The sequence below is a fragment of the Triticum aestivum genome, chromosome 4B (assembly GCF_018294505.1).
Source record: "Triticum aestivum cultivar Chinese Spring chromosome 4B, IWGSC CS RefSeq v2.1, whole genome shotgun sequence".
NCBI classification, from domain to species: Eukaryota; Viridiplantae; Streptophyta; class Magnoliopsida; order Poales; family Poaceae; genus Triticum; species Triticum aestivum.
In genome coordinates this window covers 24095041-24166792 of record NC_057804.1, presented here as the reverse complement: position 1 = coordinate 24166792, position 71752 = coordinate 24095041, and the positions used below count along the sequence as shown (strand labels likewise).

At 48.3% G+C, this 71752-nt stretch overlaps 3 protein-coding genes across 4 annotated transcripts; all 3 read right to left on the bottom strand.

The window, feature by feature from the left end:
• Positions 1–40470: 40470 nt before the first annotated feature.
• Positions 40471–54550, bottom strand: LOC123090706 (FBD-associated F-box protein At4g13985). Its single transcript, XM_044512036.1, has 3 exons — positions 53609–54550; positions 41366–41514; positions 40471–41260 (listed from the first exon to the last, which is right to left on the bottom strand). Exons 1-2 carry the CDS (start codon positions 54452–54454, stop codon positions 41401–41403), a joined length of 960 nt encoding a protein of 319 aa, XP_044367971.1. The 5' UTR covers positions 54455–54550; the 3' UTR covers positions 40471–41260; positions 41366–41400.
• Positions 54551–55717: 1167 nt separating this feature from the next.
• On the bottom strand, positions 55718–58657 carry LOC123090705 (uncharacterized). 2 transcript variants are annotated; one of them, XR_006442543.1, is made up of 3 exons: positions 58261–58657; positions 55872–56006; positions 55718–55838 (listed from the first exon to the last, which is right to left on the bottom strand). XR_006442543.1 is itself a non-coding variant. In XM_044512035.1 (2 exons), the coding sequence occupies exon 1, from the start codon at positions 58561–58563 to the stop codon at positions 58273–58275; it is 291 nt and encodes a 96-aa protein (XP_044367970.1). In that variant the 5' UTR covers positions 58564–58657; the 3' UTR covers positions 55718–56006; positions 58261–58272. The 2 variants fall into 2 exon arrangements, 1 of the variants encoding a protein (XP_044367970.1); XM_044512035.1 differs by having other exon boundaries at positions 55718–56006.
• Positions 58658–59400: 743 nt separating this feature from the next.
• Positions 59401–71321, bottom strand: LOC123090704 (calcineurin-binding protein 1). The gene is made up of 21 exons (XM_044512034.1): positions 71183–71321; positions 71017–71091; positions 70176–70295; positions 70046–70086; positions 69182–69393; positions 66951–68893; positions 65345–65569; positions 65116–65263; positions 64910–65026; positions 64347–64546; positions 64011–64246; positions 63710–63920; positions 63464–63619; positions 63178–63335; positions 62797–62989; positions 61451–61815; positions 61146–61326; positions 60835–61064; positions 60110–60758; positions 59947–60031; positions 59401–59857 (listed from the first exon to the last, which is right to left on the bottom strand). The coding sequence occupies exons 1-21, from the start codon at positions 71183–71185 to the stop codon at positions 59622–59624; spliced, it is 5784 nt and encodes a 1927-aa protein (XP_044367969.1). The 5' UTR covers positions 71186–71321; the 3' UTR covers positions 59401–59621.
• Between the last annotated feature and the right edge of the window lie 431 nt (positions 71322–71752).

The window sequence follows — 71752 nt, the reverse complement described above, 5'->3', positions numbered from 1 at the left end:
AGTTGAATTGCCATTATTTATTTTTACTTTATGCTTTACAACACACAATTCCATGAATCATAAAATAGATTAAGGGCTTCTTTGATTCAAAGGATTCTCAATGGAATTTTGGAGGATTCTAATCATTAGGAATTTTTCCTATCTTGGTTGTTTGATTCGTAGGATTGTAAACCATAGGAATTTTTCCACATGATTCATTTGCACTAGATTTCATAGGAAACATCCCATCCACTCAAACCACTTTGAAAGAATTCTGGGTTTTTTCTATACACAATCAAACACTCGTACAATCCTGTAGGATTCAAGACGACATTCCACTATAATCCCATGTTTTTCCTATTCACGTGTTCTTAGCTTTTTTATAAAAACTAATTGATTTTGAATGAGATGAACTATAAGAATTAAACGAAGGGCTACATCACGCATATATGAATCAGAGCTTACATGCTATAGTGTGGTATTTATTCATAATTTGGTTGCAAAATCTGATGCGTGCAATGCACGTGTACCTTACTAGTACTTCGAGTATGTGCAAAACACGCAAATTAGAATACCAATAGTACGCTACACAGTGTCTCTCTTAAGTTCATGAAGCCACGTGGCACATGTGGAGGCGTTGTCGCGACCTCCTTGCGTGGATTGATCACAGTGACGTGCTGCTGGTTCCAGAAGAATGTACTCGTCCTCCCTGAGCCATACTGGCGGTACATGCACGAAGCGAAGATGTGCACGCACGCCACGCACGCACTCATTCCCTCGCACGCACACGCGGGTACACGGGCGGACGCAATTTTGTACCAAGATCCACCCCATGTGATAATTTGACGCGTGTAAAGTCGTTCACTTCATTGATGGTCAATTAATACAGCGCATGCAAATTGAGTGGACGTGAGGGCGGAAGAAAGACATTATTACTCCACTGCGCGCATGCGAGTAGTTAAATCATGGGTTGCTAGTAGTACTTCCATTGGTCTCCTTCGTATTTTGTGCCAATTTTTGACAGTAACATAATATTTACGCATTTGAGCAGTGTAGTACTTGAAATTTATGTTCCGCTAAACTCATCGGGAGCCGTTTCGGGCCTCGAAACCAAAACCATCAATTAATCTTTACCTTGTTCCCATCACATTCGAAAGCCTGCTCACACCTACTAGTACGTACCAAACCTGAACGTGTTCCCACTATGCAGGTATTAGTACTACTAGTGCTAGTACTTAGGTTATAAAAAGGGGAACTACCTAACCGAAAATTACTCTACCTTTCCTCCTCATAAGTGCTTCTTCTTCGTCCGTCGTTGCCATGGCCGGTGAGCAGAGCTCTAGGTCGAGAACTACTCGTAACAAGGGAGCGGCAACCAAGGCTGCGGAAAAAAAAGAGGGCTCGCCGCCACGCAGAGACCTCGAAAGATCTCTCACGGGCAGGCGATGGCTCCCAGGAGCGCCCTAGCCGCGGAGGCGAACATGCCGAGCCGGCGGAGCTGGAGTCGTTATCCCGCGACGGCATGCCCGATCAGCTCAAGAAGCACCTCAATAAGCAGAAGGAGTGCATCCAAGGCTTGATGGAGTTGCTGACGGAGAGCCTCGACGACATGCCCGCTGAGCTCAATCAGCAGGGGGAGTTGACCGCCGGCTTGGTGATGCTGCTGAAGAAGAGCATTGCCTCGGAGAAGAAGGCGACCGGCGAAATCCTGCGACTTCAGGAGGACAAGGCGAAGCTCTGCCACGAGATCGACCTGTTGAAGGAGAAGAACGCCGGCTGGAAGAAGCTGCATGAGAATAGTAGTTCCTCGATGAAGATGCTGCAGGCCCTCGTCATGGAACAGAAGGAGGAGTTGGCGAAGCTCCGCATCGAGCACCCGGCTGCTGTCAAGGTACGTAATGCGGCCGTGGAACAGATGATGAAGGCTCGCATCGAGAAATCCCGCGTCATGGACAAAATGAAGAAGATGGCGGAGAAGACGCGCAAGGAGATGGAGGTCGTGGAGGCGATGAAGAAGCAGTTACGACTCCGCGGCTAATTAGATCATTTGGGGTGATAATCTTCCTTCTTCTTTTGCTGTTGTGTTTCATCTTTTGCTTCGGGTGTTTCGCTGCACGTGTCACGTTCTCTGCGAGGCATGAATAGAACAATGGTTTTTGTTTTTTGAGGGAATGAATAGAACAATGCTAACAATGAGATGACTAGCAAATTAGATCATTTTTATCGCCATATGGCACTGGGCTGCCGTGTTTTGTGCTCCTCCGTCGCAGTACTACTCCAGTGGAAAACTTGAGTATACCTCACGGTTCTTTTCTCCTCCTCGATCAGGTCGTCGGCGCATTTATACGAGCAGTCAAATCACAAGGCCCCGCCTTCCAGTAGTAATGAGCCGTCAAATCACAAAGGCCCTCGCCTCTCATGAAACCGACCAAGTTGGACTGCCCCGCCCTCTAGCCTTTTAAAAAATGTATACTTTTGTACAGCAGTAGTATCGATGGATTGCGCCATGGAGCAAAACTTGAAAAAAAAGGTGGTACATATAGAGAGCGCTCGTCGCCAAATTATGCATATAGTACTATTAAAAAGGCTAGTCACAATAATGGTGTCCAGCACAACCCACCCCTCAAATAAAACTAAGCACCCTGGAATTCTTTGACAAAACTAAGCACCTGGCTATATGATGTTGGCCACATATATTGTACGTATATAATGTGAAGAAACGAGTGGTAGTACTATACCAACTAAAAGATGATATGTAAGAAATACTAGTATGTACTTACTGAAGAGTTAAAGTAACAAGAAGAAACATAACATAGTTCTGCTGGGGGCTCAGCACAACACACCCCTCAAATTAAATTAAGCACACCTGAAATTAAACTTTGCAACTATTCCGGTAGACACCACATTAGAACCACCATGAGAAACGACACTGCCACCTTACTCGGAGTCCTCGTCCACGTCCTTGACTTCGTCCTTGTCCCTCTTCCTCTTGGCTGATACTTCTTTGCTTGAACCGCCAACTTGGCTGTTGCTCTTCATCCAACCCTTGTAGATATTGAAACAAAGGTAGCCATCCATTGCAGCGTACTGGATGTGGTCTATATCTAGTACATTCCGCTGCCATGCATGACGATGAAACGTGTATGGAGGTTTCTCCAGTTTACCGTATGAAGGATGAACCATGGCTCCTGCCAGGGTCAGCATTGAAGGCTGACGAGAGGACACCAGCCGATTCTTTTGGAGGTCGAAGGTGTTGCCTACAACGAGGCCTATCCGACGCAGGACTTCTTTGTCGTTACCAAAGTCTACAGTAACGAATTTGACTAGGTTGCTCTCGAGGAAGTCCTTAAAATCCTGGCACTCAACGTCGGCATGGCATATGTGGTAGACCAAGCATAAGTCATGCACGCAAACCTGGATCACGGCGGGCTTCTTCCTCTCTTCGTCCTTTAGATCCTTCTCTCGACCCACGACTGTGGTGTACTCAACATCTAGCCCAGTGACCCACTCATCATCTGAGTCTTCGAACATGCGTCTGAAGCGAGAAAGGCATCCTTTCACCGTCGCGGAAGAACGGGTGTAGATGATGTCGAACTCATCGCCGGTGATGGTTCTAACCTTGTACTCACCGCCGATCGGGGAGATTTGGGATGCCATGGATTTGGGAGGAGGGTTAGGATTAGTGGAACTGTCGTAATGTACTAATATGAATGGATGGGACGACTAGGAGCGAACTGCCAGCGTGTGAATGGCAGGGTAGTGGCTTTCCATTCTCCCATGATATGGGCTTCCGAGAGCCCTTGGATCGGAGATCGAACGGTTGCATGGCGTGATTCTAGACCTATGGGTGAATATCCAATCCTGGAGGGTTATTCTGGAAATTTTCAGCAACGTAGCATGCGACCGTTTGATCTCAGATCCAAGGGCTGCCAGCAGCCCGTATCATGGTCGCGCCTACCACGACCGTCGCGTCGCTCGCGTGGTCGTGCCCTTGGAGATTTAACATGGTGCGTTAGGCTATCTGATGTTGGCATGTCATACATAGTCATCACTTATTCACTCATACTACAACAAGGTTGGCTATAAGTGTATTATTTTTTTACTCCTCTGTATCTCTTTCTTCGTACTCCCTCCGTCCCATAATATAAGAATGTTTTTGACACTAGCTAGTGTAGTGTCAAAAACGTTCTTATATAATGGGACACAGGGAGTACTAGTATTTATTGCATTTGCCAAGGAGTGACCTCTTCCAATGAAATGGTGTTGCTAAGTTTGCTTAATTTAATTAGCTATAGACTCAAAATTGTCTTTTCACCTAGGTACATGCGCTTAGCACCATTTCTTCCTTGGGTCACCAAACTAGTCTCTCTCTTCTTGATTAACTTGCCACATCAGACTTTATGCCTATGTGGCAAGCTTAAGCACCTGTAGGAGCAAGTAAGTACAATAGTGCGCTTTACATGGCATTTTTGCATATGTGGAGGAAAGAGAGGCAAGGAAAAAGTGGAGAAGTGGGTTCTCATGCAAGAGCCAGCCTCTACTAATACATGGTGGAGCATTGGGAGAGGCACCTGTATGTAGATGGTCAGGAATCGGGAGACTCACGCCGGTCGTAGCGCCGCAGTTAAAATGATAATGGCAAGTCAAATCACGGGGCCCCACCTGTCCAGCAGTAACTCGCTGTCAAATCACACAGCCCTACGTTTGCAGCAGCCTACTCCCTCGTCTTCTCGCGTCTCTGTCGAACCGACTAGGCGGAACTGTCCCGCCGCCTACCGGGCAGGAAAAGCCCCGCCCTCGACTTTTAAATAGTATACAAATACTAATTTTGTATCCATGGATTGCGCCCGCGCCATGGAGCAAAGCGTCTAGAAAACGGCGGTACACATGTACGGAGTATACAACACGCCCGTCGCGTTCGCGTCGCACCCCAGACGGTCGGTCGGTCTGGCACGCTGCTCTCCGAATGGAACGCGCGTCATATTGCGTTCGCACACACATGTGGGATGGCAATTGAGAACCGACCATAGGCACACTCCCCGGCCCCGCAAGTCGGGTGACTTAATAGAAGAGGGAGACGAGCGATAGTACTAGAGAAGTGTTGTACTACGTTGGTGCCTGGACGATCCCTGCAAGACACGGAAGATCAGTTCGTCCATGCATGTGACCAGACTCCAGCAGACACGCCTGGATTGGCTATCGTCTACATATCGTGCAGGCTGTGTTGTACATGGCTGTAGTTGTGGTGAGAAATCTAAAAAAAGGTTTCTTGTCATCTCGCAAAATTATGTGTCATGTGCTTCGGATCACTGCGAGGGTTAAACAGCGACAACTGAGTTGGGCTAGTCATTGGGGGCACATGCACGAACAGTGACTACTCGGCTGCCATCTAGGTCAAGCCGGCTATGTTAATTAGGACATCTATCGACGGACCCCTTTTCTACGAGTTTATCTTTAATTTGAGCTTTGTTCCTCGTCTAGTTTGTCCGTCGGGATTCATGTTGTCTCCTTTGGGCAGTGAGGTTATGATTTCTTGTCATGTGGCATTTTTTCGTGTTATATGTTATAATCCGACAACTGCGCCTCCGGGCCACGTGCATGAAGACTTCTCGACAGTCATTGACGAGGTCAAGCCGGCTCCGGTAGACAAAAGAAAACTAAGTACTACTCCAGTATATAGGCAGGAGCCTCCGCGCTTGCTTGCTAGTGTTGCTCTCTTCACACTGCCTTGGCCTCTCCAGATCTAAACACGACAACGGTGGCCACACACAAACTCTCTCTCTCTGCTCACCGCTGGTCACAGATCCAGCCAGATCCTCTCCGCCGGGGAAGGTGAGAAGGTGCAATGTTCACGCGGTCGTCCTCGGCGATGGCTCTTACCCACTGCTGGGCGTGTCCCGATCAGCCTGCCTTGCCGTTCTCTCCCAAGCACTGCTGGCGAGGGAGGGCCTTCGACCCCTTCTTCCTTGCTGTCGTAGTGTGGGCAGATCCAGCCTCCTGACGCCCACCTAGCGACATCCCGGCGACCATCAGGTATAACTTCCTTTGAAACCGGCCTTGCTCTACTTCCCGAGCTCCCGACGTCGCTGCATTTGTAACTTTTACTATTTCTCAGGCCCCCTTGTAGATAGGATCAATCGGCTATTCGAAAACCACCTAATTTTTTTACATTTAAGAGGTAAAACTAGTTCATGCACTCGAATCTAGTACTACTTGGTTCAAACAAGGAAGAAAGGGGGTGGGGGTGGGGGAGGATTTGTTACCTGAATCTAGGACTTGGTCGAAAGAGGAAATAATGGGGGCGAAAAGTAGCAGAGACTGGCTATCCAACTGGTCTCTAGGTCTAATAGGGAAATAAAGGGAAACGCAGTACAAACTCAATATAAACCCGATCTATTGGTTGAAAAAGGAAAGAAAGTGGGGACTGGGGGACAAGTCAACAGAGTAAGTCCAGCACTAGATTTGCTAGCCTCACACAGTATAAGGTGGCTATACCGAACAAAAATGGGACCAACCCAGATATCCTGTTCTGATGTTTGTTGCCCCGAGCCACTCTTATGTAATGCCACTGGTAAAATGTAGCAGTCGCACTGTTAAAAGTAAGGACACGTTAAACCAATGTTGTTTTCAATGTAATGCCTCCAGTAATATGAATCAATGGCACTTCTTTACATGTCCTGCTAAAATTTCCCATTAAGATAAGTTGGTTCTTTTCGTTAGAAATGCAACTGTCCTGGTCCGCCTACTCTCCCGTGCCCAAAGTAATGTCGTATTTAACGGTTGTCATAGTTAATCCTAATGCCCACACTAATATCTAGCAATGCCACTGCTTTAGAAATTGCTACTGTCCTTGTAGGATTGCCATTCAGATAAGGAACATGCTTCTTTTCATTTGATGCATGTTTCATCACTTGTTAGTCACCCTCCTTTCCACCTTTTTTGTGCAAACAGAGATATACATTTCACGCTCGATCTTAGTTGAACTGCACAAATGATATCCAAATTATAGTTGAGCATTCCAGGAGCTTCACAACCAACCTTGATGTTGCTCAATTTTATTGCAACTAATGAAGAAGAAGCTCTGTGGGTTTCGTTTTCTGATGGAAATGGAACCGGGGCTGGAGCCCTTTTCTTAAAAAATTTTGAAGAAGAAGCTGCTAGCTCACGGGACATTGCTTCATTTTAGGTGAACTGCACCAAAAGGTCCCATGAATTGAATCATCCATGTTGGTGACTGAAAGAGCCAGCTTCAGCATCCCAGTCTAAGCACCCCCGGCCTCCATCCTTGCGACGCACGGTACACCTCGTTTGCCACCTGCTCGACCCTAGTGTCACTGATAAAATGAAGTAATAATACAGTTAAAATAGAGCGAGTGTCATCTCTATCATTTCATTTCCAATGTAGATAAAGAAAGTGCTTCTCTTTGTTAAAGTATGTTTCATCAACTAGTCCCATTGTTAATGTTTAAGCGTTTCTGCAAACTGGGGTGCTTAATTTTAGTTGATATGTACAAAAATAGAGATTTGAATGTCTCAAGGCGCCTCCTTGTACTACTGCTGTACACTGATGTTCATCACTGGCAGAAGGTGTATCTGGGAGACTTGGGACGATGTCCAGTATGAGGCGTACCGTATGAGGCGTCGCAGGGCCCATCTCGCCCTCGCAGCATGGCATACTATGATACTATCGCAATATTTTCTTCTATTTATTTTGTGTGTTTCATCAACTAGTGCCACTATAATGTAATCACGCTTTTTCATTATCTGTGCAAACAGGGTTATTCAGCTGCATTTTGGTGGAACTGCACAAATGTACGTATGGAACCGGCATATATGCAGAGTGCGAGGTGTGCCAAGTAAAAATTACCGACACCAACCATGCTGCATGCACGCATTGGCATCCACCACCACCAGTGGGATGTGTGGCGCTCTCTGTGGACGGATCTTTCTCGGCAGCAAATCCTCTAACCAAATACTAGTAGCTTATATTGGCAGTTTTCTAGGGAGTACTCTTTTCTGAAAGAAGCACCAATCTATTTTTATTTATTTATACACTGTCACAACTTTGACCCAAAGGTCCAGAGCTATTTTAGGGTGATTGGCGTAGTACTCGGAGACTGATTGTAAGCATGATTTTCATTAGCTGTCACACTGATTGTAAGCATGAGCAGGTGGAAGATTAGGTTAGTGCGAAGCTTACCTTAAACCCTACCGCCGCCGTTGAAACGAGGCGAGCGTCGAGGGAACCATGGAGAACGGCGGGGAAGCGACGTCGCGCCATCCAGCCTCATCTTGCATGGGAGAACGAATACTCCTGTGGCTCCGGCTGGCTTTGCACCCTCACGAACGGCACACCATACTCTATCGGTTCGTTATCCTCTGGGTGCTCGACCTTTGACCTGTATGCCCACCACCTCCGCCTGACTGTCGCCTCGGGCGAATCTGTGTGCTCCATCGCCCATAGGAGATACTCGATGAACTCGGAGGACTGCGGCGTGACTGCCGCCGAGGAGTACATGTACATCGCCGCCCTCATCGCCGCCATCTCGCTCTTTCGCATACATTGCCACATGGCCCGCACCGTCCTCGAAATCTCCCACTCATTGTCAAACCAACTAAGGATCTCCTTCAACCTGGCTAACTTTGCCTGGTCGCCGCCGGCGATCTGCCTGATTCGCTGCTGCATCCTCTCCATAGATGTCGTTCTGAGTGGTCCGGTGCTAGCTTTGGAAGATGGGAGGAGAGACGGTGGTCTTGCAATAGAGAAGAGGGAGAGGAGAGGAGGTGGTTTTGGAATGGAGATGATGGAGAGGAGAGGAGGTGGTTTTGCAATGGAGAGAAGATCAGAAGAGGGAGAGGCGAGACGGTGGTTTTGGAATGGAGATGATGGAGAGGAGAGGAGGTGGTTTTGGAATGGAGATGATGGAGAGGAGAGGAGGTGGTTTTGCAATGGAGAAGATCAGAAGAGGGAGAGGCGAGACGGTGGTTTTGGAATGGAGATGATGGAGAGGAGAGGAGGTGGTTTTGCAATGGAGAAGAGGGAGAGGAGCGTGCGGCAGCGATTTAGGATTGGGCGAGAGGGCCGGCGCGCTGTGACTGGATCAAAATCAAAATCAATTTACCCTTCAATTAAGAAAGCGACCCCACATTAACTAGTCTCCCTTTTATTCTGGGTCATAATTGACCATGATTTTCGCACATAAAATATATGTTATACGTTGCAAAAATAATATAATTTGAAAGTACATTCAGATACGAACCAAACGATACAATTTTTGGTGACATGCATTCACATTTTGCTTGTCACATACAGTACGTGGTCAAACTTTGACCCAAAATACGCAAAACAACAAAAAAATACTTCCAAGACCAGCGCCGCTCTTCCGCTCTTCTCCTCTTAAACCACCGCCGCTCCTCTCCTGTTCCAATCTAAATCCAGCGCCGCTCCTCTCCTCTTCCATTTCAAAACCACCGCCCCTCCTCTCCTGTTCCAGTCCAAAACCAGCGTCGCTCCTCTCCCGTTCTAATCCAAAACCAGCGCTGCTCCTCTCCTCTTCCATTCAAAAACCACCGCCGGCGAGTGAAGGTGCTGTGGAGAAGTAGATCGATGGAGGAGTACAACCGATACGTGAGGATCGCAGACGGCGACCCTGTGAAGCTAGCTAGGATGTTGGAGATACAGTCTTGGTTTGACAACAAGGACCAACTAGCGGCGACGGCGACATCCATGGCCAAATATCTGCAACAGAGCGAAAAGGCGGCGATACTCCCGGAGGGAGTCGCGCCGGAGTACATAGAGCTGCTCCTCTGGGCCATGGAGCAAACAGATTCACCGAATCCGATCGTGAGGGAGCGGTGGTGGGAGTATCGATCCCAGATGGAGCATCCACCAGAGATTGAAGGATCGAGCATCTACAGGGTGCCGTTTGTGAGGGTGTCCTGCCAGAGCGAGCCGGTGGAGTCTTCGTCGACCGAACCCAACTGCAAGAGGAGAAAAGCAGTTGGCCCGACGACGCTTCCCCGCCATCGTCTCCCTCGCCGTTCACATCGTCTCACGGGGCGGCTGTCTGCCGCCGAGGAATAGGAGGGGGCTGCCCCCCACCCCCAGCCCAATAGTCGGGCAGGTTGTGAATTGTCAGGAGGAGCTTAGGGTTGTCAGTATTTGCAGGTTGTGAATTGTGTTTTGTGTTGTGTATTTTGAGAGTACTTTCAGATATGAATGTCTTTTGAATTTCAGATTTGCAGTATTGAGCATATGAAGAATTTTATGAATTCTAGAGATCTATTTTTAGCACTTAAAAAATGTAGTTTCATAGGAGTATAAAAGTGCAGACGAGAAGAAACTGCAAGTTTCAGTTTCAGATAAGAAACTGCAAGTTCAGTTTCAGATAAGAAACTGCAACTTTCAGAGGCAGAGCATTTATATTAACACGGCCTTTTCAAACAGGGTTAACATCATGTTGGAAGTTTTATTCATGGTCGAAAATGGAACTACCAGCCAGTTAACATCATGCTGATCAACATTCATGCATAGCACATCTTCATATGATGCACAGTCAAAATGCCCACACAATGTCGAGTGTGCGAAACACAGAGAAAACGAGGGACGAAGTTTTGGCAAGTGTTGGACGTGGTTTTGGGCTGCCCCGTCTAGGCTTTCATTTTTAACATGCGCAGCCCACGACCTCGGATGGGAGGGCCTGTTTGTATTTTCTTAGGGCCGTCATGTATCGACCGGCCTATGGACCTCCCATCCGAGGTTTTATTTTTGGCAGCCCAATTTATGTATTTTTTTGAAGAAAACGCAGAGGTCTGTTCTATTTTTCTATATAAGAATAGGAACGCCAGGTACAACTTATGTTTCCCTTCTAACTATATTATATATATTTAAATTATTTTATATGTTATTATATATTATTTTTATTGTCATCATATATTTAACAGATACTTACATATGTAAGAAAACAATATCCCACATCTTATTAACTTATAAAAATAATTTCTTAACAAATAAAATCCTGGATTGTTTTGGCACGAAAATCCTAGTGATTGTGTACAAAAGCTTGGTAAGATTTAAGGACGAATGTAATAATATCACTTATTATTTAAATATATTTATAACAAAATGCTCAGCCCTTTTTTATTTTTTGATAACATTGCTGGCCCAACCCAACATTATAATTAGAATCAGCCCAGCAAAATCGTGTATCTAGATAAAGTGCAAATGGCCTGTAATTTTTTAGGAAATAAAATAAATGGGCCGCATGGACGCTACATTAATTGTTCACCCAGCCCAGCTAATGGCTGTAATTCAAAAAAAAGATCAAATTGACTGTAAATTCTACCGCGCAAAAAAAAGACTGTAAATTCTGAAAAGATGGGTTGAATACGTGCCACATTTTTGGAGGCTGAAATGTGGGCCAATAGGTCGAAGCCAACGCAAGTCGTTGTCAATTTAGTCAACAAATGATTCTGACATGTTAGCCGTTGGATTTACATCCAACGACCGGCATCCATCTTCAATCTCTCGTCTTCTTCCTCCAGCGCCGCCGGGACCACCTCCCGCCTCCTGCTGCTAGCAGCTCTGCTTAGCACGCTTCGCTATGAAGCGCTACTCCACCATTGGCCAGGCCATCCCTCCACCCCTCCACACCTCCTGTTCTTCTCCACCGACTGCCGAACCACACCGCACTAGAACCAGTTAACCCTCGTACACCTCTCCGTCTGCGACTCTACTCCCGCGTCTTCCCATCTCCGGCTCGTTGCTGTCCGGGGCCTCGCCGTCGTCCACCACCTTGGATGCGCTCGGCGCGGCGTGGTCAACATGGTCAACGAACGACACCATCGGAAGTAGACTGTGCGTGGAGAGGCTGACAGCTGGGTCCACGGCCGCACACAAGGAAATGCCTCCTTATTACGCGCAAAATAATGATTCCTCCACCTGACATCTGGGACCCACCGGAAGGGCCTCTGTATTTCGCGAAAAAAACGTGCCCCCCGCTGACTTGTCGGACCCACCAGCTATCTTCGCACGCAAGGAAATGCCTCCTTATTACGCACAAAAAAATGAATACTCCCCCTGCCAGCTGGAACCCAGCATACTGGGAGGCTGACTTGTGGGCCTACCAAGTTGACGGGGACGGAGGGCTTTGTCAACTTAGTCAATATGAACGATTCTAGCTCCTGTTACCGTACGATGTTCATCCAACGCATTTCCAACGGTTGTAGTGCTTCTTCAACCTCTGGTCTTCTTGCTCCAGCCGCCCAAACCAGCGCCGGTCGTGCCGCGTGCTCCTGCCTCCCGTGGCCGGCTGTGATGCCGCGGAGGCCTCACCGCCCCCTACTACTCCCACCGCTGGCCAGGCCATCCCTCTACTCACCCACACCCCCTGTTATTCTGCGGCGACAGCAGCCTCACACCGCAGCCGAACCAGTGAACCCTCGTACTCCTCTTCGCGTGGGCATCCACTGCTGCGTCTTCCCTGGCTCCGAGTCGTCCCCTTCCTAGGCCTCGCCGTCGTCCACCGCCGTGGTGCTCTCGGCGCGGCGTGGTCAACGTGGTCAAGGAACGACTTCCATCGGGACGTGGACTGTACGTGGAGAGGCTGACAGCTGGGTCCACGGCCGCAGCAAGGAAGTGCCTCCTTATTACGCGGGAAAATAATGATTCCTCCACCTGACAGCGGGGACCCACCGGACGGGCCACCGTATTTCGTGAAAAAAAGTTTCCCCCTGACTGCTGGGACCCACCAGCTACATCTTCGCACGCAAGGAAGTGCGTCCGGGCAAAAAAAACGATTCGCCCCCTGACTGCTGGGACCCACCAGCTACATCTTCGCACGCAAGGAAGTGCGTCCGGGCAAAAAAAACGATTTGCCCCCCTGACTGCTGGGACCCACCAGCTACATTTTCGCAGGCAAGGAAGTGCCTGACAGTCGGGACCCACCTGGTCGAAGCGTACGTAGCGTTGTCATTCTGGTCGCGAACGTGTATGTACATACTGGTCGATGTAGAGGCGCGCACGTGTCATAGTAGAGGCGCGCACATGTCGTAGTAGAGGCGCGCACGTAGCATGTACACGTACGTACAACGGCGAGGGTGCAAGAAAGAAAATACGGCCATGCACGTACATACGGGCAGGGTCTCGAACGCCTACTCGCGCATACGTACATGGCTGGGTCAGAACGGAGAAACAAAGTCATCGTCGTGTTCATGGTGAGGCAACGGAATGCGTCGTGTTCATGGGGAGGCAACGGAATGCGTCGTGTTCATCGGGAGGCAACGGAACGCGTGGCAGCCAACTGGCTTGGACGGAACAGGCGATGGAAACGAGGCCTGGCGTACCGGAGAATGGAGGAAACGGCCTTGTGTTCGACCGGCCACGTTCGGAATGGGGTCCTGTTGATCGGGAGGGGTTTGGCGTATCGCAAAACGGAGGAAACGGACCTCCTACGGTCGAAACGGGGGTCCTGTTGATCGGGAGGTGTGTGGCGTACCACAAAACGGAGGAAACGGACCTCCTACGGTCGAAGCGGGGGTCCTGTTGATCGGGAGGGGTGTGGCGTACCGCAAAATGGATGAAACGGACCTCTTACGGTCGAAACGGGGGTCATGTTGATCGGGAGGGGTGTGGCGTACCGCAAAATGGACGAAACGGACTTGTGTTGGAGCCCTACGGTCGAAACAGGGGTCCTGTTCATCGGGAGGGGTGTGGCGTACCGCAAAACAGGACTCCATGGGATACTGTTCATCTCCACCGTCGACCTCCTCCAGCCTCCACGGGCTACCGTCGACCTCCTCCAGCCTCCACGGGCTCCTGTTCATCCAGCCTCCACCGCGCGCTACTCCACCGGCTACTGTTCAACCACCCCTCCACCGTCTACTGTTCATCCAGTCCTCCACCGTCTACTGTTCGTCCAGCCCTCCACACCACGGGATCCTATTCAACCACCCCTCCACGGCCACCCCTCTGCCGTCTACTGTTCATCCAGCCCTCCACACCACGGGGTCCTGTTCATCCAGAGGCAACGCCACCGCTCACTGTTCATCCAACCCCCCCCCCCCGCAACGCTCACTGTTCATCCAATCGATCGGCTTCAGTTAGCAGCAGTAGCGAAGGAATCGCTCCATCGGGTTCAGTTAACTGTCATCGATCGATCACTCGGGTTGAGTAACGCGTAGCCTGCAGTGCAATCGCTCGGGTTCAGTTAGAGCCCAACGCCTCGCTCGGGTTCAGTTAGAGCCAATGCCTCGCACACACGCGCGTACGTGTACGAGAGAAACGCGCATCGCTCGGCCCCCGACCTCCCACTGTAACCGGCAACTCCCCGAAATTTTCCTCCTCCTCGCTTCTATCACGGTTTTTTCCGTCATGGACGGCCCAAAGAATGTCATGCAGCTGCATCTCCGGCCCGCCTAGGACGAAAAGCCCATTTTCTGTCATGATTTTTTGTCATAGAAGTAGGAGCCCACCACATCTATGATGATACCGGGTTTTGTCACAATTATCGTCATAGAAGTGTCATATGTATGACAGAAAAAAAAATTGTTCGGCCCAAAATGTCACGGATGTGTCTTTTTTTTGTAGTGTAGGACTCCTTCCTTTTTTGCCTTCCCTAGCCACATGGGCTTTTGAGGACTTGGTGCGCCTAGACCAATAGGGCCAGGGCGCCTCCCCACAGCCCATTCTTGCCCTTGGGTCATGGTGGAACCACTTGTGGACTTCTGGACCCCTCCGGAACCTTCTAGAAGCTTCCTAGTACAATACCAAAAAAACTGCATATTTTTTCGGAACCCAAAATATGACTTCCCATAATAAATTTTACATATCGACCATTCCGAGACTCCTCATGATGTTCGGGATCTCATCCGGGACTCCGAACAACATTTAGTTACCACTCATCTAATATCCCAATACTACTCTAATGCCAACGAATGTTAAGCATGCGACCCTGTGGGTTCGGGAATTATGTAGTCATGACCGAGACACCTCTCCGGTCAATAACCAATAGCGGAACCTGGATGCCCATATTGATTCCTACATATTCTACGAAGATCTTTTATCGGTTGAACCTTTATGACAACACACGTAATTCCCTTTGTCTGTCGGTATGTTACTTGCCCGAGATTCAATCGTCGGTATCTCTATACCTAGTTCAATCTCGTTACCGGCAAGTCTCTTTACTCGTTCCATAATACATCATCTTATAACTAACTCCTTAGTCAGTTTGCTTGCAAGCATCTTGTGATGTGTATTACCGAGAGGGCCCAGAGATACCTCTCTGATACACAGAGTGACAAATCCCAATCTCGATTCCCACCAACTCAACAAACACCTTCGGAGATACCTATAGTGCAACATTATGATCACCTAGTTACGTTGTGATGTTTGATAGCACACAAGGTATTCCTCTGGTATCCGGGAGTTGCATGATCTCATGGTCGAAGGAACATGTATTTGACATTAAGAAAGCAGTAGCAGTAAACTGAACGATCATATGCTATGCTAACGGTTGGGTCTTGTCCATCACATCATTCTCCTAACGATGTGATCCTGTTATCAAATGACAACATATGTATATTGTTAGGAAACCTTAACCATCTTTGATTAACGAGCTAGTCTATTAGAGGCTCACTAGGGACACGGTATTTGTTTATGTATTCACACATGTATTTAAGTTTCCGATCAATACAATTCTAGCATGAATAATAAACCTTTATCATGATTTAGGAAATACAATAATAACCATTTTATTATTGCCTCTAGTGCATATTTCCATCAGTCTCCCACTTGCACTAGAGTCAATGATCTAGTTCAGATCACCCTGTGATTTAACACCCATAGTTCACATCGCCATGTGACCAACACCCAAAGAGTTTACTAGAGTTAATAATCTAGTTCACATCACCATGTGATTAACACCAAAAGAGTACTAAGATGTGATCATGTTTTGCTTGTGAGAGAGGTTTAGTCAACGGGTCTGTCACATTTAGATCCGTATGCATTTGCAAATTTCTATGTCTACAATGCTCTGCATGGAGCTACTCTAGATAATTGTTTCCACTTTCAATATGTATCCAGATCGAGACTCAAAGTCATCCAGATCGGTGTCAAAGCTTGCATCGACATAACTCTTTACGACGAACTCTTTATCACCTCCATAAACGAGAAACATTTCCTTAGTCCTCTTTAGGTACCTAATGATAATTTTGACCGCTGTCTAGTTATCTACTCTTGGATCACTATTGTACCCCCTTGCCAAACTCATGGCAAGGCACACAATAAGTCTGGTACACAACATGGCATACTTTATAGAATCTATGACTGAGGCATATGGAATGACTTTAATCCTCTCTATATATTCTGATGTGGTCGGGTTTGGAGTCTTACTCAACTTCACACCTTGTAACATAGGCAAGAACCCTTTCTTTGACTGATCCATTTCGAACTTCTTCAAAACTTTATCAAGGTATGTGCTTTGTGAAAGTCCTATCAACCGTCTTTGTCTATCTCTACACATCTTGATGCCCAATATATAAGCAGCTTCATGTGAGGTCTTTCATTGAAAAAATCTTATTTAGGTATCCTTTTATGCTATCTAGAAATTCTATATCATTTCTGATCAACATTATGTCATCCACATATAATATCAGAAATGCTACGGAGCTCCCACTCACTTTCTTGTAAATACGGGCTTCACCGTAAGTCTGTATAAAACCATATTCTTTGATCACCTCATCAAAGCATATATTCCAACTCCGATATGCTTGCGCCCGTCCATAGATGGATTGTTGGAGCTTGCACACTTTGTCAGCACTTTTAGGATTGACAAAACCTTCTGGTTGCATCATATACAACTCTTCTTTAAGAAATTCATTAAGGAATGTAGTTTTGACGTCCATTTGCTAGATTGCATAATCATAAAATGTGGCAGTTGCTAACATGATTCGGACAGACTTAAGCATCATTATGGGTGAGAAAGTCTCATTGTAGTCAACTCCTTGAACTTGTCGAAAACCTTTCGCGACAAGTCGAGCTTTGTAGATAGTAACATTACCATGAGTGTCAGTCTTCTTCTTGAAGATCCATTTATTCTCTATGGCTCGCTGATCACCGGGAAAGTCCACTAAAGTCCACACTTTGTTCTCATACATGGATCCTATCTCACATTTCATGGCCTCAAGCCATTTATCGAAATCTGGGCTCATCATAGCTTCTTCATTTTCTCGTAGGTTCGTCATGGTCTAGTAACATGACTTCCAGGACAGGATTATCGTACCACTCTGGTGCGAAACGTGCTCTGTTCGACCTACGAGGTCCAGTAGTAACTTTATCCGAAGTTTCATGATCATCGTCATTAGCTTCCTCTCTATTTGGTGTAGGCATCATGGAAACGGATTTATTTGATGTGCTACTTTCAAAATTGAGAGAAGGTACAATTACCTCATCAAGTTCTACTTTCCTCCCACTCACTTCTTTCGAGAGAAACTCCTTCTCTAGAAAGGACCCGTTCTTAGCAACAAATATCTTGCCTTTGGATATGTGGTAGAAGGTGTACCCAATTGTTTCCTTAGGGTATCCTAAGAAGACGCACTTCTCCGATTTTGGGTTTGAGCTTATCACGTTGAAGCCTTTTGAGATAAGTGTCGCAAACCCAAATTTTAAGAAACGACAGCTTAGGTTTCTTGCCAAACCATAGTTCATATGGTGTCGTCTCAACGGATTTAGACGGTGCCCTATTTAACTTGAATGCTACTATCTCTAATGCATAACCCCAAAATGATAGTGGTAAATTGGTAAGAGACATCATGGAACGCACCATATCCAATAAAGTACGGTTACGATGTTCGGACACACCATTACGCTGTGGTGTTCCAGGTGGCGTGAGTTGTGAAACTATTCCACATTGTTATAAATGAAAGCCAAACTCGTAACTCAAATATTTGCCTCCGCGATCAGATCATAGAAACTTTATTTTCTTGCTACGATGATTCTCCACTTGACTCTGAAATTCCTTAAACTTTTCAAATGTTTCAGACTTGTGTTTCATTAAGTAGACATACCCATATCTACTCAAATCATTTGTGAAGGTCAGAAAATAATGATACCCGCCGCGTGCTTCAACACTCATCGGACCGCATACATCGGTATGTATTATTTTCAATAAGTTATTGGCTCGCTCCATTGTTCTAGAGAACGGAGTTTTAGTCATCTTGCCCATGAGGCATGGTTCATAAGCATCAAATGATTCATAATCAAGTGATTCCAAAAGCCCATCTGCATGGAGTTTCTTCATGCGCTTTACACCAATATGACCTAAACGACAGTGCCACAAGTATGTTGCACTATCATTATTAACTTTGCATCTTTTGACATGAATATTATGAATATGTGTATCACTACGATCGAGATTCAATAAATCATTTACATTGGGTGTATGACCATAGAAGGTTTTATTCATGTAAACAGAACAACAATTATTCTCCGACTTAAATGAATAATCGTATTGCAATAAACATGATCTAATCATATTCATGCTCAACGCAAAAACCAAATAACATTTATTTAGGTTCAACACCAAATAACAGTAGTGTGCGATGGTGATCTTATCAACCTTGGAATCACTTCCAACACACATCATCACCTCGCCCTTAATTAGTTTATGTTCATTCTGCAACCCCTATTTCGAGTTACTAATCTTAGCAACTGAACTAGTATCAAATACACATGGGCTACTATGAACACTAGTAAGGTACACATCAATAATATATATATCAAATATACCTTTGTTCACTTTGCCATCCTTCTTATCCACCAAATGTTTGGGGCAGTTCCACTTCCAGTGACCATTTCCTTTGCAGTAGAGGCACTCAGTTTTAGGCTTGGGTCCAGCTTTGGGCTTCTTCATGGGAGCGGCAACTTGCTTGCCATTCTTCCTGAAGTTCCCTCTCTTTCCCTTGCCCTTTTTCTTGAAACTAGTGGTCTTGTTTAATCATCAATACTTGATGCTCTTTCTTGATTTCTACCTTCGCTGATTTCAGCATCGCGAAGAGCTCGGAAATTGTTTTTGTCATCCCTTCCATATTATAGTTCATCACGAAGTTCTAGTAGCTTGGTGATAGTGACTAGAGAACTCTGTCAATCACTATCTTATCTGGAAGATTAACTCCCACTTGATTCAAGTGATTGTAGTACCCAGACATTCTGAGAACAAGCTCACTGGCTGAGCTATTCTCCTCCATCTTTTAGGCAAAATACTTGTCAGAGGTCTCATACCTCTTGACACGGGCATGAGTCTGAATACCAATTTCAGGTCTTGGAACATCTCATATGCTCCATGGTGTTCAAAACATTTTTGAAGTCCCGGTTCTAAGCCGCAAAGCATGGCGCACTAAACTATTAAGTAGTCATCATATTGAGCTAGCCAAATGTTCATAACGTCTGCATCTTCTCCTGCAATAGGTCTTTCACCTAGCGGTGCGTCAAGGAAATAATTCTTCTGTGCAACAATGAGGATAATCCTCAGATCACGGTCCTAGTCCCATCTTTGCTACTATCATCTTTCAACTTATTTTTGTCTAGGAACATATCCAAAAATAAGGGAGATATATCGCGAGCTATTGATCTACAACATTGATATGCAAATACTATCAGGACTAAGTTCATGATAAATTAAGTTCAATTAATCAAATTACTTAAGAACTCCCACTTGGATAGACATCCCTCAAGTCATTTAAATGATACGTGATCCAAATAAACTAAACCATGTTCGATCATCACGTGAGATGGAGTAGTCATCAATGGTGAACATCTCTATGTTGATCATATATACTATATGATTCACGTTCGACCTTTCGGTCTCCAATGTTCCGAGGCCATGTCTGTACATGCCAGGCTCGTCAATAACCCGAGTATTCCGCATCCGCAAAACTATCTTGCACCTGTTGTATGTGAACGTAGAGTCTATCACACCTGATCATCACGTGGTGTCTCAACATGATGAACTGTCGCAATGGTGCATACTCAGGGAGAACACTTATACCTTGAGATTTAGTTAAAGTATCATCTTATAATGCTACCGCCATACTAAGAAAAATAAGATGCATAAAAGATAAACATCACATGCAATCAAAATATGTGACATGATATGGCCATCATCATCTTGTGCTTTTGATCTCCATCTCTAAATCATCATCATGATCTCCATCTTCACTGGCTCGACACTTCGATCTCCATCGTAGAGTTGTGGTCGTCTCGCCAACTATTGCTTCTACAACTATTGCTAACGCATAGTGATAAAGTAAAGCAATTACATGGCGTTTGCATTTCATACAATAAAGAGACAACCATAAGGCTCCCGTCGGTTGTCAAATATCTTACAAAACATGATCATATCATACAATAACGTTTATCAAATCATGTCTTGACCATATCACAACACAACATGCCCTGCAAAAACAAGTTAGACGTCCTCTACTTTGTTGTTGCAAGTTTTACGTGGCTGCTACGGGATTCTAGCAAGAACCGTTCTTATCTACGCATCAAACCACAACGGTTTATTCGTCAAGTTTGCAGTTTTCACCTTCTTCAAGGACCGGCCGCAGTCAAATTCGATTCAACTAAAGTAGGAGAAACAGACACCCGCCAACCACCTTTATGCAAAACTAGTTGTCTGTCTGTCGGTGGAACCGGTCTCATGTGCGTGGACATGTAAGGTTTGTCTAGGCCGCTTCATCCCACAATACCGCTGAATCAAAATAAGATGTTGGTGGTAAGCAATATGACTATCACCGCCCACAACTCTTTTTGTTCTACTTGTGCATATCATCTACGCATAGACCTGGCTTGGATGGCATTGTTGGGGAACGTTGCATGGAAAACAAAAAATTTCTACGCACACCCAAGATCTATCCATGGAGATGCATAGCTACGAGAGGGGAGAGTGTGTTTATGTACCCTCGTAGACCGTTAAGCAAAATCGCTTATCACGTGTTTGATGTAGTCGTACTCTTCGCGATCCAATCACGATCCAATCGATCTAGTGCCGAACGGACGGCACCTCCGAGTTTAGCACACGTGCGGCTCGATGACATCTACTCCTTCTTGATCCAGCAAGTGGGAGAGGAGAAGTATATGGGATCACAACCAACATGACGGCGTAGTGGTGATGGTGGTGGTAGAACACCGACGGCGCTTCGCTAAGCGTCGCCGGGACGAGGCGATGGAACTACGGAGTAACGTGAGAGAGAGGGGCACTAAGGTCTTGGTGTGTCCTCTTGGGGCGCCCCTCCCCACTATATATAGGTGGAGGGGCGTGGTAAATAGCCCCTCCAAGCCCTAGGGCGCAACTAAGGGGAAGAGGACTTGGACTCCAAGTCCAATCCTATTCCTACTAGGACTCCTTCATTTTTTGCCTTCCCTAGCCACATGGGCTTTTGAGGACTTAGTGTGCCTAGCACAATAAGGTCAGGGCGCCTCCCCGCAGCCCATGCTAGGCCTTGGGTCGTGGTGGAACCACTTGTGGACTTCTGTCATTTCCTGGGCAGCCCAGATGTTCTCTGCAGGCGTGGCGTAGATGGGACGATCCGTCCCGAACATGCTGGCGATGGTCGCGCCATGCTGCCGGATCGAGCCGATGCGGCTAGGCCCCTCAGGAGCCGGTGTGCCACCGACATCTTGGTCCATCTCATGCCGATAGGCTTTCGAAAGGCGTCGCATGCTGGCCAGTCGGTTGGCAGCTTCGACGAGCTGGACGCGGCGTGCCTCCAGCGTCTCAGCGTTTGCGTCACCTAGGGTAGGCGCCGATAGGTCTCGCAGCGCCGCGTCGAGTGGGTCTCACGCACCTCCGTCCGGGTGCTCACCACTGGTGATGACAAATACCTCCGTGACGGTGCTCCCGCCGCTGTGCTCGCGAGGAGGCAGCACGTCGTAGACCACCACGTTGGTGGGGAACGCGTCAAGCGACGCCGTGTCGGAGTCGACGATCATCGGGTCGGTGGAGCCAATAGACTCCAAGTCGACAACAGGCTCGCTAGTGATGTGGAGCTGGTCGAGGAGGCTGACGAGACGGTTCTCTGGGCAGTCGGTGCCTGCGTTGGATGCAGGCTCGTCGGAGAGGCTGATCTCGCCAACGAGGTCGGCGAGGAAGCTTGTTGTGCAGGCGATCTCCGTGTCGCGCAGCGCGTCGAGGCTGACGCCATTGGGCATGCTGGGCTGGCTGCGCTCACCAGGAAGGAACAAGGTTCCCGTCCAGAGCAGATCTCCGGACGACGGTGCACTTCGCCCCACGGTGGGCGCCAAATATCGGGGGTTGGATGCGACATATGCCAAAGGATGGCTTATCATGGTGGGAGCGAGTAGAACGTCACTGGTGCCTGGAAGCGGGATAAGGCGTAGACACGATCACATGCGTACTTTACCCAGGTTTGGGGCTCTCCTTGGAGATAACACCCCTACTCCTGCTCTGCGGGGTCTTTGCATGATCACTAAGGCACTAGTGAGTACAAGGCGCTCCTTGAGCTGTGTGCTAGAAGTAGAAGGAGGCAGGGCTAGCTCTCTTCTTCCTCTAGGTATGAGTCTAGTTCTAACAGGTTGGGAACCCTTTGCATGGGTGCCTTGGGGGTTTATATAGGCTTACCCCCCAGGGGTACAATGGTAACTTGGCCGGGTGTAGGGCCCGGCTATCAACGCCTCTAGTCGCCGGCTTCTCCACCGGCAGCTGGGGCCCGTCGCCTGATGGGTCCCTCCGACTGGTCTAGTACGGAGCCGACAGGCCGCTCCCGTCGCCGACGGGTCTGATTGGTGGCTGGTCACTGTAGCCGTGATGCTAATGACGCAGACTTGGTCAGGGGAGCATGGCTACAGTCTCGCCGCCTGGTGGGAGTTCACTATAGCCACACCGCGCCCCATTTGATTAATGGCGCACGGATCTTGAGGGAGGGACCGGCCCCTTGCTGGAGGCCGGCCTCCCGTGGATCCGTCTGGTCTGGACTCCGCCGTCTTCTGGGCTCTCTTTGCCGGGTAGGGCCCGCCGCCTGCGGGCCATACCGACAGACCATCGTGGGAACAGGGCTCTGCCGGTCAGAAGTGGCGTCAAAGGAGAAGTGGCTACAGTCCCGCGCCGTGCGAAGATCTCCGCCTGTACGGGGCACTATAGCCATGTCGAGCCCGGGATCCGGGGGTGAGGGGCTACACTATAGCCTCACCCTGTCTTGTCCTCTTGACGAGGGGCGCAAACTTTGAGGGCACCGGGTGGCCGCCTGCTAGAAGTCGGCCTCTCCGAAGGCCGTCTGCTAGGAGTCGGCCGGTCTTGGCACCGTCGGCTGGTGCTCGGCCGCCTTCGGGCAGCCGGCCGTTCGAGCCAGCCGGTCACCGGAAGGCGGTGCTTCATTCTGGAGTCTCACGAGGCGAAGCTAGCCCAAAGTCTTGAAATGCTCACGGATTTGGGTTAGGCTACTCGTGGCCCATTACTCCGACAGTAGTCCTCGAAGCCGGTGAGGCGCCGCGGTTGACAGGCCGTAAAGCCTCAGCGGCTTCCTTCCTTGCCGCGCTCTGATGGAACGCTTAGCCCACCTCGGGGAGTGCCGCCTACTGGAGCTGGCTTGACAAGGCGGGCTCGTCCGCCGATTTTGAACACCAAGGCGGGAAACTGATGGCGTGCTTGCTAAGCTTCCCCAGGCCTGTCGCTCACCGCTAGTATGCCATGCGGCACGCGTCAGCCAAGCCGCTGCCAGCCCACGCTCTCGATGGGACGTGGCAGGGGGGTCGGGCCCGCCACCATCAAGCCTCGGCGCTCGAGCGGATCCGCTGCGGCCGAGGCGGGCGGTTGCGATTCCCGCAGGAGTTATTGTGCAGTAACCCTGCGTAGTAATCGGGGGGCCGTGGGGTCGTGGGCGCAGTTAATCCCACGATCCCATGTCCCGCCCCCTTGGCTTCGCAGCCCGAGTGCTTTAAGTAGGGGAGATGGGGGAGCGGCAGAGCACGCGCGCCCTCCCCCCCCCCCGGCTCTTTCTTCCTCCTCTCTCTGTTGCTGCTGCTTCGTGCTCACCGCAGTGTCACCGCAGCTCGCCGTCATCAAGCTCCCCCTCCCACGCAGCTCCGTTCGGATGCCATGGCGCGCGAGAGGGGAGGAGACTGGGACGGCTCGACGGTGATCGAGGATCACCTCTCCTTCCTCCGAGCCACTCGTCGAATGCCCAACGCGGCCTTTGTCAAGGTGCGAGTGCCGCCGCGGGAGGAGATCTCGCCGGCACCGCAGGGGAACGAGCGGGTCGTCTTCCGCTCGCATTTCCTCCGCGGCTTCGGCCTCCCGGTGAGCAGGTTCCTCATCTCGTTCATGGACTTCTGTCATCTTCAGCCGCACCACCTGACGCCCAACACCATGACACAGATGTCCTCCTTCATCATGGCATGCGAGGGCTACCTCGGCATCCTCCCCACCATCGATCTGTGGGGAGCTTTCTTCTATGCCAAGCTGGGCACTTCCGCCAAAGAGACGGCGGCTGAGTGCGGAGCCTTCGTCGCCGTGCACCGACCGGCGAAGAAGAACGCCTTCCCGGCCATCAAGCTAACACAGTCGGTGAAACTATGGCAGCAATCGTACTTCTACGTGGAGAACATTGACCCGGCGGTCGACTCCATCAATCTGCCGCCTTACGAGGCTGCCCCCCCCCCCCAGTCAGGCCTCGGGCCAACTGGCACTACAAGCCGAAGCCCGTACCGGCCGAGGCGGCTGCCGCCATCAACCGGCTCTGGGAGCTGACGGAGACGGAGGATCTCGTGGCGGCCGACCTGCTGTTTCCCTTTGTCAAGCGTCAGGTTCTCCCGCTCCAAAGCCATCCTCATCTGATCTGTCGGATGAGCGGGCATCGCGACCCTAGTCGGATGTGCACAAAGGAGATGCCGCGTGCCGAGGTGGCCCGAATGGTGAATGAGATCACCGACCTCAAGGTGTCAGAGGGGTCCTGGCAGTTCAGCAAACGGCCCTACTCTAAGTCTCTTAGCTTTCTCTCTTTAGCTCTTGCCTAGATCTTAGCCTTGGTATTGAGTGGTCTTTCTTTGGAGCGCAAATCTACATGTCTTCAGCGACGACCGATCTTGTGGGGCCGGGTGGTAACTACCAGCCAGACTGGGAGGTGAGCGACATGGACAACCCCGACTTGGGGGCAGTCGCCTTGGAGGACGACGCCATAGGCAGCGGTGATGGAACAGGTGGCTCCGAAGAAGGGGGAGGCGTGGGGACCTGGCCCGATGATGAGGAGGAGGAATACGAGCCGCGCCTTGCGCGGGGCACCGTCAATACAGGCGCGGGCCCCTCCGCTGGGCCGGCCGCCCGAGGCGACAAGTGCAAACGGAAACAGGGTGCCGCCCTGTTCGGCGGCGTGCCGAAGAAGCCCAAGAACCTGGCCGTCGCGACTAGGCGAAAAGAGGCCGCGGTGAAGGTGGCCAAGTTTCAGAAGCTGCCAAAGGCGCCGCCCATGGTGTCAGCGTAAGTACCTCCTCTGCGCATTCCCTTGGGTTCTCCCCTGCTGAGCCATCCTGAAGTTCTTTGCTTTACTTTGTTGTCTCAGGGCCCCACTTTCCCTCGACAAGTCGACCACCGCCTCCGTCATCAGGTCGGCGCAGACCTCCACCACCACCGGCGAATCGATCCGGCTGCCGACCTCCGGGAGGCGCAGGAGCGAAACGCGCGATAGGTGCGCGAGGAGCAGGAAGCCGCCCGCCTCGAGAAGGCGGAAGCTGACAAGGCGGAGGCGTCCGCGCTGAAGAAGCTGGCGGAGGCGGAAGCTGCTGCAACGGAGAAGGAGCGGCTCGTGGAGGCCGAGCGCCATCAGGAGCCGCTGCTCGTCATTTCCCTGAACTCCGCGCCACCTTCACCAGAGTTCGTGGCGTCGATTCGGGGAGCCAGCGACGAGCAGCCGGTAATGGAGAGGGAGGGCGGCGATGTCACCATGCCGAACATTGTCGTGCCTCCGCCATAGCCGACTAGTGGAGCGTGGGACGAGCAGCCGGCCGCGACGCCGGTGCCGCCAGCCGAGAACAAGGTAGTGATGGGCCCAGCTCCTGAGGCCCGCACACCCGTGTGTCATCGTCTCACGAAGGCGGTCTCGGCACCGCGAACGCTGGAGGCCGGCTCCGCGAGCTCGTCGGTTCTGGACACCGAGGCGACCAGCGCCGACCCCTCCGGCTGGGTGCGTGGAGGCGGGACGGGGGCCTTGAACCAGGCGGCCCTTGACATCTAGGCCAAGCTCCATGCAGAAGCTGACGCCCTCAAGCGATGCAATGAGGCATTCCTGAACTCGCGAGCAGCCATGCGGGTATGCTTCTTGCTTCTTTGTTTTTGATTTTTTTTCTATTTCTTGGTGGGGGCACGCTGGCGCACCCACTGGGTGTAGTCCCCAAGTTTCGAGTCGGCTGCTGAGCAGGCGGTCCGGAACTTTAACTTTGCAAGCACCAGGTGCTAACTCCTTCTGACATCTTTATTACAGGATTATCACAACCTTCGCGGCCACCTTCAACTCTGAAGTCCGGGAGCTGGAGAGGCAGACCGCCAACTTGTCAGAGAGCCGGAGTAAGTCTTGGCTTTCCTTTCCTGCGGGAGCGCGCTGGCGCACCCGCGGGCTGTAGTCCCCGAGATTCGGGCCGACTGCTGAGCAGTCGGGCCAGATCTCCCCGGCAATTGCATTTCTTTGGTTGATCATTGATAACTTCTTCTTCTGTGGGGGCGCGATGGCGCACCCGCGGGCTGTAGTCCCCGAGATTCGGGCCGACTGCTGAGCAGTCGGGTCGGATCTCCCAAGCAACTGCATCCTTTTCTTGTCGAATGTTGATGTCTTTTCCCTTCTTCTTTGTTGGCAGAGGCCAATGCCGCCTTGCAGCAGCAGCTGGGTGAAACCAACACCGCGCTGCGCGCCAAGGCGGCGGAGTGCAGTAAGCTGGCCGAGGAGCGTGACCGACTGGTTACACAGCTGGCGGAGCAGACGGAGCGTCTCCAGACGGCTCAAAAGGAGGCGAAGACAAAGGAGACCGACCTCCTTGCTGAGTTTGAGATCGAGCGCTCCATCTGGGCCAAAAAGGAGGCGCCGCTGTCTGCCGGCTTCGGTAGTGTCGAGGACATGGTCTTCGGTAAGTTTCCTCTTTTTTCTTTCTTTGAGCTGCTGGCCTCTGGACTGGGCCGACCGTATGCTTTTAACTTATGTCTTGTTTGCTTTTTCGCCCACACAGACTTCTTCCCAGGCCACTCCGCTGTCGCAAACCAGGCCATTGAGGCCTCTCACGAGGAGCGGAGGGCAGAGGGCGTGCAGATTGCCACCGATGCTCCCCGGACACTTAACGAGCAGCTTCTCAGCATCCAGGCCCGCCTTTGGTCGGCTCACCAGATGTTGCGTCATCTTCAACGCGTCGGGGCCCAGGCGATTTCTGCCCTCTGGCCAGGCGTGCCGGCCCCGCACACACCCAGTCGGACTGCTGACTGGCTGGAGGTGGCGGCCGGCCGCCTGGAGGCCTGGAAGGGTTCTTCGGCCCGGGCTGGAGCGTGCCAGGCTTTGGAATTCGTTAGGGCGTGGTACCCTGGGCTGGATCTAGCCTAGTTGACCACGTTCTGGCAGGAGGCGCTGGAGGAGCTGGCGGCGGTGGAGGGCGAGCTTGTCAAGCGGGCGGCGGCGATCGTCGACTACACCAACACCAGCGTCTTCATCGCGGAGTTGGTTGATGAAGGCGCCGAAGCGCCGCCGGAGTGGTTCGGGCTGAATCCAGAGGACATCAAAGATTCGGTCGAGGTGATTGATTCCAGCGATGAAGGGGAGGACGCGGAGGATGAGGACAGCAAAGAGGACGTGCCGGAGGTCGGAGCGGACGGCCAGCCTCAGCCTGACTGCGCCTCGAGCAACGATCCACACTCAAGTACGCCAACTTCTGCTGGAGGCGACCAGGCAGCGACAGACCAGTCATCCGTTCCACCAATCGGTGCCGCCGACTCAGCTGTCTAGCCATCCGCTGCTCCAGCCGGCGCTGCCGACTCCACTGCCCAGTCGGAACCTTATGCTGCTCCTTAGGCCATCGCCTTTATTTTCCTGCTTATCGTTCTCGATAGACTTTTGGTTAAATTCGCACAATTCCACCCGCGGGGTGTATTTCAAACTTTGCTGAATGCTGGCCACTGGGCCTTTGCTATGTAAATATTCTTTGTCATAAATTATGCTTTATTTGCCGAGTTCTAACTTTTCTTGCTTTCTGCCCCTCGCTATTTTTCTTTGCCGCTCTCCCTTTGCTATCCCCTGGCCAGCCGGACAGCCGCTCTGCGGACTGCAGCTGGGCCAAGTGTTTAGCTTCTTTCGGAGGGCAAGTACTTAATCGATTGGGGCATTGGCAAGGTAAGTAAAAACCGGCCGGCCGGCTGCTCAGCAGCCGGTCGAGTAGGCGGGATGCCGGCCTCGGCTATGCGCACTTTTTCCTTAGCCGTTTTTCGTATGGGCACTGCTCAGGCAACTCCTGTCCACTGTACAGTCGCTCTGCGAGCTGCGGCTTCTGACAGGAGAAGTTTTTTGGTGCCGACATACTACTTGTCCGACTGCAGGAGATGACGCATAGTAGAAGGAGGCGAGCCCCCTGGGCCGACTAGTCGAGCCAAGTGCCAGGCGGAATAATGAAACAACACATTCATGGGCATAATTCTTATCATATAGATAAAAAAGGGTAGTCCCCGAGCTCTTCTCGGGGGACCCGGAGTCTTCGTACTTAATACAAAAGGTAGGGTGATACATACTGCTTTTAACTGTAAAATCTTCGGAGGAGGTTTGCGTTCCATGGCCTCTCCATCTCCTTGCTTGAGTCGTCTCTTTCGCATGCTCTGGGCTTCTAAGCATCGATCAGGTAGTAGGAATTGTTGCCCATCACTTTGCTGATGATGAAAGGGCCTTCCCAAGGCGCTGAGAGCTTGTGCTGGCCGGCTGTTCGCTGGATCAGCAGGAGCACAAGGTCTCCCTCTTGGAAGGATCTTGCTTCATCTTGCGGTTGTAGTATCGGCGCAGACTCTGCTGGTAGATGGCGGACCGGCTGAGTGCCAACAGCCGGCCCTCTTCCAGCAGGTCGACGCCGTCTTCTCGTGCTTCCTTGGCGTCCGCCTTGGTGAACATGGTTACTCGTGGGGAGTCAAATTCTATGTCCGTTGGGATGACGGCCTCGGCACCGTAGACGAGGAAGAAGGGTGTGAAGCCGGTCGACTTGTTCGGAGTTGTGCGCAGGCTCCAGAGGACGGCCGGCAGCTCATCGAGCCAGCAGCCGGCCGAACGCTTTAGAGATTCGACCAGTCGAGGCTTGATGCCGGACAGAATGAGGCCGTTTGCTCGCTCCACTTGGTCGTTTGACTACGGATGGGCAACGGACACTAAGTCCAGTCGGATGTCCTGCGTCGTGCAGAAATGAGCCAAGGCTCCTTTGGCGAAGTTTGTGCCGTTGTCAGTGATGATGTTGTGTGGTATGCCGTACTGAGTGGTGATGTCGGTGATGAAGGTCACGGCAGTCGGCCCATTCAATTTCTTGATTGGCTTTGCTTCTATCCACTTGGTAAACTTGTCCACAGCGACAAGTAAATGAGTCATGCCGCCGCGAGCCGTCTTGAATGGTCCCACCATGTCCAGTCCCCAAACGGCAAAGGGCCAGGCGATGGGAATAGTCTTGAGTGCATAAGCCAGCAGATGTGGCTTGGAGCGGAACTTCTGGCACCCTTGACACTTATGGACCAATTCTTTGGCCTCTTCCAGAGCAGTCGGCCAGAAAAAACCATGGCGGAAAGCCTTGGCAACAAGTGATCTTGAAGCCGCGTGGTGACCGCATTCACCTTAGTGGATATCCTTGAGGATTGCTTGGCCCTAGTCCTGTAGCGCTGGTACACCCCAGTGACACTGCACCGCACTAGTTCTCTGTTGACGATGGAGTATGCTACTGCTCGTTGTTGCACTTGTCGGGCTGAGATCTCATCAGTCGGCAGTTCTTTATTCACCAGAAATTTGAGGATTGGTTGAGCCCATGATGCTGCTGCTATTTCTTCGACTGCCACGACTGCAATTTGTACAAGGGCGGTTGGGCCGGGAGGTAGCGGGTTGGAGTCGGTTGCCGCCTGTTGAGTTGAAGAAGTCCCTGGGCTGACTGCTGCAGTCCCCGATCCAGGCTCTGGAGTCCCCGGGCCGGGTGCAGCGGCCGCAGTCCCCAGGCCGCCTGCTGAAGTCCCCGCGCCGGCCTCTATGTCCCTCAAGTCGGAACCGACTGCTTCGGGAGGGGTCGACATGAAGATGGAGTCTGATTCTGGCGACGACTTGACAAACGGCTTGAGGAGGCGCCGTAGGGCGACGCCGGCTAGTATTGCTTGTCGGGTGGAGCCGATCCGTGCTAGGGCATCTGCTTGCTCGTTTTCATTTCTTGGCACGTGGAGTAACTCGCACCCCTCAAAGTATCCACTGAGTTGATGTACGAGTAAGCGGTAGCTCGTCATATTTGCATCCTTGGCATCCCAGTCACCTAACGACTGCTGAACCACCAAGTCAGAGTCACCATAGCACAGGATCCGGCGAATGCCGAGTTCCTTGGCAAGCCGGAGCCCGTGTATGAGCGCCTCGTATTCAGATGCGGTGTTGGAGGCGGCGAAGTGGATTTGTAGCACATATCTGAGCTTGTCGTCCTTGGGAGAGGTGAGGACGATGCCGTCTCCTAGACCGGTGCGTATTTTTGAACCATCAAAGTGCATCCACCAATGGGTGGAGTCTGGCGCTGGCGGCAGGTACTGGGTCTCGGCCCAGTCGACGAGGAAGTCGGCCAGCGCTTGTGACTTGATGGCGGTGCGAAGCTGGTAGTAGATGGTGTAGGGGGCAGATCTATGGCCCATTTGGCCACTCGGCCTGAAGCATCTCGGCTTCCAATGATCTCAGCAAGCGGAGCGGTGCAGACAACAGTAGTTGGGTGCTCTTGAAAGTAAGGCTTGAGTTTCTTGGGGGCAAAGTGCACACCATAGCACATCTTCTGATAGTGGGGGTAGTTTTGCTTGGAGGCGGACAACACTTCACTCAGGTAATACACCGGCCTCTGGATTGGCAATGCTTTGCCTTCCTCCTTGCGCTCCACCACTATGACTGTGTTGACCACCCGACTGGTGGCGGCGATGTAGAGGAGCATGGGCTCCTTGTCAGTCGGGGCCGCCAGGATAGGAGGGGTGGTCAACATCTTCTTGAGCTGGCGGAAAGCTTCATCCGCCTTGTCGTTCCACTCAAAAAAGTGGTCTTCTTCATGAGCTGGTACAGGGGGAGAGCCTTCTCACCCAGCCGACTGATGAAACAGCTGATAGATGCCAGGCAGCCGGTGAACTTTTGTACGTCCAGCAGTCGGGCGGGCACCTCCATCTTCTCGATGGCCTTGATCTTCACAGGGTTGCACTCTATGCCGCGCTCTGAGACCAGGAAGCCAAGAAGTTGGCCGACTGGTACTCCAAAGACGCATTTCTCCGAGTTGAGCTTGATTTGAAATTGGCGCAAGTTCTCAAATTTCTCTTTTAGGTCTTCTAGCAGCATGCCACGCTTCTTCGTCTTCACCACCACATAGTCCACGTAAACATGGGCATTTCTACTGAGTTGCTTGAGGAGACACCTTTGCATGCAACGCTGAAACATGGCGCCGGCATTCCTCAAGTCGAACGTCATGGTCAGGTAGCAGAAGGCTCCGAAGGGCGTGATGAAGGCGGTCTTCAGCCTTTTGGCCGGGTTCAGCTTGATCTGATGGTACCCTGAGTATGCATCCAAAAAACTCAGTAGCTCGCATCTGGCTGTGGAGTCTATCACTTGGTCGATTCTTAGCAAAGCAAAGGGATCTTTGGGGCAAGCTTTGTTGAGGCTGGTATAATAAATACATATGCGCCATTGTTTATTCTTCTTCAGCACAAGAACTGGGTTGGCCAACCACTCTGGGAAGAATACTTCCATGATGAAGCCGGCTGCTAGAAGTCGGGCTATCTCTTCTCCAACAACTCTTCTCTTTTCTTCTAACAGGCGGCGCAAGGGCTGCCTGACCGGCTTGACGTCAGGTCGGACCTGTAGCTTGTGCTCGGCGAAATCCGTCGGGACACCCGGCATGTCTTTGGGAGACCATGCAAAGATGTCACGATTCTCACAGAGGAAATCGACGAGCTTGCCTTCCTATTTGCTATCAAGGCTTGTTCCAATGAGAGCGTGCCTCTACGAGTGCTCCGGGTCCAAGGGTATCTTCTTTGTTTCCTTCGCCGGCTTGAACGAGCCCTCAACTTCCAACTCCTTGGGTGGAGGTGACATTTCCGGCTACTTGCCTGCCATCGCCACAACCCGGTCAAGGAGCCGTTTTTCAGCTGCAATCACAAGCGACTCGGCCAGCTGGCTACTGTCTGCAGCACAGGCGGACGACTTCTTGTAGTCTCCGACTATGGTCAGGATCCCCCTGGCAGTCGGCATCTTCATCTTGAGGTAAGCATAGTGGGGGACCGCCATGAACTTGGCCAGAGCAGGTCGGCCAAGTATCGCATGATAAGGGCTCTCAAGGTCCACCACCTCAAACCAAATTGACTCTCGGCGGAAGTGATTTTTGTCCCTGAAGAGAACATTGATCTGGGTCTTGCCGATTGGTGAGCAGGAAAGGCCAGGAACTATGCCATGGAATACAGTCCGACTGGGTTGAAGCTGCTTCTGCTTGATTCCCAACTTCGCCATTGTGTCACGGTACAGGATGTTAATGTTGTTGCCGCCATCTATCAGGACTCGGGAGAAGCGAGCTGCCCGCCTCTCTGTTGTGAAGGTGGCGTCTAAGACCAGGGCATACGAACCAGGGGAGGGCATCACCTCTGGGTGGTCAGCCCTGCTCCAACTGATGGGCTTCTCGGACCAGTGCATGAACTCTAGAGTCTCTGACGCTACTGCATGTACTTCTTGCTGCTGTTGCCGCCTGTTGCGCCTGTCATCGGTCACACTGGTGAACACAACGTAGGCTCCATGCTCCACAGGATACTCATCTTGTATGGTGCCGACTGGCCGAGCTGTCGGCTGCTGGGGCGGTGGAGGCGGCGGGCCGGCAGGCGGAGGAGGCAGGAGTCCGTCTCCCTTGGCGATTCTGGCGAGCCAGTGGCACTTCCGAGTGGTGTGGTTGGACGGCTTCGTGCCACTATGGAACTTGCGGGGGGCATGAAGAGTCTGCTCGTACGAGAAGGCGGGCAACCAATTAGGCTTGCCGCCCTTCTGGCGCTTTGGTGGGGGCTGCCCCTCCGGCTGCTGGCCTTCAGCTATCGCCACCTGCCGGCTGGTGGAAGCCGGTTGCGTGGCTTTGCGCTTGTTGTCGCTGGGTTGCTGTCGCCGACTGGTGTCACCAGCCGGGGTCCGAGGAGCCTAGGGAGCTACTTTTCCTGACGCGTCGACTTGGATCTCCGCCTTCATGGAGGAGTCGGCTGTGGCGTATTTGTCGGTGATGATCAGCAGTTCATCGGGAGTCGTCGGCTCGTCGCAGAGGAGTCAATGCTTGAGGAGGGTGCCCTCTCGGCACCTGGCGGTGAAGTATTCGATGGTCTGCACCTCGTGCACGCCCTCGTAGGAGTTGCGCAGCTCGGCCCAGCGTGTGAGGTAGTCGCGAGTCGATTCGTTGGGCTGTTGGACGCACAAGGAGAGCTGGCAAGGCTTGGGAGGCCGCTTGTACGTGCTAGTAAAGTTGTGGATGAAGGCTTCGGTGAAATCAACCCAACTGTTGATGCTGCGGGGCTTCAGGCTGTTATGCCACGTCCGGGATGTGCCTTGGAGCATGAGCGGGACGTACTTCACGGCAACGCGCTTGTTGCCGTTCGCTATGCTGACGGCCGTGGAGTAGTCGACGAGCCAGTCTTCCGGCTTCACGGAGCCGGTGTACTTGGGTGTATCCCTTGGGAGCGTGAACCCCCGAGGGAAAGGCTCATCTCGGATTCGTGGGCCAAAACAGGGCGGGCCCAACGCGTCTTCTTCTTCTAGCGCCAGGGATCGGTTGAGGTGATCGATCCGATGGCGGGCGTCGTTCTCGCTGACTCCCTCCCGGCGGCCGAGGCGGTCGCCGAGTGTCAGGTGCGTGACAGGCGGTGGAGTGGGGTGCCTTTCTCCATGAGGCTGAGGAGGAGAAGGATCACCTCACCGCTCCACGGCTCGGGGACGGCCATATGTGTCGCGCTCGATGGAGAGATGAGTCCCACTGCGGCTGGCAGCCGGCTCGTTGCCTTTCTTACTACGGACGCCGCCAGTCGACGTCTGAGATGTCGCGCCGAGATCCTGGCGAAGGGGCGACTCGCCGTTCTGCCGGATGGGCGCTTCGGCGCGGCAGCTGGCTTCGTGCTGCTCGGCAGCCGCGTCAAGGAGCTGTTGGAATCGCTCCGTCATGTGGCGACGCTCGTCGCCCTCGTACTTGTCCAGCTCATCCATCACTGCCTGGGCAGCCCAGATGTTCTCGCAGGCGTGGCGTAGACGGGACGATCCGTCTCGAACATGCTGGCGATGGTCGCGCCACGCTACCGGATCGAGCCGATGCGGCAAGGCCCCTCAGGAGCCGGCGTGCCACCGACAGCTCGGTCCATCTCGCGCTAGTAGGCTTCCGAGAGGCGTCGCATGCTGGCCAGTCGGTTGGCACTTTCGATGAGCTGGACGCGGCGTGCCTCCAGAGTCTCAGCGTCTGCGTCACCCGGGATAGGCGCCGACAGGTCTCGCAGCGCCACGTCGAGTGGGTCTCGCGCGCCTCCGTCCGAGTGCTCACCACTAGTGATGACAAATACCTTCATGACGGTGATCCCGCCACTGTGCTATCGAGGAGGTGGCTTGTCGTAGACCACCACGTTGGTGGGGAACGCGTCAAGCGATGCCGTGTCGGAGTCGACGATCATCGGGTCGATGGAGCCAACAGACTCCAAGTCGACAGCAGGCTCGCTGGTGACGTGGAGCTGGTCGAGGAGGCTGACGAGACGGTTCTCGGGGCAGTCGGTGCCTGCATCGGATGCATGCTTGTCGGAGAGGCTGATCTCGCCAACGAGGTCGGCGAGGCAGCTTGCTGCATAGGCGATCTCCGCGCCGCGCAGCGCGTCGAGGCTGACACCGTCGGGCGTGCTGGCCTAGCTGCGCTCGCCAGGAAGGAACAAGGTTCCCGTCCAGAGCAGATCTCCGGACGACGGTGCACCCCCACGGTGGGTGCCAAATGTCGGGGGTTGGGTGCGACATATGCCAAAGGATGGCTTATCATGGTGGTTGCGAGTAGAACGTCGTCGGTGCCTGGAAGCGGGATAAGGCGTAGACAAGAACGCCTGCGTACTTTACCCAGGTTTGGGGCTCTCCTTGGAGATAACATCCCTACTCCTGCTCTGCGGGGTCTCCGCATGATCACTAAGGCACTAGTGAGTACAAGGTGCTCCTTGAGCTGTGTGCTAGAAGTAGAAGGAGGCAGGGCTAGCTCTCTTCTTCCTCTAGGTATGAGTCTAGTTCTAACAGGTTGGGAACCCTTTGCATGGGTGCCCTGGGGGGTTTATATAGGCTTAACCCCCAGGGGTACAATGGTAACTTGGCCGGGTGTAGAGCCCGGCTGTCAGCGCCTCTGGTCGCCGGCTTCTCCGCCGGCAGCTGGGGCCCGTCGCCTGGTGGGTCCCTCCGACTGATCTGGTACGGAGCTGACAGGCCGCTCCCGCCGCTGGCGGGTCTGATTGGTGGCTGGTCACTGTAGTCGTGATGCTAATGACGCAGGCTTGGTCAGGGGAGCGTGGCTATAGTCCCGCCGCCTGGTGGGAGTTCATTGTAGCCACACCACGCCTCATCTGATTAATGGCATACGGATCTTGAGGGAGGGACTGGCCGCCTGCTGGAGGCCGGCCTCCTGTGGATCCGGCTGGTCTGGCTTCCGCCGTCTTCTGGGCTCTCTCTGCCGGGTAGGGCCCGCCGCCTGCGGGCCGTACCGACAGACCATCGTGGGAATAGGGCTCCGCCGGTCAGAAGTGGCGTCAAAGGGGAAGTGGCTACAGTCCTGCGTCGTGTGAAGATCTCCGCCTGTATGGGGCACTGTAGCCATGTCGAGCCCGGGATCCGGGGGTGAGGGGCTACACTGTAGCCTCACCCTGTCTTGTCCTCTTGACGAGAGGCGCAGACTTTGAGGGCACCGGGTGGCCGCCTGCTAGAAGTCGGCCTCTCCGGAGGCCGTCTGCTAGGAGTCGGCCGGTCTTGGCGCCGTCGGCTGGTGCTCGGCCGCCTTCGGGCGGTTCGAGCCAGCCGGTCACCGGAAGGCGGTGCTTCATTCTGGAGTCTCGCGAGGCGAAGCCGGCCCAAAGTCTTGAAATGCTCAGGGACTCGGGTTAGGCTACCCGTGGCCCATTACTCCGACAAGGGTCGTCAATCCTTGATCGCCAGGGCGACATAAATGTTCATCGGTCATGGGGCCATATAAACCTTACCTGTTACAGATTTCGGGTGACACACACAATACCTCTTGAGCCAGGGGCAGGGGCATCGTCAGACATGAAAGGGTGAAAGACTCGGATCTTAGACCCGGCCATGCATCTTGGATGTGCATTACAAACTTGGCAAAAGAGCTAAGTGAATCGCTCGTGGATTAAGTAGAGCACCTCTATAGAGTGTAATGAATTGTGGCTTGTCACTCCCTGATTTGGGAAAGATCCGCGAACACGGTGGGAAAGGAGTCTACTGGAGGTTCTAGCAACCTATGAAGTCTGATGATCACTTGGATGATAGTTTTACTGTCTACATGATGTCATCATCCTTATTGCAATGATCTATTTGTCATAAATTAAATACTTCCATATGCATTTTCTCATGTTTAGGTAGGACACAAAAGTTTGAACCACATATGGTTAATTTGTGTGGGGGTTAAATATTTGCTTAAGTTGTTAAAGCTTTCAATATATGGTTAGATCATAACCGGGGGTGGAGCTGACCCAACCCCTAGCCACATTCGGGGCATAATGTCCATGCACACATGTGTAGGATATTGTAGTGAACCATAGTAGTGTGCTATCGCTTAGTGCAACCTAGCTCCTCCCTTGGCTATAGGTAAGACCAAACAAAATAAGCCTGACCCCAAGAGATTTTTTATATTTTCTTGCAGTTTATACTTTTGGCTTCCTGGTTTCATGCGGTTTACACTCGTACATTTTTTGATTTCACGCAATTTACACTCCTTTTTCTCTCTAAGTAGAGTGGCGACACAAAATACGTGTTGATCTGTAGATAAGTACATAAGTTATGCATCACGCAACCCAGAAAGACCGCTCGAAGTTAACTTTTTCCATTGTTAGCTAGGACACAAGGCTGTACGCCACATAAAATGTTGAAAGTTCTTGGATATAGTTAAAATTTTCTATATATGGTTAACACAATTTTTATGCTATTTGAGTATAAAAACTCAAGTGTATATTTAGTATGCAAACTATAAATTTTGGCCTAGAGTTGTTTCTCCATTCATGCTTCGGACGTTTGTTCGATACGACCATTTTTCAAATACACGTTGTACATTTATTGAATTGGGACGATTTCTTTTTTATTAAACCACTCAAACATTTTTTAGTATTGTATAAACATTTCTATATAAATTCATGAACTTATTTTTAAAACCACAAGAATATTTCTTTGAATTGTCACATACATTTTCTTGAATTGTACAAAACAAATTTTTATACTACGCAAAAATTCATTCACATTGTATAAGTATTTCCAAAAAATGTGACATACATATTTTTGAAGTACGTGAATTCTTTCTTAAATGTAACATACATTTTTATAGGGACGAAACATTTTTTTTGCAATGCACACACTTTTTCTTACATTGTATACACATTTAAAAATCACATATATCTTTTGAAATACAAAAAAAATGTAATCGTGACAAACATTTTTTAATGCTATCAACATTTTTTAAAGTTGTGCCAACATTTTGTATACACCACTGACCAACTTCTCAAATGGGAGTTGAGCGAGGATGTTGTCGAGCATCTCCGGTGGAAGCAACATCAATTAATCCGGGCCAGTCACCAATACCTCCTCAACCTACCGGTGTCTCATGGAGGAGGAACTCACGCTGCCATTCTCTCCATTGGGGAATTACAGACAATGACGGTGGGAGGGATGGGGTGTTGCAACTTCGTGTGCCGTTAATACTACAACTATTGTGTGACCGTATGGACAATGTAGTGCCTTGGATGCAAAACTAGGGGCATACCAAACACGTGTGCGTGTGCTTGCATTATCGGCACCACACGCGTATGACAGGTGACGCCTTCCTACAATTCGTTATAAAGCCACGATATGCATCAATTTGACTTGAGATATTTTGCCAAGCCGAGTTGCCTCACTCTTGTGCTTACCCTCTACGCTTCCGGCACATTCGGCTAGAGGCTAAGGAGAGCAACTCTACGATTGTTACTTCCGGATTGACCGAGTAAGTAACTCAGACGGGTGAAGCCGAAAACTAGCGGTCACAAGAATATAATTGGTCATCAGCGAAGGAAGTGAAAATATAGTCTTCTCTTCAAAACAGAAGTAGAACGAGATTTCAAACCCGTCGAATCCAAAAATATTCCTGAAATAAAGGTCCTCAGACGCAAGTGCCGGAATTATTGGCTACCTGGTCGCAGTTAAATCGACACCCCGGGAAAAGGAACTGATAGAGGAACTATTTTTCGCTAAAGATGCGACTTGAGTTAAAAAGCAATATAGCATAACTCTCTGCGAGACTTACGTTTTGACCTTATGGCTGGATTGCCTTGTTCCTTCTAAGTGTGGTTCGATACTCTCGGTCCATTTGTAGGAACACTCCTCGGCCCCTGACCGAAGAGGTAGAATCCGATAGTTGGTTAACGAAGTATAACATCTGCGGATATGAGATATAAACTAAACGTACATAGATACATAAAGGTTACGTAAAATAGCATAAACTATTTTACATAAAGTTATTCAAAACCATCTATAAGTGTGTCCAGGCGACAATCCTTATCGGATAGCCGAGCTGCAGGCATGACGTTCTCATAATTCACGCTAGTTTTTATTTCTTCCCCGTCAGGCCCCGCAAGGCCAACTCGGGCTAGTTCCTCCATCTCTAGCAGACACTAGCATGTCTTGATCATGGCCCATGCTTCTCGAGCACCTTTACGGCAGGCTGATATCTGCCACGATTCGAACTCGATACATGTTACCATTTCTCAAATTCATGTTAGAGTTTTTTTAATTGGCATGAAACATTTTTGTAAAACCAATTAAACATGTTTTTCATTGTATAGGCATTTGTTAAAATGCCACGAACATTTTAGAAACGAGCAAATATTTCCTCAAAATGTGACATACATTTTTTCCAATGGTAAGAAACAATTATTTTACAGTACGTATTTTAAAAAAATGTATAAATATTTTTCAAAAATGTGTCGTACATATTTGAAATAAGTAAACATTTTTTCTAAAATGTCACATACATTTTTTTATTTGTATGAAACATTTTTTATGTAGTCACAAAAAAATTTTACACTGTATACACATTTTCCTAAATACCGGAATATTTTTTAATTGTCATGAACTTCTTTTTTATGCTTTCAAATTTTTTACAAGTTGCGCGAATATTTTGGTAAAACCGACCAACTTCTTAAAAGAGAGCCGAGCGAAGATGTTGTCAAGCATCTCTGGCAGAAGTGACATCGGGTAGTCCAAGCCAGGCCATTGGCTCCTCCTCCACCAATGAGTGACTCAATAGGTGAGGACAGCACATATATTGAATAGCCCATTAAGATTACCTATGGTTTCGAGCCACTAGCCCAGTGAAGGCCCACTAGCAAGTTTCTTGGAGCACTACTTCCTCAGCAACCAACCAACAATTGTGTTCCACATTCAAAAAAGAAAGGCTTACTACCTCCCTCTTGGGTCCAAGAAGTCCAATCTAGCTTTGAAGGCTAAGCAAGTTCAAGAACAAATCGACGAAGAAGAAGAAGAAGAAGAGGGGGGGAATAGGGTATCTCATGAGAAGGGTGGCAAATGGCAACCTTCAGCCCCATCATCGCAGAGTCCAGCAATACTCTGGCTGCTCCTTCTTCTCCTGAAGTGAACCAACCCAACTGATCAACGTGGCTCCTTCTGGAAGCAGCGGCGTCGACGAGCAGTTCCCTCCATGGACGGACGGTTTTCTCTCGGAATTACTCACTTGAGTTTACTTCGTCCTCGATCAGGAGGCCACAAATGTGTGTGGTGTGTGCGGGCGCTCTTGCTTGCTTGCTTGTGGCATAAAGCATCACACCATTGACTGAAGGTTAGTACAATATGGACCTGAAAAGCATACGGTTTCAGCAAAATAACAACCTTGATATTGAGATCGTTTTGAGCCAAGAAAAGATAATAAATGGTAAGTGGTAACATCTACCAACAGCCTGTCAAACACATTCACCAGCGCAAATTCGCAATACCCTTTTGATTTGAAACCATCAATTCAGACACGACGTAACTTTTTCTCAAAAGATGCACGATGGTTACCAGTATCTCCTGTTGTCTGTCAACACCAGAAATGCCAACATAGTAGACTATCGGTAAACACAACAGGGATTATACAATCTGCAAAAGAAAGCAGAATTCTGCTTGCAAGGCATTCGTAAGAGCTCAGTTCAGCATTACTGAATAAATGCTGTCTATGAACATTCTGCCATATCATAGAGTTGATATAACTACATGAGGCACTTCTGGGGATCTACAAAATGTACCATATCTTGGTTCATCTGTGCATCTGAAACAACCAGTCACAGACATGGAAATTGGTGCAAATCCACCTCAAAAAGGAAAACAAGCTAGAGGTTCATACGACAACAGTCAACACCTACATCTTTTATTCATCCATGGTTTAAGCAGTTAGCAACTGAAAGGATTGGAGTTTTGAAAGTACTCGAGAGTCCTCCAGGTTTGAGGCTGGAAATTTTCGAGGCCTTAGTTCCAGCTGAGCTTGGGGGGACGCCTTTTCGCATGCTTCTAACTCTTCACATGCTTCCACATAAGATTCGGTTTCTTCTCCATAGTTGAAAGTGACGACAAACGATTCAAGCAATCCTGTCTTGGATAGCAGAGACTTCATAAACCACATGTCATTTCGTAAGGAACCCATACCATGCAGTGAGATGTGTTTGAGATTGGCAAACAAGTCATCGCTTATCTCTGCATCAAGAATATCCTGATCAATGGTGTCAGCACGGACAGCATCATCTAGCGCAGCAGGATCTAGATTTTTGAATAGGTCGGAACGATTCTCTGCCTACATAAGGAAGTCCAAAATTGCAGTGTCAATTAAACAACTCAATGCAGCAACGGTTGTCTGTTAACTGAGACATACAGGTTCAAGGGGTGCATCTTATATTACCAAAATCTGGAGTTCTTCAAGGTGAGGGCCAAATCTCAGCAAAGAAAATATCGACCTGATGCTTGGGAGTTTGCCAAAATTGCAGTCAGCTCTGCAAACCTCAAGTTCTTAAACTTCCATGAAATCCCTTCCAGCGGATTTCCTTTAATCTGGAAAACATAACAACATAGTGATTAGACTAGCATATGGTCCTGATGCAACTTTACATTGGGATGGTATATAACAGTAATCAATTATGTCTATATAATACTTGAAGCTGAGAAGCTAAGAGTGATTTTGTTACCAATGTTTATTTGCTGCATCTAGAGTGTATTGCATGAGTGAAATCACAATGTAAAAAGCTGCATAGCTGATTTCCATAGGTGCCTGTCCATAAGATCCTAACACTTCAAGCTTAAAAAAAAAGGATCATGACACTCATCTAAAATGAAGGGCAAAGTCCCAGTCCTGTTACGCTAAAAGAAAAACTAAAAGGGTGAACACATGAGTGCTTATCCACGCACCAAACAACTATCATTACGGAGTTGACAAATAAAATAGTTACAACCAAGCTCTTAGCGTTAATATCTCAGATGACTGCTCGATACTCCACACGATAATGCAATACACAACAACAACAACAAAGCCTTTAGTCCCAAACAAGTTGGGGTAGGCTAGAGGTGAAACCCATAAGATCTCGCAACCAACTCATGCCTCTGGCACATGGATAGCAAGCTTCCACGCACCCCTGTCCATAGCTAGCTCTTTGGTGATACTCCAATCCTTCAGGTCTTTCTTAACGGACTCCTCCCATGTCAAATTCGGTCTACCCCGCCCTCTCTTGACATTCTCCGCACGCTTTAGCCATCCGCTATGCACTGGAGCTTCTGGAGGCCTGCGCTGAATATGCCCAAACCATCTCAGACGATGTTGGACAAGCTTATCTTCAATTGGTGCTACCACAACTGATGAGGAGCATCCTACGATCATCCCCATGTACATTACGACTACTCCCCAAGCCCCAAATGTCCATACGATGAGCCCTCGAGCATACACCTTTGGATCTAAGGTGAACTCGCTCCTTTCCGAATCTTCCCTTTCCGCATGTAAGACATGGATGCTACCTCAAGAGCGGACCTTGTGCATACTCAGGTACACCCGTGGAGACCATGGAGAGCCCAAGGACCAAGGCCAAGTGTGCACGGGAGCGAAGGAAGGAGAAGGAAGAAGAGCCTGCTGCTACAGCAGCCGGACATCCGGCCAGGCCCGGACATCCGGCCCAACGCCCGGAAATCCGCCCCCCTTCTATCCAGAGAGCACCAGAGTCGGCCAAGCCAGCCCGGACATCCGGCCACCAGGCCCGGACATCCGGCCCCTCGCGAGCCGCCGGACATCTGGCCACAGCCCGGACATCCGGCGCCCCGTCACAGAACGTCCAGAAGCTGGATCTCGCCAGCCCGGACATCCGGCCCCAACGCCCGAACATCCGGCGTCTTGGGAAAGCCCGGACATCCGGCCCCTACTGCCTGCGTGCAGTGTATCCAGGCCGAAAGCCCATGTACCCCTTCGCCCCTTAGACTATATATACTCCCCCTCCACCTACGTTTTAGGGTTAGCATTGGCTTAGCTCATTTGAGATAGAGCTTTGCTCATCCATACGGATCTCCTCCTTGTGAGAGACCGCGGCCTCTTCGGAGAAGATCCACCTAGATTCAAGACCCCTTTACGGGAAGATTCCCTCGCGGATTCAAGACATCCTCTCGGAGAAGAACCGGTTACCCTATGTATCGTCCCTTGTTGATTGTGGATCGTGTATATCTTTGTGTCTCAATGATTTAGCACATGTGTGACTTTATTCTCGTTGGTTGAGTGTTTTCTCGTGTTCTCCTCTCGCTTCCCTCCGTTTGTTCTTCGTGTTCTTGGTAGGATTCCCCTCCAAACGTGAAAGATCGGCAACTAGGGCTCCGCCCTACATCATCTCGGTATCATGAGCCACGTTGATCACGTTTTTGGAGCCCCTACCCTTTGTTTTCTAGCTTGATTTTGTTGATTTCGTCCTAAATCCGAAAATCCCCACCAAAAATAGCCCCCAATTTTTTTTGTTATTTGTTGGTTGATGATGTTTTGTTGATTTTGATCCACGGATTTGCTTGGTTTCGAGTGGATCTAGCATCTCCCCAAGTTTCCCCACTTTCCATCCACGAAATCCATCAAATTTTGCCCCCGAAATCATTCAATTTCCGCCCCAAAATCGAGTTCCTCGAGTTCATCCTCGGATTTGGAGCCCGGACATCCAGCCCGACCCCCGGACATCCGGCCATCCCGGACATCCAGCCATTAGCCCGGACATCCGGCTCCTGGAGCGCATTTTCGCGCAAGGTTCTGGACATCAGGTCCCGGAAATCCGGCCCGAGCCCCGGATGTCCGGCCCCTGGCAATTCAGCTTTTCCCGTTTCACCGTTTTGTCCATAACTTTCACATCCGGAGTCTGATTTTCGCGTTCTTTAGCTCGTTGAGTAGCTATTGACATCCCCCATCCATCTAGATAGGTTCCATCACCATTTGACTCCATCAAATTTTCCAAAATTTGGCAAGTTTGTCTAGGCCCTCCACCATATCATCCACATAGCCACCACCGACTTCCGCAACCTAACCCATTTTGATCCATATAGCTTTAGTGGTTGCTTGAGTAGTGAATCGAGTCTCCTAAGGTGTTTCGGCTACTTAGGGGCGGTTGCTTCTTCATCAACCACCACCAGCATTTCCGCATAACCTTGCCCACCATATATTTCCACCCATCCAACTTAACCCAATTTTTGTTCGAGCTTGTTTGAGTTGTGGCTTGTGTCTCCTAAGGTGTTTCGGCTACTTAGGGACAGCATCTTCAACTCCGACACACATATAGCCCATCATTTCACTTCCGCATTGCCAAGTGCAAACCACCACCGCTTTCCACTACCACCATTTTGACATTTGACGTTTGAGATTTTGAGTTCGCGGTTTTTCCGTTTCCTAAGGTGTTTCGGCTACTTAGGGACGAGTCTCCATCATCTTGGTTTCTACATCAAGAACACTGCCACTCATCATCGCCACAGACGGTAACCTCCATATCATCTCGGTATCATGGTATCCCTCCATTGTATATTCCCCATGCCATTGCATTGATAACCACATAGCCTTACTTTTGCGTTGCTTATCCATCGAGACTAGCCTTTGAGTATTGCCGGCAACGTAACTTGTGCACATTAGTGATCATACTCCATAGAATACATACCATATCATAGTGGTGCATATCTTGGTATCATCTTTTGTGTCACAAAGTTGTCATAGCATGCACAATTGCTATCTTGGTTCGTGAAGTTTTGCATGAGAAAAGAGCTCACAAGTGAAAGAGCCAAACAAGCTTTTAAGCAAAGAGGGAAAGATAAGTAAAGAGCTTATAAACAAGAACCATAGCATCATACTACATTAAGATTGTCATATCACCGAAATACCACACATATAGCATACTTGGAATAAAAGTTGCTACATTTTGCATCTTATAGGTTGTGCACAAGTTTCGTATCCGCCTATTGAGCAATCGTGCTAGCGTCTCTCTTGAGTTGTGCAACACGAGCGTTTTCCGTGGATTCCACATTTTGTGCTCATTCCTTGGTTGCACGACCCCATTTATCTATCCGTGTGTGTTTCCGTGTACCTTTCATTGCTATTGGTCTACTTGTTTCGCTTGCAAATTTGTGAATCTCTTTCAATATTATTGACTCTTGCTAACATTTTGCATCAAATTTTTGTGCCACTATCCTCACCGAGCTCCACTATAAGCTTTACTTGTGTAGGTGTGAGAACCGACAAGAATTGGTACCAATTGTGCTATTTCCTTGTTACACATTTGAGTGATCATTGATCCATCTTCAACATTGGTTAAGGTACATTTGGTCTAGTTATTCTCTTTCTCCCACTCATATTTGCTCGAGTCTTGTGATGGATAGGCAAGGCATTTCCTCTCCGGTCTTCGACAACCACGACGGCGTGAACAACTACATCACCAAAGCGTCCATCTTCGATCTACAACAACAAATGCAAGGCGCACAATCAAGAATGCGAGAGCGCATCGAGAACATCTCCATCGACATTCGTCACTCCGAAGCAAGGAAAAGGGACTACATCGACAAGAAGCTTTCCGCACATAAAGAGGAGCAAGATGCAAGGATGGAGGAGATTAGAGCCTTGATCAAGTCTTCTTCCCCTGCGTCATCTTCAAGGCGGCGACATTCAAGCCACAAGTCTTCAGAGCGCGAAAATGATGCAAGCGAAATTCGTCCACGTCCACATCTTTGTGATGACCACCATCATGTTCGTGATCAACATCGTCATGAAGGTCAAGTCACCTCCAAGCATCGTGTGCAATTTGACGACGAACGACATCTACTACGAGCTCAAGTACGACAACGACACCATCATCATGAAGATGCTCCACAAGCGCAAATGCACAGGTCCCACCAAGCCCTACTTCACGCCAAGTCCAAGCTTCATGAGCAAAAGAGAAGACCGCGAGACAAGCACCACCAAGACAGAGCTACGGCTACCACCACCACTTCGGCATCTTCGCCAAGTGCTATCAAGGCATCTTCGCCTTTGGACGTACGGCATCTTCGCTTACTTCCCACGTGTACGCCTACATCGACTTCATCAAGTCCAAGGCGACTACCTACGAGCGAGGGCGACACTTCCATCTTCGGAAGCCCCTCAAGGAAGATGGCCGAGCATGGGAAATTCCCTTCGGTCATGGAGACGAGCTACGAGGTGCCACATCATATGGGCCTCCCACACCAAGACGGCGACAAGAATGTCGAGCAAGGGCCATCCCCTTCGACCACGGCGACGAGCGCGAACCTCTTCAACAACATGAAGACGGCGCCCATATTGGACTCATACTCCGAGTCAAGCTGCGCGACCGCGCATGGAGACATTTGCACCTACATCTCTCCGACACCCACATATGTCGAGATGCCCCATTTGTCATGTGAGGAGAGCCACCACCCCATGAGTGAGATGAGTGACTCCACCATACGTGACATTGAGAGCATTTCCCATGAAAGGATGAGTGTGACCACCACTAGCCCCACACATGAGAGTATGCCACACATCCTATGTGAGGTTGAGCGCCATTTGAGTGACTCCACCAACCATATGAGTGAGTGCATCTTTGAGGGAGTGAGTGAGCCACAACACTTAGAGTGAGGTAGTTGAGAGGGCACGTAAGGCCACTATGATTTCTAACGACTTAACCTCTACTCCTAGTGTGTTTTCTTCTTTGGTGCTAAGGTCTCCTACATGACGACATGCCTATCCTCGACGAGTACACACCTCCAATGGAGACGACGATGGCCATGGTGGACAATGATGCACCCCCCACATGGTCCCATCAAGATGAAGATGACCACGAGTGGATCTTCAACGCCTCACCTACAACACATGAGCGACGCTCCAAAGATAACATAGGTGATGGTGCTTCCCTTGTCCCACTAATGGACTCTCTTGACAATGATTGCTTGCATGATGTTGGTCCACCTATTCCCATGCTTCATGCTAGTGCGACTTCCTCATGTCATGACTTACCTATTTATGATGAATATGATGATGAGCATGTTGAGTTGCCTAGTTGTGATGCTATGCTTCATAGGATATCATGTGAAAATTCTTTTGGTCACCGTCATGTTTGACAAACCATTGAACTTGTCATATGCTATGAGTGAGATCTCCCATATTGCATCATTTCAATCTCAACATAGTAACTATGCATGCCCCATTAAAATAAATCCTATTTGCACTTATGTCATAGATGACGAGATGATGGTCATTGGCTTTTGTTTTTCATGTGATGATATTGCCATGCTTCCTTTACATGATTTGCGCAATTCATCTACTATGCCATGCCATGATCACATTGAACCAAATATGCTTTGTCTTGGATGTTGTCAATATTCTTCATGTGATGTTGCTACTCATGCTCAAGAGGAGACCCCCATAGTTTCCTCATACATATTAGGAGATTTTGATGCATTCCATACTTTGCATGATTCCCATGATAGTGTACACCATATGCATTCCATGAATAACAGTGCTCTAGATATTGCTCGTGATGCATTTACACAATTTGAGTCTCCATTATGCTATACATAATAACAAACCTCTTATGATGGATGACATGTTTCTATATCACGCACCTCATTTATTTGAGCATTTGATATTTTGTGCTAACCGACACATGCACGTGCGCATCATGATGGATGATGTGTACATCTATCACGCACACACAATTTTCCCTTTGCCCTTGTTTTGTGTAGGTACTCATGTATACTCGTCAACCTCTCAATCCCAAAAGTTGACGAAACGAGCTCTTGAGAGCAACGACGGTTTGAGATTCCGTGGACTATCCTTACCACCGTTCCCTTCGCGCAAGGACTACGCGCATCTCTTCTACTTAGCTCTCACACGGCTATGGGCTATATATCACTTGTCACCTTATGCTCATTTTACCGTGTTCACTTTGCATGTTATTTTCGCTCCTATGCCTTTGCCATGCAATTGTGACCCTTGCTTGCATCTACCCATGATTCACCATTATGCTACTACTATGTGTATTTGCATGCTTGGTGGAGATCCTTGTTGCTATTGCCATGCTTACCATGTGCTTCATGCTATTGTTGATTGTGGTGTTGGGAGAGTCATGATGTCCCATTGCTATTTACACATGGCGTCTCACCAATACATTCATGTTATTCTACTCATATCTTGCTTTCATGCTTGTGCTATGACATGTGAATTATTCATGCCCACTATTTGCACACATGACATGCTTGCCATGATTCCTTCTAGTATGTTGCATCTTCGCACTACTAGCTTGCTTGACTTAATCGCTATGATGGCTTGCTATGTTGCATCACCCATGTTCCACTATTACTTGCTTTCTTGGGTTAATGACATATATGCTCACGCCTCTCACATGATATATCTTGATCATTGTCTCTTGGGTCCATTAGTTGACTCTTTCATATCCACTTGTATTGAGTGCAACCATACTATGCTTATTGATCTTGGAGACTTTGACACCTTGTGATGCATGCTTGTTTACTTGAGCCTCTTGTATTTGGTTGTTCTTGCATCACATGCCTCCATACTATGAAATGCTCCCTTGTCCTTTCTTATGATGAGCATGATGCATATACTTGTTGGGTATCTTACCTCACGAATGATAGGTGTTGCATTTGCACTAACCTCATTTGTTTTTCCGAGTGTTTGCCATGTTCTTTCATTTTGAAGGATTCACAAGGCGGAACCATGATGAGACAACTTGGTCATGGGAAGGCATACACGATGTGCGACACCAACATTTTCGACATTCTCATAAAGATGAACTCCCTCTCTTTGAGCCATCCTCAAATACGCATATTGGATGGGTCACTCTTTCATTGTTGTTTCCTTCTTCTTGTCTACATGATACATCTATTCGAGGGAGGACCGGCATTGACGATTGGCTCTATGGACCTTCACATTGAGGAGCGCTCGCACTTATTGGATGCACCTTCGGAACTCCACTCATGCCACGACATCGAGCATTGGTACACCAACACCTCCATATTTGTTGATTGTGCTCATATATGTCATGCTCGATGGACATTTCATACTCACCACAAGTTTGCACCCTATGCATGGATTGACTCGCATTATAATTGCCTTGTTGCATCTTGTATTCCCATGTCAGCCATGATATATGAGCTTGTTCACTTAGCAAATTTGTTGTGATCTTCCTCGATGGTATATTCATACAACATGATCATATTGCCTACCATCAATTGCATGATTACATACACATCTTGAGCATCCATTGCCATGTTCATGCTCTTGATAAACCGTCTCTCTATGACATCATTTTGCACAATGGTAGAATTTGCAGCTTTGTGCACCATGCTAATTATCCCATGAATGCTTTGCATATCATTCTATATCATCTTGATAAGCTTCATGCGCTTTGTCACGCACTACCCATTCGCACGGACTCACGCTTAATTGATGGACATTTTGAGTGCGCTAACCATTGTATTTCCGAGTGTCGCTTGTGTTTGCTCATTTTGCATGTACCACATACCGGAGACACCTTGGAGTACTTGGATTGCGTCATGCCTTCAACTCCGTCCACGACAACCGTTTCCATGGTGCTGAGGATCACGATCCGAGGTCGGATCTTTCCCCGGGGGGGGGGGGGGAGATGATGCGGAGCATCCTACGATCATCCCCATGTACACTATGACTACTCCCCAAGCCCCAAATGTCCATACGATGAGCCCTCGAGCATACACCTTTGGACCTAAGGTGAACTCGCTCCTTTCCGAATCTTCCCTTTCTGCATGTAAGACATGGATGCTACCTCAAGAGCGGACCTTGTGCATACTCAGGTACACCCGAGGAGACCATGGAGAGCCCAAGGACCAAGGCCAAGTGTGCGCGGGAGCGAAGGAAGGAGAAGGAAGAAGAGCCTGCTGCTACAGCAGCCGGACATCCGGCCAAGCCCGGACATTCGGCCCAACGCCCGGAAATCCGGCCCCCTTCTATCCAGAGAGCACCAGAGTCGGCCAAGCTAGCCCGGACATCCGGCCCCTCGCGAGCCGCCAGACATCCGGCCACAGCCCAGACATCCGACGCCCCGTCACAAAACGTCCAGAAGCTAGATCTCGCCAGCCCGGACATTCAGCCCCAACGCCCGGACATCCGGCCCGTACTTCCTGCGTGCAGTGTATCCGGGCCGAAAGCCCATGTACCCCTTAGACTATATATACTCCCCCTCCACCTACGTTTTAGGGTTAGCATTGGTTTAGCTCATTTGAGATAGAGATTTGCTCATCCATACGGATCTCCTCCTCGTGAGAGACTGCGGCCTCTTCGGAGAAGATCCACCTGAATTCAAGACCCCTTTACGGGAAGATCCCCTCGCGGATTCAAGACCTCCTCTCAGAGAAGAACCGGTTACCCTATGTATCGTCCCTTGTTGATTATGGATCGTGTATCTCTTTGTGTCTCGATGATCTAGCACATGTGTGACTTTATTCTCGTTGGTTGAGTGTTTTCTCATGTTTTCCTCTCGCTTCCCTCTGTTTGTTCTTCGTGTTCTTGGTAGGATTCCCCTCCAAACGTGAAAGATCGGCAACTAGGGTTCCGCCCTACATCACCAACTCTATCTCGTATATCATCATTCCGGACTCGATCCTTACTCGTGTGGCCACATATCCATCTCAACATACACATCTCCGCCACACCTAACTGTTGAACATGTCGCCTTTTAGTCGGCCAACATTCAGCGCTATATAACATTGCGGGTCGAACCGCCGTCCTGTAGAACTTGCCTCTTATCTTTTGTGGCACTCTCTTGTCACAGAGAATGCCAGAAGCTTGGCGCCACTTCATCCATCCGACTTTGATTCGATGGTTCACATCTTCATCAATACCCCCATCCTCCTGCAGCATTGACCCCAAATACCGAAAGGTGTCCTTCTGAGGTACCAGCAGGCCATCAAGGCTAACCTCCTCCTCCTCACACCTAGTAGTACTGAAACCGCACATCATGTACTCATTTTTAGTTCTACTAAGCCTAAACCCTTTCGATTCCAAGGTTTGTCTCCATAACTTTAACTTCCTATTTACCCCCGTCCGACTATCGTCAACTAGCACCACATCATCCGCAAAGAGCATACACCATGGGATATCTCCCTGTATATCCCTTGTGACCCCAACCATCACCAATGCAAAAAGGTAAGGGCTCAAAGCTGACCCCTGATGCAATCATATCTTAATCGGGAAGTCATCAGTGTCAGGCATCACTTGTTCGAACACTTGTCACAACATTATCGTACATGTCCTTGATGAGGGTAATGTACTTTGCTGGGACTTTGTGTTTCTCCAAGGCCCACCACATGACATTCCGCTGTATCTTATCATAGGCCTTCTCCAAGTCAATGAACACCATATGCAAGTCCTTCTTTTGCTCCCTATATCTCTCCATAAGTTGTCGTACCAAGAAAATGGCTTCCATGGTCGACCTCCCAGGCATGAAACCAAACTGATTTTTTGTCACGCTTGTCATTCTTCTTAAGCGGTGCTCAATGACTCTCTCCCGTAGCTTCATTGTATGGCTCATCAGCCTAATTCCACGGTAATTAGTACAACTCTGAACATCCCCCTTGTTCTTGAAGATTGGTACTAATATATTCCGTCTCCATTCTTCTGGCGTCTTGTTTGCCCGAAAAATGAGGTTGAAAAGCTTGGTTAGCCATACTATCGCTATGTCGCCGAGACCTTTCCACACCTCAGGGCCCATCGCCTTGCCTCCTTTCATCCTTTTTAAAGCCTCCTTGATCTCAGACTACTGGATTCGCCGCACAAAACGCATGATGGTCTCATCAAAGGAGTTGGCCAGTTCAATGGTAGAACTCTCATTCTCCCCATTGAACAGCTTGTCGAAGTACTCCCGCCATCTATGCTTAATCTCCTCGTCCTTCACCAAGAGTTGGTCTGCTTCGTCCTTGATGCATTTGACTTGGCCAATATCCCTCGTCTTCCTCTCTCGGATCTTGGCCATCTTATAGATGTCCCTTTCGCCTTCCTTCATGCTCAACCGTTGGTAGAGGTCCTCATATGCCCGACCCCTTGCTTCACCAACAGCTCGCTTTGTGGCCTTCTTCGCCATCTTGTACTTCTCTATGTTGTCTGCACTCCTATCCAGGTATAGGCGTCTGAAGCAATCTTTCTTCTCTTTAATCGCCTTCTGGACATCATCATTCCACCACCAGGTATCCTTATCTTCGCTCCTCCTTCCCCTGGACACTCCAAACTCCTCCGAGGCCACCTTACGAATGCAAGTCGCCATCTTCATCCACACATTGTCTGCATCCCCTCCTTCCTCCCAAGGGCCCTCCTTAATGACCCTCTCCTTGAACGCCTGAGCTACCTCCCCCTTGAGCTCCCACCACTTCGTTCTAGCGACTTTGGCATGCTTATCCCGCTGGACATGAATCCGAAAGCGGAAGTCAGCAACCACCAGCTTATGCTGGGGTACAACACTCTCTCCAAGTATCACCTTACAGTCTAGGCACGCACGCCTATCTTCTCTTCTCGAGAGGATGAAATCAATCTGGCTAGAGTGTTGGCCACTACTAAAAGTCACCGGATGTGATTCTCCCTTTCTAAAGAGGGTGTTAGCTACAATCATGTTGTAGGCTAGAGCAAAGCTTAAGACATCTTCTCCTTCTTGATTCCTGATGCCATAGCCAAAGCCCCCATGCGCCCCTTCAAAACCTGTGTTAGATGTACCCACGTGGCCATTGAGGTCTCCTCATATGAAGAGCTTCTCACCAATCGATACGCTCCTAACCATGTCTTCCAGGCCTTCCCAGAACTCCCTCTTGGTGTTCTCATTGTGGCCTACTTGCGGGGCATACCCACACGATAATGCAATCCTCTTAATAAATTAAAAATTTAGGGTTGAACCTTTGTAGAAAGGGATGAAAAACCGGACACATCCCAAGAGTTCACAACCCCAAGAGACAATTAGTTTTAACAAGTTCATAACAAGTTGCCAAAACGGACGTCTCATATTTATTTCAGGTACCGTAAAAGAACTCTTGTTATTTTGTTAAGATGCTGCTTCAGTGTGAAACAGCAACTTGTCTCTTCTATTAGGTTTTGGCAACATGGTGAGCAGGGGACACAAGTCACAACTCACAAACATCAGTGTGCTTCTTCCAACTAAGATAAACACAAGATGGAAAAAAACTAACACAGCAACATAAGCATAACCAACTGCACATTACGGAGGGCTCACAGCTTTTGTCCAACTAAAAGACAATGGATCTACTATCCTACTACCAAACGAACATCACCTTACGAGGTTAGTATGCCGCCTCAAATTGGAAGCCGGGCATTTACGAGGACAAGTTACAGAACTTTGATATGGAAAAACTTAGGCCCAGGCTCGATTTGGTCAGATGGATACTCCCTGGAACATTAAGCATTTATGGAGACTCTGAACTGCATTTGACATCCATTTTAAGGCAAACATCGACCTGACCCGCTGGCTCGTCATGACGACCAGACAAAAATGCAGTTTACAGCAAGAAATTTACAGAACTAGAATTGAGCATGCAACTGAAATTCAGAATTCGACTACTCAATACTCATTGCTCCATGGATATTTGACGCAATGTAGGGTACCTGTTTTGAGTCGGTGTAGAAGAAAAGCGTATTGACATTAGAAATCTGTCGAAAAGTGTCGACGAAGGCTGGGGTCCCTAACAGTGCATCGATGGAGATGGACGCCACCTCCAGCAACTGGAGGTCCTCCGCGAGCCGGCATCCGTTGTCGAGGAAGATGGAGATGAAGAGCCTGAGGATACGGAGGCTGGGCGCCCGGATGGCGCAGATTTCGAGGCCAGCCCGGGCCCTGCCGGCTTTCAGGTTGTGCAGCGAGAGCTCCCTGAGGCCGGGCGCCGAGGAGATGAGGCGCTGGAGCTGCGCCGCGGCGCCGGGGAGACGGAGGAGCAGGTTGTCGAGGACGAGGGTGACGAGGTTGGGGAAGCCTTGGAAGCCCGGCGGGGCGCGCGGCAGGTGGCAGTAGCCGTAGAGCTCGAGGTCGGTGAGCGCGGCGCAGGAGAAGAGGGCGGGGCCGACGACGGGGGCCGAGTCGGGGTAGTCGAACCTGGGGACGAGCTTCTGGACGCGCTTGCGCGCCAGGGCTAGGAGCCAGCGGGCGGCGCGGTGGAAGTGGCCCATGCGGACGAGGGCGGTGAAGCCGCCGACGGGCGCGGAGCATCGCCACAGGGCGCGGGCGTCGGGCGCGGCGTCGGACCACGGGTCGTCGAACTGGATGTCGAGGCCGGGGACGGATTCCCAGCGGCGGCGCCAGGCGCGGGAGAGGCGGCAGGTGCGGACCAGCTCCTCGAAGGGGAGCCGAGCGAGGATCTCGTTGAGCATCTCCGGCGGGAGCGACATCAGGTCGTCCAGGCCCGCCCCCGGCGCCTCCTCCGCCCGCCGGCGCTGGTTCCTCCCCGCGCTCGCCATTCTCTCCGTCGCGGGTTTGCGTGGGACGGGGGATGCGGCGGTGCTGATTTGTGGGGAGTGTGCCCGTATGGATCTATGGTGAGGAACTGGTTGGCGTCTTCCTAAGGCTGGCCGGACTTTCCAAATCCGGCCCTCAAATGTCTACGGACACGTCCGGGCACGTCTGTGGACAGAGACCAGTCACGTTTCAAATTTGCTTCTCTGCATCTGAGTTTCTCATATTTTACCCCATAGAGCCCTACAAACCATGCAAAATAAACCTGCGTACTACGGTACCCTAGCTACAATTCATCGTCGGAGATGTCCAAGACATCGGTGCCGGGCGTCGGGTGGACGGGCGCGTAGGAGGGCTCTGGCTCCTCCTCCTCCTCTGCGGCGTGCTCCACCTCCATTTCCTCCCGACGGCGGAATCTGGCCTTCGCATCCGACTCCAAGCGGGGGGAATCGAGGATGGCATGTTGCTCCGCCTGCAGATCCGCGTCCCGAGCGTCCCCCACATCCTCCTCCGGCTCTTCCTCCTCCTCCTCCTCAAGTCCTCCGAATCTACTGCATTCGAAAGTAGCCCCACGGCGATCCGGGCTTCGCACCTTTCCCGGATCTGCTTAAGGAGTTGCGGCCCGCGCTTGGATGTTAGATATGGAGGGCTCCTTACCCGACGCGGGGGGAGGGGGAGCATGTCTACCAGTGGTGGCAGAGCAGGGGAATGTCTACTAGTGGTGGCAGAGCGGGGGAATGTCTACTAGTGGTGACGGACGAGGAGTGGAAAGTGACAACGACAGCGGACATGAATGGAAAATGTGAGCGGGTAGGGTTTCGGTGCCGGCGGCCAGCTTAACTAGCCAGGCTAACCACTACGCAACCGGTCAAAGTGTCACCACACGATGCCATCAATCCGAAGGAGGAGACAAGCTTCGACGTCAGTCCAACGTGGTGGACGCGCCCAGGCACCCCCATATCGACCCCCAGGCACCCCCATATCGACCCCCATATCCATCCCATATTTAAGCTGGATATGAGAGGCGCATTTGAGAAGCCCGTCTGACCGGGCCATCCGCCCAAGCGTGCCCGGGCGTTTGAGGCGGAGGAATCCGTTCAGGATCCGATGGCTCTGGTTGGAATTTTCAGATTTGCACCAAAAAAATCGGTTTTCACGTGATTCGTTGCCATTAACATTTGATAAACCAGAGCAGCAAGGCCAGCCTAAGAACTCACAGGCCTCAACCATGCGCGCGGCAAGATAATTGAACCACCAAAAAACTCGTATCATCAGAAGATTTTCAAATACCGAAAGGAAAAACATGTGCGCATGAGATTATTGAAAGCATTCATCATGTTACAAAGACTGAAAATCAACAGATACAAAGCATTTCAGGTATCTTGCCGAACAGGAAGTTTGTCAAAGTAACCATTCAGCAGATGAACCAACTGGGGCAGTTCAAGGATAAAAATGAAACAGAAGGGAATGCAATCAGAGTCATTTTGATGAGGGAAATGAGTTCCTTATTGCTGCGCGCGTAGATCCGGTGCAACCACACTTCCTCACGGATGATGCCTGCGGGGAAACGAATTAAACGTCATGAAACCATCCGAGTTCTCAAGCGTGACGGAAATAAAACTTGGAGAACACAAGCGGGCAGCTGTTTTTTAAGCAAAATAAGCATATTGACGACGCGCCGACTTGCAGACCATATGGATTAAGCAATATATTATTTGTCAGGCAGCACAAACGGATATATGGACCCTAGAACACGACTTCCCATGATTGAAAGATAACAATTCGATAGCAGACCTGGTCATGATATAGTTTCTTGGAAAATGTGCATCTTCGAGGTTATCAGAACGTTCAAATGAGTTAAATCGAGCATGGAATGAACATGCAAAGCAGCGGCTGACGATCAGCTGGTACTCCCAAGTGCACAACCTTCTGTTCTTTGCGGTATATAGACACTCAAACACGACTTCCCATGATAGAAAGATAGCAATTCAAAAGCTAACCTGAGGTATAATTTCTGAGAAATGTGAATCTTTGAGGCTAGGCTACTGTAATGTTCAAATGATTTAAAGTGAGCAGTGAATGATCATGCAAGAAGTGACTGAAAATCATCTGGTATTTCCAAGGGCGCAACCTTCTGTTATTTGATTGTGTGGCAGACATACTTGAACTAAGGGTACAGGAAAAAGAACTACAAAATTTTATGATTATATAGCAGCCAAAACTCATAAGGCCCTCAGAATAGACATTTTCTTCTAATCAATGGAATTGCTTCTTCGTAGTAAAACAAGGAGAGTAAATTCAAAGCACAAACTAACTAATCATCAAAAACTAGGGAAGATGGCAAACTAATCATCAAAAAGTGGGTGTTGCTTATCAGCAACTCAATTCTCAAATCCAGGATCCACCTGAGAGTAATGAGTTGGTATGTAGTACTATCTCTTACTCCCACTGTTCCTTAATAAATGTGACTTAGATATCGACAGTCTCAATACACACATTTAGCCATACATTTCCATACAACAAGTCCAAATACTTATGTCTATATTGGTCAGCGTTTTCAAAACTCTGATTGTGCGCATTCTAAAAGGGCATATACTTCAGAATGGAGGGAGTAAGTTGTATCATACGCAAAACTGTGTGTCTCTTATGAGTTTATGTCTCCACTATATAGACAGCACGATAGCTACCTGATGTTCAATTTTGAAATTTTGAACAATGCTAAATTTGCAAAGCAGGTCATATCGATGTAGTTAGAAGAGCATTAAGGTCTCAACTATTGCCACTCAGAGATTATGGTATCAATACTAACAAAGCCTGATGGATCATGTATGAACTAGAACCTTGACAACCAGCAAGTTGCTAAATTCGGGTGAATATACTTATCTGTCACCCGCTTTGGTTAACAGAGGACCTAAGGTTACAGAATAAAGTCTGATACATGAACCAAGTACATAGATGGATAGAACCTACAAGTTTGAAGTAAGCATTATCTAAATCCTTCGACTCTCCAGAACAATGTCACCAACATTTTTGGAGTCTACTTACATGATTCCTCAAGCATGCCGTGGTACATGTGAGGCCGAAATGCTCCAGTGGCCCAGTGAGGCAATCGCATAACGAAAACTAAATAAAAGGCTGAGAATTCAACAAAATCAAAACAGCCTAACGAGAAGTACAAACCATTGAAAGGGGGCGGCCGGCATACTTTGAATGTTCAAGCATGTGTACCGGCTTTCTCGCCACTCACGAAACATTAAACAGGACTGGGGATCCAGACAGCAACACGAAACACACTATGTTAACAGAACGCCAGAGGCTGGGGAAACACAAAGCCTAACTCATCAAAACTTGAAGCAAAACTCCACCGAAGGCTTCTCCTACCAACAGATACCCAATGAATAGCAGGTGTAAGATAAGGCGACCCACTGCAGTTTCGCGAATCAACTGAGCGGCAAGCCATATGAACTACTCCGCCCTTCACCGCAGCAGCACCCAAAATCTGACAATACTAACCTACAATACCAAACTATGCAGCCTAAACTAAACTAAACCTAGCTGGAGCATTTTTCGAACCTACGGCCGCAGAACATCGAATTCTCCTCCACGGATCCCCGCATTCGAATCCGCCTGCGCTATCAATCGAATTCCTAGGCAGGCAGAGACGACTGCGGACGCGGTAACATGGACGGCATATCAATCGAATCCCTCCCTACGCAGGCAGAGACGACCGCGGGCACGACAACATGGACGGCGGGAGCAACAAGCGGGTATGTAGATCTGGCTGGAGGGGAGGGGAGGGGAGGTGACGCACCGGATTCGGTCTTCAGGAGGAGGAGGAGGGCGTGGCGGGGCCGGCGTGGCGGGCGAGGAGGTCGTCGTAGGGGTCGCGGCGGCCGGCGGCCTGGCTGATCTGGGGGTCCCAGGAGAGCTGGGAGTTGAAGCGGTCGAAGGTCCAGAAGCCGTAGGGGCGGAGCGGGAGCGCCCAGGCGGCCTTGGTGCGCTCGCACCGCTCCTTCATCCGGTAGACGTGCGCCCGCTGCGCCTCGTCGCGCTGCTCCGGGTCCTCCATCAGCCGCAGGACCAGGTTCTCCGCGAACTCCATGATGAATCCCATGGCGGCCGAGGCTCCTCTCGCTCTCTCTTTCGCTCGCGATCTGAGGAAATGTCTTCTTCCTCCGGCCCGGTAGGCGTCTCGTGGTTAGGGATGGTGGTGGGTGGGTGCGTGGCCGGCGGCGATGTCAACGTGGATTTGCAGCAGGTGATGACCGGCCCAGCCCAACATTTTTTGGGCCGGATGGTAGCCTAATCCGCTCATTTTCAGTTCTGTTTAACCGAGGAAAAGATCCCCTAAAAATACTGAAGAAATAGCACCCCTAAAAAAACCGAAGAAAAAGTTTTTATGGAGACTGAAGAAAAAGTAATGCTAAAAAACGAAGAAAATGTGAGAATCGTTTTTTTCATGTTCTAGAAATAAATAATACTATGTTTCGGAAAAAATGGTGCAGCTCATTTTTTTTAACATCAGTACAGACACAAGCACTCATATACACACGCATACACTCACCCCTATGAACGCACACACGCACACCCTACCAATATGAGCACCTCCGAAAGACTGAGCCGGCATAACATCTTGAAATTCAGCTCATATTTATTCAGAGCCATTGTCAGGTGTTGTTTCCAAATTCCAATATAGTCAACGACTTGTTGCGAACATTTCGTTCTTTCCATCTCAGTTTGTTGCAGATGGTTCTTACCACTGCCCCCAGAAATTCAAGACGGTAGGGAATGATCCAAAAAAGTGAAATGGCAACGGCATGTTTGATTGTCTTCCACACTTTTTGTGCCACAACCATGGCAAAACCACCATTTTTTGTGGCAGACAAAAATGGTCGTCACACCTGCAGAAAAAGGTTGGATAGAAAACGATTTTATCACAAGCAAGGTCAGATGTTAAAAAGGTGTGGCACATCACAACTGTGGCTACAAATCAAACATGTCCTTAGTTGTTACATTAGCTTCTAGTATAAGGTTAGTTTATACACCAGGAAAGACATCAGACCTATTCCTGCTACAGCTGCAGTACATCATATTTCTGCTGGAAAGGGAGAAGCCTTCAATCTAATCAGAACTCATGACCATCCCATGGGTATAGAGAAGCATGATGCACAATCAAGCTGCACCGGCATTGCCTTGGCCGCCATCCGGAGCACTTTCCGTTGTCCTAGATGAGCCGCTGCGCGAGAGTTGGGATGCCACGGTGCTGGGTTTCTGCGCCTCGGTGGCAATCAGCGACGCGCTGCCCTCTGCTTCTTGGTGAAGAGGAACACTGGCCGCTAATGGAGCAGAGGCATTTGCTTCTTGAGCTTCACTGGACACGGAATGCGCACTCTTTTCTTTAGATGTAACTGTGAACAACACAAACAACACATATCAAGGGAAAGAAGAGGGAAGGTAGCTATCCTACCGTCCAGATGTCAGGAGTTGCGTGGAATACCATGAGAAGAAACAGAGCTGTGCGGTGCTGGAGGCGTGACTTGCGACGAAGCTGCCGCCGTTAGGGTTCCTCTTTTATTTCTTGCCTGCAGAAGGAATGAAATGATGTGAAGGATGAAAAGCTACACAGCAAGTACTCCCAAGATGAGCAGTGCAGGACGTACCTTCATCTCATCGCAGTACTTTACGACAGCGGATATGTTGCAATATCGACCGTGAACTAATGTATATACCCACAGAAGGAGCTTCCTTGGGATGCTTAGGTCAAGGATGTCAACTATACCGGGGGCTTGCTGTAATGACCCTTCAACAGATGCCTGGGATGGGGTTACTGTGTAGAGATTAATACCTGAGGGAAATGTTCCACAAGAACTGTCCCGATAAAAGTTGTAAGTGCTCTTCATTACAGTAACTGCAGTCTCCATGTTATCCTCGGATGTCTGTCTGATTGGAATGTTTTTAATTCTAGCGAGTGTCTCAAACCAATTCATGTCAAGACCTTTGAATTGGGTAGGCCCATCAGGGGATGAGATAAGGAGCTCATCAGGTTGCAGATCAACGTAAAGTAGAAGGCCATTAGATAATGGGACAGGCTGATTGTCTGTGTCCATAGATTCAGGCAGCGGGGTGATTGAGGCCAGTTTGATGAGTATACACCGGCACCACGACAGAGAAGCATGCTTACAGATCTTCGCAAAGTTGCTATTTGACAATTTAGGTGTCTTGAAACGCTTTCTTATCTTCTCGTTTAGTGCTTCAAGAACATCTACTCGGACATCGCTTTCGAGCAAATGGATATATTGGTGGATATAGCTGCCATAAGGAAGCACTAATAAAACAACTGTCTAGCTTAAAGAATAGTGTATTGCACTCTGATTGAATTACTTACCCGTAAAGATTGCTTTCTGACAACTCTGGACTGTTCACCTCTGGTATGGTGTTTATATCAGCCAACATGTTTGCATGGTCCATGAATATGCCAAACATTTTCTCAAGTAGTTGCTCAGTAGAAACATCACCACAAACTCGACGGATCTCAGGATCACGGATCGCTGCTGTTAAAACTTGAAGATACTTCCCGAGACCGACAGGAACAATATCACCCAAACATAGAGCAAACTACAAAAGAGAACAAATAGTTATTGTATATCCAGAAAAAAGGTATGTATTAACATCATTATACTGATAATTAGGAGGTACCCTCTTATCGGTTCGCAGGTATGTGTATGCCCTCTCAAGAGTCCACAAATCCATGTTCTTCTCCAACAGGTCCAAGTATAGTATCATATACTTCCTGATGCATGTAATGAATTTTCGTGAACTTTCTGATAAACTGACCTCCAGATTCTTTCTGGATACACCAATATTCGGGTTTTTCCTCCTGAAAGAAAGAACGGACAATAAGAATTCTTTGGGGGAACTATCAATATCAGAAGTTGTAAAAGTCAATTACATCAGTATGTAAGTTCAGAACAACATTAAACATGTAGCAAAAGAGGCTTTACCTTCCTTTTCTAACAGCACCATCAATTTCCCACATGTTCACTGTAAAGGAAGAGCGAGTGGATTTGAAACAAAATGAGAGCTCTTCCTTAGCCCGCTCCAGGTCCCCTGCTTCACCCCTTCTATAAAATCCTTGAGCAAGCTTGTACCTTGCCTTGTGGAAATGCTTTAACTCCCCTTCCACACAAGTACCAAGGGCATGCAGACAGTCATCATAAAGGATGTGCCATGCTTTATCAAGTAAATCAGGCTTAACTAACTTATTTCCCTCCGCATCATCCAGAACATTATCATTCTGTTCAGAGGACCCCAACATGCTCAAGACATTTTCCTTAGTCGACTGATTGTATGTGTAATCAGCAACTACCTACAAACCACACAATCCACAAAGTTAATATTTAATTATCTATTACTAAACTACTATGACACAAATAAAACCATAACTACAAACAAGGATGCATCGCTGATTGGAAATCCAGAATGACGAAGGTCTCATAAAGTATTTTGACATTACAAAATTATAATACTTAAGATTCTAATTCACACTTTGGTGTTATATATAATATTTAAAATTGAGCTCTTGGTGCCAGACAAGTTGCCCAATAGCCAAAGAGCTCGAAGATCCTGAGCTGACTTGGGCTCACTTGTCGGTGGCTCAGTTCGTAAGAACGAGCTGAGCCGAGCACTGCTTCGTCTTTTCACCCGTTGTCTTAATGAGCCAAGCTGGTTCATCAGCAGCTCGTTAGCTCATTTCATGTGTAATATAGCCCGAACCACATCTAGTTTATCCTATAGGGCTATATAGAACATAAGGCCGCACTTGTTTAGTTGGCATTTTGACATCACACGTGTCAGGTTTTTTTATCTATGAGAAACTTGGTTGGTGGTTGTTGAACTTAGTGAAACTATTGCTTACGTTGTTCTAGAACTTTAATTATTTATATGGCCTGTATGGAACCATTATTTATTATATATAAGAATGCCTTATAGAACTGCTATGCCTAGCATAGCCCCTAAAATCCAGTGAATTTAACCACCTGAGCTATCAAGATGCCAGATCTTGTCCAAGATACAGTTATAAATGTACTTCACTAATGTGCTAAATTAACCTTTTTAGAAGTGAAACCATCTGAAGAAACAGACAGATTCAGCCATTTGATTATCAACATGAGCATGGCTTCACTGGTGGAACATTCCATACCATCACTCACAAGTGAGTCAATATGCAAAAGCATATCCGGGTGAGGACAGGAGTATACTAAAACCATCAAATGAAGAGACTAAACTGCTGCCTAACATTTCTCTACATTTGTTTAAAAATCAATTGACATATTTTATCTTAACAAACCTGTATCACATTAAGATTCTGTTTCCCTCGGGTATAAAGTAATTTCAAGCGTGATGCATGCATCCTGTAAACCGGGTCAACTGCCGTTGGATTCAATGTGATGGCTTTCTTGTAGTATGAAAATGCCTTAGCAGGTGAATGCCCCAGTTTCTCACACAGCTTTCCAAGGTAAAATGCATGGAGCCACTGAGACCTGCAAGGTAAATAAGCATAATATATCATTACATGTACGACTCGACTCTCAGAGGTAGCGTAGAGCTAGGGTGTGCATGCTACATTCATAGTGGTGAGTGTGTGCGTGTTTGTGAGAGTCTATGTCTGTATTGTGTTTCGAAAAAACAGAAAATAGAAGATGAGTACAGGTTTTGTGTGTCAGATTACATGAGTTCAAAAGCCTTCTCAAATTGCTTCATCGAATTTTGGCAGTTAATGTCCCATGTTGCATCCTTCACAGGCAATGTAGCTCTTTGATCATAAAAAGGTACCACGTTTTGAATGCTGTCATAGTAAACTAGGGCCAACAATTCATGCATTTCAACCTGAAAAAAGGTGATTAGATGTCATTCCCAACAGTGTCCAAGTTTTGATCTAGAAAAATGGAATAACAAACTAACACAAAGGCATCTCGCTGGCGAGTACCAGAAAAACGATAGACTGATGGACACACCTGATCAGGAATAGTTCTAGCCAATATTAAACTCATCATCAGGCTGCGTCGACTATGTCTACGGCCTGCCTCAACCCTTTGAATTAAAGGTGTATTTGTTCGCCAATCCAAAATGCTTATATGCTTACTACCATCGTTCAGCAACAGGTCAACTTCCTGTGGACGCATGACAAACACCGGTTATACAACAGCATTGACTATAATACAAGCCAAACTTCAGCCAATTGGCATAACTAAGAATATTACCTCATCATATAAACTTGAAAGCCTTTGCCAGCTTTCAAACCGTAATGGGTTATACAACAGATCATACTTGAAAAGATTTGCACTTTGTTCGACAAATTCTCCTCCTTCCTTTTTCAACACAAAACCTGTGTACTTGTCGCTGGGACTTGTATCTTCAGCTTCTGCGATGTAGTGATACAGGCTTCCATAAACATCTGAGTAAGGCTCAGAGCTGTATGAATTAGTCACACAAAAAATAGTTAGTGTATATCCTCTACTATTCTGTTTCAGTGCTTAAGGGAGTCTAGGTTCAATGTAAAACCTGTCAGCGGAAAGTTTCTTGAATGCTTCATAGCCTGTTTCACCTGGAAACAGTACATTCAGGACTGCTTCCCTAGATCCATGGGTATCATAAATTTCACAGAGTGTCTTTTCACATGAATCAGTTCCGTCCAGGAAATTGTCAAGAGGGTTATTAACTAATATTTCAGAAGGTGGCTGCAGAAAATGTTTACGTATCGCGCGCAGCACTCTCCGTAGTTTAACCAAACCAGTTTTCTGAAATAATAAATTATGAACAGAAAATCCATTAATTTTTCTCTATATTTAATGATTCATATCAAAACTGAAACTAACAGCTCATTATGAATTTACTCACGGATAGCTCTTTTGCATATGGTAGGACATACTGAAACACATCAGCACACTGTTCTTTTGTTTGATAGTCACCGCGGCTTGCATTTTTATGTACGGCTAGATCATCTTCACTGCAAGAATCCGGGTTTATCTTCAAACCATATAAGCAGAAAAAAGCCTGGTCCAAGGCACTATCGATACTTGATTGCATTTCCTCCAAGTCTGCATTGGCAGAGCATTTATCAGGATAAACACCAACAAAAGGCTACATTGTTTATTTATTAATTAATACTTTCAGTGCAGCACAAAGAATTAAGGAGTAAGGACCAGTTCTATATGCTCACAGAGACAAAACTAGCCAGCATCATCTTGGCATTATACAACATCTGTAGTTCTCTACCACATAGTAATAAATACTCCCTCCGTCCAAAAATACTCGTCATCAAAAATGAATAAAAAGGGATGTATCTAAAACTAAAATACGTCTACATACATCTCCTTTTATCCATTTTGATGACAAGTATTTCCGGACGGAGGGAGTAGGAGATACACATTATAAAAATGGTCAGGGTAATCGAGGCCTACCCGATTCTTCCTCATCCTCAGAGTTATGCTTATCATCACAAATAGAGCGTTCCCCAGTTACACTATCCTCTGCTCTGCCATTGTCTGGAAGCGAATCTCCTTCCGCCCCATTTGGATCTAGATAATAAAGATAGAGAAGACCAGTGCAAGCTGTTAACTGACAAAGAAACATGTCCAACAGAATAAGTTTGCTAAGAAAAACCTACTAAGTTGAGATTTTAGCTTCACGTCTAGTGCCATGAGATGCTTGACTGCAAACTTGAGGAAAGTCCCTTCCTCCCCTTGACCATCCCTTCCGGCACAGCAGAGCCCATACTCAGCAAGCAAATCATGGACTGCGACAATTAAGTCAACCTGCATAGGTGAACAGAAGTAAATTGAACATCAAAAAATCAACACCATAAATCTTATCAGTAATATGAAGGAAACACATACCTGAGTTTTGACCGATATCGTTGGATCAAGATGCTGAAGTTTGCAAAACGCAATGGCTGCATCTACAAGGCAAGAACTCTCCAACTGGTCAGCCTCATCCGAGGTTCCAGAGCACGAGAGTTTTCTCCATACAATCATCTTGACAGCAGCACACATGATTGTAAGAAGCAATGATTGAATATTGCCAATGATATGAACTAGTGAACTCAAGCCCTCTTGCCCATCCTGCAAATAATAGCAAACGGTCACTTTGGTGACACTGTTAGGATACATTAAATTACTGACTGATGTGGGGTGTCGTATTTTTACAGGGATAATCATGACATATTACTAAGTACTCCCTCCGTCCGGAAATACTTGTCGGGGGAATGGATGTATCTAGACGTATTTTAGTTCTAGATACATCTAATTTTATCCATTTGTACGACAAGTATTTCCGGACGGAGGGAGTACATTGAATAGGCATAAGTTACAACACACATAATACCATACACCATCCTAGCACACCTTTGATAAGCAACTTTACAATGTACTATGAGACAGCCAAAGGAGCAAACACATAGGAAGCGCAACATAAATCATCCTAGAATGAACAGCATAGCAAATTCCCCAGTGTCCCCATACCACCATAATAATGGTTAGATCCTATAATGAATAGCAGACAGCTCAGATGAACTTCTCGCATGCGCAAGAAATTAACCACTGAAATGCTTCAACACTCTAAATAACATTAACTTTTCGCAGGATAACATAATGGCATCAATATGATCATATGTGTAACTTTTCGCAGCTGCAGCCTGAGAGTCTGGAAAACTTGCCAATCTACTATGTCGTCATGTAGTTTGACTACTAAGATAATATGGTAGTAAAAAAAGATAATAATGTGCGAAGTATATGTTCACAACAAACATGCTTATTTATTTTTCTCCATGGCGAATCTAGGTGTTTATAAATAAAATATATAATAAATGGCCAAAGTTAGACTAGCTGTCATAATTCATAAATGCACCAAATTTTAAATATTCCAACATCCCATCTATGCAGCCTACATAGAGCTATAATATTTACTCCCTCCGTCCCATAATACAAGATCTTATTACATCCAATATACTCACATATTGGATGTAATAAGATCTTATACTATGGGACGGAGGGAGTACCAAATATCCTTTAACATCAAGGCTACAAAACTCTAAAGATTTGATAATGACTTCTCACTTATGCTCATCTTAAATAGTTAAAGGTATGCTTGGTCTGCAGCAAAAACATTGGCAAGCCAATATTTGGCAATGCCAAAACCTGTCAATGTTCGGCAATTTTTGTAGAGATATGCAATGTAATTTGGTAGGCAATCAACAGATAACCATCTTTTTGGGCTTGCCATATTTTGGCATCAACCAAACATGCCCTAAATATTTCTGGCTAAGAGAACACAAACGTGCTGATATCTAGTATGCCCTCTGTCCCTAAATGACATTTTGGCAGTTCAATTTAAACTGACAAAATGTCTTATATTTAGAAACAGGGATAGTAGATAGCATTCGTAAGATCTGAACTAAAAAATGACTGGTACAGAGATCCATAGACAAATGAAGAGATGACTTACAGAAGTACCACACTGATCAATAACGTCTTTTGCTGTACTGACACTTCGTGATACGTCCTTGACTGCATCCACAACACTGTCCAACCGATTTCTGTTCATTGCTTCCACAAAATCCGCATCACTTGAAATGTTTCCCTTGTGGGGAGTAATAGATCCAATCATGCCAGCTGCCACAGTTAGAACTTGTATTTTCCTTCGGTGAGAGTCAAGATAGATATTGACGTTCATTGGTTTAGCCTTTTCACATGCAGATATTAAGACATCCAAGGCACCCAACTCAAGTGAAATCACGTTCTCACTTTCGCTCGGCAAATCATATGCATTGCCACCATAGACACCATTGGTGGAAAGCAACAGTGGAGGAAGCAATTCCTTGAACTCTGTATGAGTTATGTTGTTGATATTTTCATCGTTCTTCCAAAGTAAATAATCGAGCTTGATCAAGTTAATTTCACGCAGAATCCTATCAGCTGTCAGAAACTTTACAAGCTTGCTGTGAGGTAGAGGGATAAACTCTCTACTGCCATTGGTTTTGCTGCTACTTCTTAGGAGTGACAGAGCAACATTAAACTCCTTATAAGCTTTTTCTTTGCACTTTTGTGCAAGGGACAGACAGCCACTCAGCCAGAAGAAGCGAATCCAGAACACATAATCAGTATTTGAAGAAGATGTTTCATCACAAAACATGTTACTGGAAATTGTTCCGTTAGAGTTTGAACAGCTTTTGGTCGTATCTGAAGCATTTCTCTCTGTTTTATCACTTGAACGTATTTCTGCCTTGCAGTTTTCCTTGTCCAAATCAAAGCTGGTGGAGTTCATTTTCTCAACAGATAATGGCAATTCCATAGCTACTGATTCGATGACCTTACAAAGATGGTAAGAAGAATCAGATAGTTCTGAGGATGTTGATGGGCTTCCAGAACATATAGCTCGATCATAGTATAGTTCAGCAAGAAATAAACTGCACAGCGCAGATCTATCTTGCGCCCAGCCTCTAGTAAGTTTATCTAGTTCAACGAAGTTAGCAAAGTAATCTTGAAAAGGTATGTTGATATGAGCAATCTCCTCCAATAACAGAAAGCCAATATGACAAGGACCATTATTCTTGCATATCTTCAATAGAAATTGCTTAACATCGTCTGCCTCACGGTCGGACGTATATGTGGGAATTTCTGGATTAGAAATGTCAGCACTTCCAGAAGAATCAGTCTTATATGCAGTGCTTGCCCCCTTCAGGATAAATGAGTCTAGAAACTGAGTTATTGCATGCGATAAATCTTTGCCATTGGATTCATTTTCATCTTTTTCGGGTTTGCGACTCCGCAGCCTCTCAAGGCGTCTGCTTCGCCTTTCATGAGGATGTTCTCTGTCTGAATTAACATCTTTCTCTTTAACTGTAGGTGTGCCATCATGCGATTGTAAACTTTCACCATCCCGGTACAAAACATTTTCACTTTCACCAGCAGATTCCATAGGTTTGGATGTACCTATAGATAAGACGACATCCACCGTGTTATAAGCAAGCCCCTTGACAGTCCCCTCAGTGTCTGAACATCTATTCTCAGTATTTGCACAATGATTTTCATCAGCTTTCACGTTTTTTGCTGTTAAGAGACTTATGATGCCATCTAAAACCGATGTCCATTTGGCTTCAACAAGTTGCAATGTTGCACCCCGTTTACTCCTCTTCCTTGTTTCTTGATTTAATACATTGTCTGCAGATTTTCTTTTATTGGAAAATTCAAGTTTGGCATGCTTTGGTTCAAGGATGTCGATACCCCGTGGTGCAAACGGCACTGGTTCCACATCTTCAATGGTCTTCTTTACATGTAATGCACGATGATGTGATGGCCAATTCATAAGTATTAAATTTGCTACTGAAAGACAAGCAACTTCATCACGGATCGCTATAAGGACCTCCAAAAGTTTCTCCATGCAGTTCCCTGTATAAAGCAACCAAAACTGAATGAAAAAACAAAAATAGGCATCACAAGTTTAAGGCATGGTAGTTAAACTACTAAAGGACAGACCCAGTGCATAGAAGCTCCCACACAAGGTGGGGTCTGGGGAGGGATTATAGGAACCTAGTCTTACCCCTGCAAAGTGCAATGCAGAGAGGCTGGTTCGAACCCAGGACCTCTTGGCACAAGTGGGGAGGACTTCACCACTGCGCCAGGCCTACTAAGTAGCTATTAAATCAAAAGAAAAATGGAATAAGAAGGACATCATACAATTGTTTGGGCTGCATAGAAGCCCTTGCTCAAATGCCCATCTTGATATGCTCAGCAAACCCATTGTGCACGAGAGTGTTCCCAGATGATTCCATACAACTGAATCATTTGTATCAAGCTCCACAGCTTGTAGGTAACAGCGGAGAGCGTTATCATAAAATTTTGATCCTTGTCGAAGGAAAACAGATGCAAGGTTTTTCAATGTCAAAAACCTGTGCAATTAAGGACAAAGGTCAGCATTTTGAACAGCAAATACTAATGCTGCACATTTCAAGTTAGTCAACCAATTCAAGATCAAGACAAAGACTGACCATTTACACACACAAAAAAGGACAAAGACAAACTATGCAATGTGTTCTACGATAAACCTTCAGGCTTCAGCATGTTATGACATGCAAGCAGTGCATTATGATTTTATTATGACATGCATAGGATTAGCTACTTTCTAGAGCCGGCACACCATTCTGATTCATACTGATAGATTTGAAATAACTAGCATAATATATGTGTAGTGAGACAGATTCAAAAAAATACTATAGAACTAAAGAAAATAGGAAATATGCCACTTGTGCCAGATCAAACTACGGATACAGACATACTTGCCCTCTTGTCAACCATAAATGCCAGATCCAACATGTGGTGTAGACAATGGTGAATAGACCACTGCCACTAGTTGACATCTTTTATAGGGGTAAAAGTTAGTTTTTGCAATAACATTGTTTTGTGAATAGTGACCAGTTTTATCCAATTTTGCATGTAACATCCACATTATGTCCAGGAGTTTGACAGACACATAATCCTCTCAATGACGAATAAAAAAGTACATTTACAGCATGACCATTACAAAAATGTGACAAAGAGAACCTTAGCTGCAGCAAATGCTGATCACTGCCAATATTCTCAACCTGTTGAAATAAACAATTGTTGAAATGATCAATTTGCTGTTATGGAGGAGGCAACAGAAGAACATCTGAAATATTCTTAGTGAGATTGCCTGAATTTCAGATATTAGTGGATCCTTCAAAACATCCTCCAAAAGTTCACAAGCTTTTGTGTAGTCTTTTTCTTGCAACTTGAGGAGTCCCTCATGGTATTTATGCGAAAGTGCAGATTCCTGACAGCATTAAAAGGTTATTTCAATAACACAATATATTTTGACAACCATATTAAGAGCTTCTAAAACTCAAAAGTCACTATAGCCCCTTCTTAGTAGCAAATATGTTTTGAAAGCCATATTAAAAGCTTCTGAAACTCAAAAAATCTGACTCTAACCCTTTATAGGCTGTGTTTAGCATTACGGTGGATTATGGTAATCCAGCTTATCCAACCAGCGTTTGCCTATTTTGATGTTTGTTTACCCAACTTACCTCTAGTTTCGTGGCTATTTTCTCACAGCAGATTATAAAACAAGCACAATGCAGCACAGTTCAGCAACTGCAAACTGAGCCTTGCTAGCAAATACAAGGCTATGTGCATATATATAACTACAAGGAAGTCCTCCTTTTGAATCAAATATGGTGTGTACACTACATAACTCAGCATTAGTACTACTTGCACTACACCTGAAAGATCTAACTAGTGTATCGCCCTCCTGCGCCTGCAATCTTGACAATGCAAGCATTGGAGTCTTGTGTAGTTTCATCTACCACGCCGCGTTTAACTGAATCACATAAAACCCCAATTAACCCATCACATTGCGCTCGGCGAAATCGAAAACCCTAACGTGGCCCGGGTGACGAGCTACACACCAAGCCCCGCTGGAATTTCAGGCATTAGGAGCGTGGCGCGCTGGGAGGGAGACGGGCGGGAGGAAGGGCGGGGAGAGGAATTCGTACCTGTGCTTCCTTGGTCGGCGCGAGCGGCTCCCACTGGCCGACGGTGTCGCTCTCGTTGATGGCCGCGATGGAGAACTGCGGAGGCGCGGGAGGAGGGGCGGGGTGAGAAGCAAATTAGTCAGACAAGGGGGGCGAGGGGGCGCAATACGAGGGGCGAGGAGCTCACCATGGCCGGCGGCGTGGAGGAGGAGGCCGCGCGGGGACCGGCGGCGACGAGGGTCCCGGCAGCGAGCGGTGGTCGCCGCGGGGGAAGTGCGTCCCGGGAATAATTACGGCTTCGCCTTTGCCAGGGTTTTTTCCCCTCGATTGGGCTATGGGTTTCGTGGGCTGGGGCCGGCCGCGGCTACAGTGTCGTGAGTCCGGCCCGATGCGTTTGCGTGGGTGTCGTGTTGCAATGGACTTGTGCCATACGGCGTCGGTAAAACCCGGGAGCAACTAATTAACGAGCGCTCCTTTGGGAGCCTCGCAACAATCAGTGTCACTTGACACGCTCTCACCTATTCGTCACGTGTCGCGCTCTGTATGCTCCTTTCAGATTTTATTTTTTTATTTTTTCACACGCGTTTTCGGCTTTTTAAGCGGGTTTTTTCTAGTTTTTTTACGTTTTGGTTTTTCACCGGTCTTCCCTAGCTTTTCGACCAAAAATAATTTTCAAAAACAATAATTTTTTTTGCAAAAAAACGCATTTTTTTCATGAGAGTCACGGTTGTGCTTTTGCGAGACTCTTGGAAACGAA

What these genes read in the sequence shown, in the direction of transcription:
- LOC123090706 (XM_044512036.1), bottom strand. Translation starts at nt 54,454, where the DNA reads ATGGCGAGCGCGGGGAGGAACCAGCGCCGGCGGGCGGAGGAGGCGCCG. An exon ending in TCTACACCGACTCAAAACAG is followed by an intron (nt 41,515 to 53,608) that starts GTACCCTACATT and finishes TATGTTTTCCAG; the next exon opens with ATTAAAGGAAATCCGCTGGA.
- LOC123090705 (XM_044512035.1), bottom strand. Translation starts at nt 58,563, where the DNA reads ATGGGATTCATCATGGAGTTCGCGGAGAACCTGGTCCTGCGGCTGATG.
- LOC123090704 (XM_044512034.1), bottom strand. An exon ending in GGTGCTGTTAGAAAAGGAAG is followed by an intron (nt 61,327 to 61,450) that starts GTAAAGCCTCTT and finishes TCTTTCTTTCAG; the next exon opens with GAGGAAAAACCCGAATATTG. An exon ending in ACCTGCGAACCGATAAGAGG is followed by an intron (nt 61,065 to 61,145) that starts GTACCTCCTAAT and finishes TCTCTTTTGTAG; the next exon opens with TTTGCTCTATGTTTGGGTGA.